The sequence below is a fragment of the Erpetoichthys calabaricus genome, chromosome 6 (assembly GCF_900747795.2).
Source record: "Erpetoichthys calabaricus chromosome 6, fErpCal1.3, whole genome shotgun sequence".
Lineage (NCBI taxonomy): Eukaryota > Metazoa > Chordata > Cladistia > Polypteriformes > Polypteridae > Erpetoichthys > Erpetoichthys calabaricus.
Window position 1 is genome coordinate 37,235,289 of NC_041399.2, and position 72,089 is coordinate 37,307,377.

Consider the following 72,089-nt stretch of genomic DNA (forward strand, 5'->3'; position numbering starts at 1 on the left):
AATGACAAAAGAAACCAGCAGTTATCCATTTTGCTTGTTACCCTTTACACCTGTGTGTATTTATCGTGCACTATTTGGTTTAATTAAATACTTGGAAGGAAAGAGAAGAGAAAAAAAGTGAAGGATTGAGAATTACCCATCCGTTTTACACTTCAAAATATTTGGATGATATCCTTAGAATGGAAAAAAAATCTAGGATTTGAGAATGACTTGACATAGCAGAGTTAAAGCACTAACAAGCCATGAAATGTAATTATTGGCAAGGATTGTTTTCTAATTAAGCAACTGGGTTGGAACAAAAACCTGCAGCCACTGAGGCCCTCCAGGAATGAATTTGCCCACCTCTGCCCTAGCAGAAGGCTTAATTTTGGATTTTTGTCTCTCGTGTTTGTCCATATTTTATGATTAATGTCTTGCCTTTTTATTTCTGGTTGCTTGATTATTTTTGACCTCTTGGTTTTCACTCATTTTTGTCTCTGATATTAATACAATCTCCTGTTACAATAATCTTCGGTCAGTTACGTGTCTGTTAACAATTAACATCTTAAACAAAAATCACACAATATACCTTTTAAATTTCCCCCGTTTGTCTGTCCATCAGGCTTTAACATTTGCTTCCTGTTGCAGACCTTCGTTCCCTCTAGACCTGGGTTCACCAATGAGTTCCATCTTTGGTTTTTAAAATACTGGGTGGAAAAAGTTGGACTTTTCAGGTAAAACCAGAAGTGATGTCAGGACACATTATGGCACTCATCTACTGGTTTGAGGATGAAAGAAAAGAGGGTGTTAGCAACCGGACTTCCTTAGGTGCTGGTGTCGCTATGCTTACCTTAATAGACCCCTGTAGATACTCCCAATGCACATGAGCATGCCATCCATCCATTTTCCAACCCGCTGAATCAATGAACACAGGGTCACGGGGGTCTGCTGGAGCCAATCCCAGCCAACACAGGAACCAATCCCGGGCAGGGTGCCAACCCACCACAGGACACACACAAACACACCCACACACCAAGCACACACTAGGGCCAATTTAGAATCGCCCATCCACCTAACCAGCATGTCTTTGGACTGTGGGAGGAAACCAGAGCACCCGGAGGGGACCCATGCAGACACGGGGAGAACATGCAAACTCCATGCAGGGAGGACCTGGGAAGCGAACCCAGGTCCCCAGGTCTCCCAACTGCGAGGCAGCAGCGCTACCCACTGTGCCACCGTGCCGCATGAGCATGCCAATGTTAAAATATTAATAAGTGTAAATTAAATATCAAGTTATGTGTTTAAATAAAATTTCTACTATTCCACCAGGCACAAGAACACCTTGGTTTGAACTGTTACCTCATGATCTGAGAAGTACCTCAAGGTTAGGTTGAAAACCTGGTCCAGATGTCCTCATTTCATTCAGATGCCATGCCAAAGATTTCAAATTTAGATTTTGACGAAAGTCTCTAGAAGTTAGTTTTGCAACGTGTTCCCGTCTGTCTTGCACTTGATGCTTCTGAGGTAAGAATATGAATAAATAGGTTCAGAAAAGGGTTCAAGAAGTTAGTTTTCTTAAATATAAGATATAAAGAAGGATGAGAAAGTGGTGTATTAAATGTTAAAACCATTCATCTATGTGTCCAAATTTGAAATCACCCTGAATATGGTGACAGTCATTTGCAGGGCACAGTCATTTCCACAACCACAACAACACTAAGCACAATGACACAGGATCATTGCACACTTGCCAGATAACCTAACATACACAATATAAGAGGAGAAGTGGAGCATGGGCAATAACTAAATTCCATCCAACCTTCCAAATAGTGTCAATAGTGCTACAGCGAGTAGCTGAATGTGCTCATAACCCTACATTCCACTTCTATGACAAAATTAAAGTTAGTCAGATGTAAACTGACTAATAGGAGTTTTCATAATCTAGAAAAACCATAAAGGATTAATCAGAGATGGAAAGTTTCAACAAGGGTGTACATTTTCATCTCGGAATGAATATTAATAACTCCAAACTTGTCCAAGAATTTCCAGATCCCTGGTATTTTGTTTTCTTTTAAGCCATTGCTTTAGCTGACACGTTTGACATACATGACATTTGTACCTTCATGCAAGTTTTAGTTCCTGTTTGTTTGTATTGTTACTTTTACTGTATAATCTGTCATAAATTATGTGGTAGTCCCAGTCTCAAAACCACTTAAAAATATTGTGGATTTAACTTCTCAAAATTACATGCAAGAAATATAGTATGTACACTTTCTCTTTTTAAAGGATCTCATCATGAATGCTTTCCTCTGTAAGGAGCTCATATTATATGTGAAGGCCAAGGATTTACTAGGATATCACCAGATTGAGTATCCTGTGGAAGTCAGTTGGGTAATCTGCTAGGACAAACAATATACTGGCTCTGCTAATGTATAAACACTGCCTTTAAAATCCCTGGTGAAGGGTGCAAAACATTGAGACGACCTTAGATAAGATATGGTGACTTTGAACTGAATGAGCTAATCGTTGGATGGTGACATTGATAAGTTTAGAACTAGCTACAGCAATGAAAAAGCATGATAACGTGGCTCCTTATTTTACTTCTTTGTAAATATCTGGAAATTGGATAGAATCCAAGTTGCAACTGCACATGGACACTCAGACATTTTCCACAAGCAAAGGGAGCACAGCAGTCATTAACAGGTGGAAAGAGGGCTTCATGGTGGTTTCAGAAACAGTAAAAGACATGGTAATATGTGTTGGGCACTTTATATTAGTTATATACTGGGTAACTTAATATTCAAAAACAAAATTATACTATGAACGTTATCCTCTTCTTATAATGCAGCTAACAATGGGGAATGCAAAAAGGTCCTTCTTCTTTCTCTGAGATACACTGTCAAGATAACTAACTTCTGTTATCTGACTGGAGATTTTCTTTTCCTCTCTTCCATTATCGACGGGCCATAGCTCAACAATAATGTTAATGGACATACATTGTATATGGTTAGAATCCTTTTGAAATAGTTTTAGTTAGTGTGTGTTTAAACTAATATGTATATTTACATGTGTGCGTTTTGTAATAGGCAAAGTTTATAATTTTACCAGTGAACCTGTTAAAGTTCTCTGAACCTTCATTCAGCTAAAAGCAATATATAAAAATTGAATTGAAAATGATGATTTGCTTGTTATACATCTCTGCTAAAAAAAATCTGATGCTGCTTAATCTGAGAGTGTTTCTGGTGAGCAGTAGGACTTTGACAATGGGTGGTGTAAGTACCCAAGAGGAAGGACAGACATCCTGGTTGGGTTGGAGGATGATTTCTTACCTGGACAGGAGGCCATAGTAGAAGGACAGATGGGCATGACAGCTGGACGAGAAAACAGCTTCTTATCCAGCCGGAGTGATATAAAGGATGGACCTGCAGAGGGTGGCTGGAGGCCAGGAGCAGTTCCATCCCCTACATGACAGGTGGCAGTGGTCCTTCTGAGGTGATCCCATTTTGGACACCTGCAGAGGTACATGGGAGTTGCAGATGGGTGGAAGAAGGAAAAAGCTTGCCTAGAGAAATGGATAAAATATTTTTACTTGTCTTCAACACTTTATCCAGACAAGCACCATCCAAAATACAGCAAAATCAGCACAGATTCTCTATTTCCCCCTCCAGTTGAGTGTTAGTCACTGCCTCACCGAAATGAATAAGAGTCAGCAGGCTATGAGCTCCTTGTAAGTGGGACATGGGAATGCTTCTGGTGCCACAGCGTGTCCTCTTGGAAGCACTTCCGGGTCATATGGAAACTAGGGAGGTCCTTCCCCAAAAGTACCCTCTAACAGCAACCAGGGACCCTGACAGAGCTACACTTCTGGGCGCCAATTCCCATGTACCCCTGGAAGTGTCCAAAATGGGATCACTGCCACCTGTCATGTAGGGGATGGAACTTCTCCTGGCCTCCAGCCTCCCTATGCAGGTCCATCATTTATATGACTCCGGCTGGACTAGAAAATGTTTCCTCACCTATCTGGCACGCCCATCTGTTCTTCCACTATAGTCTCATGTCTGGGCAAGAAATCATTTTCCGCCTCAGCTGGGATGCCTGTCCTTCCTCTTGGACACTTGAAATGTGAATGAGCATCGTGCAAAGAGTTAAACAGTGAGGTGGTCTTGGTGTTTGTTTATTGTATGGACTCCTCAAGCAAGAGCAACGTGTAGCATATTCTCTTTTTGCAGAGAGTTCATAAAGAGAAAGTTTGAACATTCCATCTAATCTGCGATTCCCCATGATCTGTATGCATGAGAGCTGACATTGCATATAATGCAGCAACAAGGAATAAGGAAAACGGGCGTTTGGGACCTCACAAACAGAAAGGAAGCTTATCTGTATGATGTCTCGTGTTTTATGTACCATCATAAAATATAAAAGAGAAAAAAAGGGTTGAAATTGCAGCTGAACTTGCCATAGCTGTCATTCCAGCATGATATTGGCTGTCACAAAAAGGGGCAAGCGTGAGTGCTGAGGAAAGTCTTCATTCAGTTGCATAATTTGACATGTCCAGCGATTTTAAGCTGATTAAATTGACATGGTCTGGTTGTGAGATCATCAACTGCGGTCGACAAGTGAGACATACTGAACAGCTAGAAGTCATGTAACATGACATTGGTTTATGCATGGGATACAAGACTTTGTCTCTTTTTAGGTCAGTTGGTTGAGTTCAGTGTATATTGTTAAAGTAGTGATTATATATACTGAAATATTTACTATTTTTCCCTGACTACTTTTAAACCTCTCTTTATTCATATCTAACTGCTTACTCAAAAAATCTGCCTTAACTGTGATTTATTGTAATAATGTTTTAGTCCTCTTTGACGCATGTGTAGTTTTGCAAATAATAATTGCTACGTACCTGTGGCTTGTGCGATCTTACATACTGTGTCTAAGCACATGGATTTTTGAAGCAACTGCCATGCTAAGCAAGTATGGATCCTGCATACTTGTGCCAAAAAAATAAGCAAAACTATTTCCTGCAGCAATACTGAATCCCATACAGGCAGTTCTTATAAACATCAGAAACAGGGAATCAGAAACATTCGCTGGCACCAAACCACCCCCCACCCCTAATAGCCTTTCAACACTTCCACAAACTGAGACTAAACTTGGGATCTAAGTATTCATGAGAGAGAAGAATGTCTCCAGAACCTTGCTTTGTGACAAACAGAATTGACTAATGTTGCAATTGGCATTCAAATTAAAAATGTATGTGGTTTAAAAAGCACCACTTCTTGTTTTCTCTTTTGGTCACTTTATATTTATTGTGGTACAGACTGGAGGGTTTGTTTCAAAAAATTTACTGCATAAAGTGTTTTGAATCCAGAATAAGCATTTGTGTTGTTAATGAACAAACATGCTGTTTAAATGCTTGATTTATTAACTCCTTTTCTCCTGGTCTTCAAATTCCCAGCTACTGTTGTATCCTCGATTGCTTGATATTTCCATTTTACTTACTGGTACACACTTTCAGCCAATAAGATGTTCTGAAGCTGTTTCTGCTCTTCCCAATGTGTTTATTCAAATACCAAAGTCAATTCAATATATTGAGAGGCAGCAACTAATTTTCATTTTTTTGTTTTCTCTTTTCACTTTTATCCTCATTTTCATAGTTCCTGTGCATTCAGAATGTTTTCAGACCCCTTCATGTTTTTTCACATTTGGTTATGTTGCTGTCTTACGCTAAAATAATATACATTTTCAAGTAATGCTTAATACCCCAGAATAACAAAATGAAAACAGGATTTGCAGCTGTACTAAACATAACAAACTAAACTAAATGCCATATTGACACAATAATCAGAACCACTACTGTGATACTTGAAATTTGGCTCATATGCGTCTCATTCTATTGATCATTGTGGAGAGGTTTCTACACCTTGTTTGGAGTTCACCTATGGTTAATTGAATAGATTGCACAGGACTAGGAAAGGCACACACCTGTCCATATGAGGTCCCACAGTTGACAATATGTACCAGAGCAAATGCCAACCATGAGGTCAAAGGAATTGCCTGCCGAGCTCAGAAAAAGGATTGTGTCAAGGCACAGTTCTAGGGAAGGCTACAAAAATATTCTACAGCACTGAAGGTCTCCAAGAGCACAGTGACCTCCATAATTCTTAAAAGGAAGACGTTTGCAACAACCACGACTCTTCCTAGAGCTGGCTACTTGATCAAATTAGCAGTCATGCACTCTTAATCATAAAGGTGCCAGAGTTCTTCAGAGTGATGCCATAGAGGAGCCATCATTGGTTCCCAAAAGACCCAACCACATGAAGGTTCCCGAAAGAATGTTTATTTATTTAGATCTGTAACAGGCTCCATACAGTAAATAACTATGAATACATGGAAACAGATTTGTGAAATACCAATAAGTCATGAATTTAAAAGGAGTGTTCCTGCATATAACAACACAGGCTAATAGTTTGAACAATGTGGGAGAAGGGCCATGGTAAGGAATGATGACCAGGAATTCGAGGATCAGTATGGCTGAGCTCAAGAGAATCCATGTGAAGGTGGGAGAAACTTCTAGAAGATCTGGGCATTATGATACAGTAGCCTGACTGAAGCCTCCCCTGAGTAAAAGACACAGAGAAACTTGTTTGAATTTTGCAAAGAAGCACCTGAAGGACCCTCAGACTTGCAAGAGAGAAACAAGATTCTCTGGTCTGATGAAACCAAGATAAACATCATTTCTGGAGGAAACCAGGCACCACTCATCAAATGTGTGGTACCATTTCAATAGTGAAGTATGGTGGCAGCAGCAGCATCATGCTATGGGGTTGTTTATCAGCAACAGGGTCGAGGGAAAGCCGAATGGAACAAAGTACAGAAATATCTGTAATAAAAAACTGCTCTAGAGCTCGCTGGACCTCAGACTAGGCCAAAGATTCAACTTACATCTAGATAAGAACCCTAAACTCAAATCAAAGACAACACAGGAGTGATTTAGGGACATCTCTGGGAATGTTCTTGAGCTACCCAGCCAGAGCACAGACTTAAACTAAATCGAACATCTCTGGAGAGGCCTGACTCGGAATGTCTGACACCTTATATTCCAAATCGTAACCTCAGATCCTCAAATGAGTGTCTCCTTAGAATTCCAAGAGCAAAACTTAAAATAAGTGGTGAGGCGGCCTTCTGCTGTTATGCACCTAAAATCTGGAATAGCCTGCCAATAGGAATTCGCTAGGCTAATACAGTGGAGCACTTTAAAAAACTGATTATTTTAACATGGCCTTCTCAAAACTTCACTGTAATTTAAATCCTTATACTCTGTATATCCAATTCATTATAATAACTATTCATGGTGGCTCTAAAATCTGTACTAAGCCCTACTCTCTCTTCTGTTTCCTTTTCCGTTGTCCTTTTGGTGGTGGCGCAACCACCACCATCTACTCAAAGCACCGTGATGTTCCAACAATGATGGATGAATTAAAAGCCAGTAGTCTGTATGACCATCAGCATCAAGTGACTCCGTGAGAACCCTAATTACAAACAGGACTATTTCATTTATGTTAGGTAGAATGCCCAGAGGGGACTGGGCGATCTCGTGGCCTGGAACCCCCTGCAGATTTTATTTTTTTCTTCAGCCGTCTGGAGTTTTTTTTTGTTTTTTCTGTCCACCCTGGCCATCGGACCTTACTCCTTTTCTATGTTAACTAATGTTGTCGTATTTTAATTTCTTATTTTGTCTTTTATTTTTCTTTTCTTCATTATGTAAAGCACTTTGAGCTACTTTTTGTATGAAAATGTGCTATATAAATAAATGTTGTTGTTGTTGTTGAAAACAGCTGTCCACTGATGGTCTGCATCCAACCTGACAGAGGTTAACAGCAGGGTTACCAGGTCTTTAAACATTTATGGCAGATTAAACATAGCATAGATGTCCAAAAAAAAATAGCCCAATACCTGATGTAGACAAAATGACACCAGATGGTACCCTTGGAGATATTTTAGAGTGATAGAATAGGTATATACCATTTTAGAGTGGTATGTTTTACAATGATAAACTACATATACAAATGTGAATACCAGAGAAAGGGGTACTGAATGGATGAAAAACACGATAAGGATACAGAGGAATGGTGTTGAAAAATAGCCCAAAATACCACAGTGTTATTTAAAACGTAAATAAAAAAAAACGCTAGCTGTGAAAGCCCAAACCAATCAAAAATATCGCAATTGGGTGGTAAAACCGCAAACCTGGCAACATTGCTTGAGGGAATCTGCAGAGAACAATGGAAGAAAATCACCTAATCCAGATGTGTGTAGCATGTTGCATTATTTCCAAGAGGACTCTAGGCTGTAATCGCTGACAGTGATGCTTTAGTGTAGTACTGATTTCTTGTGCCAATATGATGTTTCAGTTTTTTATGTTTAATAAATTTACAAAAATGTCTAAAATCCTGTTTTTGTGTTGTCATTCTGATGTATTTAGTGCTGTTTGATGTTGGGAAAAAAATTAATTGAAGTGATATTAGCATAAGACCGCACCATAACAAAATGTGAAAAAATTGAAGGGTTCTGAATATTGTGAATGTATGTCAGCTCTCAGCTCTTGTATTCTTATGTTTTATCCTTATAGAATTATCCATATTCTTACATTAGTATTTTCATTGAAAACAGGGTCACAAATTTATAACCATTAACAAGAAAATATAAAACCAATTTACTGTTATCAGACAATGAAATATGTGTTGCTTCAGATGGGAAAAATAAATAATGTAGATGTTTATGTTTGAAAATTCAAATAATTAAAATAATTCACAAAGAAAATGTACAGTTTTGTTTGACTTATAAACATGTTTTTATTTGCAAATTTACTGCATCTTGTCATTTGGGGTTGACACAGTAATTAACACTGCTGCCTCCATGTTAAAGGTTCAAATCCTGTGCTCAGGTTTGTGATGAACTAATGCCTGGTTCAAGGTTGGTTTCCAACTGGGACAGAGTTTAATGTTCTTTGACCATGAATTGGAGTAAAAGTGTTTGAGGATGTTATGTTAACAAATGTTTTGTGGTTCAAATTTTCAAATGAACCAAAGCAATACCAATATTTTTTCTACCAGCAGAGTAGTTGAATGATCCATACATTTGTCTTGAATGCTTTTAAACACATACCTGTAATTTAACAAAACATCAATCCATTAAAACTAAAAAAAAGCTAAAATTACCATACATTCAGTGTCAATATTTATTATTATTTAAGTCTGCTGCATACATTCACTGATGGTCAGTAGCAAATAGTTTCTTTGACATTATTGTCATTAGATATAATGAAGCTTTCACAAGGCATCTGAAACCTTACCCATAATGCTCTTCACCAAAGGATCTCCAGCATGTCTCATCCCTTCTTCTGCAGAGTCAATATTAAGTTGTAGCTTCTTCCTTTTCTTCTTCTGCTCCTACTCTGTTTTTTATTGCTGTCTTCCTGTCCCTATCTTCATCTCCATCAGTTTCAGCCTTTTCCTTACCTACAGCTTGCTTACTCCAGCAACAGCTACTATTTTCATTTGCAATTTTGCATCAGGTGTTAATATTTTTGGTTCTTCACTCAACAACCTTCCTGCCTCCTGCCTCCATGGCACTTTAATACTACTACCTTCATGTGCTGTTGTAGTATTCATAGCCATGAGTTGTGATGTTTCATCAACCTGTAAGAAATGCAAGGTCTGTTACTTAGTCTGCAAAAACATCAATGAAAAATAATCTGCATTTTTTCATCAAAATAAAGAACGATCTAAACATACTAACTATGTATCAGTTTACTTCAAAAACAACTCAATCACAAAAATAACATTTCTGCTCAGACAGGTTATATTTTTTATTTTATACAATTGACTAAGGTCTATCACAAGTCAATGAATTTGGGTAGCTTGGGTTTGTTCCAATTATCTGACTTGTAGCTCTACATTCATAAGGCATTTACACAGAATTTCCAACTCAGAAACTGGTATTTACCATCTGGCTGATAGCACATGAATGCAGCGTTAGTTCAGTGGGAATAAACATTATTGCCTCTGTGGACCACAGCACCACATTTGGTGTTAGTCGTGTTTTTGAACAACTTTATACAATTGCAGTCTCCTACAAGGACAACACCTTACTGTACATGATGGAGCTTTTCTCTGATGACCTTTCTACATGAGCTTACTGTCTTTTCTGTTTCTCCTTCCTCCTTCCAAAATGAGTTTTGTTGAGTATTCTCAAGATCTCATCATGGCACTATTTATACTTCCGTTAGCAAACTTCTGGAAGATATGTTTGATAAAATCATTCTTGCCACAAAACATAAGTGGCAGATCTTGCATCTTTCCTCATTTGTTTAGGTTTACTTGCATCAGAAATATCTCAAAAGCTGCATGTAAAAAGATGCTCAAGAGATCCAGCTAAAAAGATTGATCCATGTTGCTGGTTTTATTGAATGATTCCACATTGTCAATGCTTGGATCTCAACTCCAGTTGCTCACAAACTCCTTTCCCTTCTCCTTAAAATTCCTTATTTTTTCCAGTCTTCTTTGTCCTGCCCTTTTCCCACTGCTATAAGCATAGAGCTTTTCTTCTAAGCATTCTAGGCGTGTTCCACCAAGACAGTCACTAGTATTTCATCCCTAGGCTGGAGATGATTCTTGACTCTCTGATCTGTTGATCCATGAAGTTACTAAAGGCCATCTCCATTACACATTTTTATTCTTTAAACACCTTTAGTGATCCTTAATTAGCTGTCATCTCTCACTTTCAATTAGCTGCTTTCTCAGTTGTTTGGCTTCCTCCTCTTCCTTTGATTAATAAGTGGTTGTCCATCTTCTCCAGTGCCAGACATGAGTTGGGCCTTCCGTACCTCTTATGTCTTTTTGCCTGCATTTCATGTCAGAAATAAGATGGGGCTCTGGTCACTTTCATCATTATGTTAAGTAGCCACATGATTAGATGGCAGTGTTTTCAGGCATTTGCACAGTTGTCCTTTACAATAGTCATCATTCAGCAACCCCTAGATTTTTCATCTTTTTTTGTTTTTGTAGTGGTTTTTTTTGGTTGCCTTGTTCCTGCATTAGGTTGGTCTTGGGGTTTTGGTCTTGGATTATGGTCTTGTTTATATAAATACTATTTTTTTAATCACCAACATTGTCTTCTTTGTTGTTAGTTCACTTGGATCTGCATATTTACTTTGGTATGCTCAGTCAACAGGGCTTCAAAGGGTGACATGGTGCACTGATGACCTTTGGAATCATTTTGATGTTGGGATAGTTGAAACCAGACAGGCTCTGCACTTCAGGTAGCACAGGTAAATTTGGGGACTGATAAGGGACCAATATTGAGCCCCCATTTGTGCAAAACCCTATATATGTATTGTTAAATGGAGTCTGAACAAAGGTAGAATGTAAGTGAGGTATCCAAAAATAAGATGAGAAACAAATCAGGATTTTCACAAACCTGCCAAGATGAAGTTCACCTTTATTCTACCAGACACATGCCAGCAGACCCCAAAATAGGGGAGCTGGCAAACCAGCCCCAAATGTCCACAATTCTCCTATAAAGCCCCACAAGATGGAGGATAACTGCCATCCCCCACCTTGTGAACAAAATGTCAAAAAAGATCTTTATGAATCAAAGATTTATTAGCAAAAATAGAAAAATATAGAAAACTAGCCATGTGCGCCCAACTACGTTGCGCGTGTTAAAGTTGTCTGTGAAGGGCTCCCTGTTTAAACGCGGCTACCAGTCGTGAACTGGGCCCTTCGTCGTACAGTATTATGATTTTTTATAAGGGAAACAAAATTACAAAAGAAAACCCTTGGACATTGATTCAATAGGAACGGCCTACACGGAATCACTGTCCGAATAGTAATTATGTGGTGGTGTAGGAGCATTTCTGCTTCTCTCCATTCATAGTCCGTCTTGTTTTCACGACGCTGTCGTTTCCTCTCACGATCTCTTCTCAACCTTTCTCCAATCTCGCAGGTTGCTTTGTGGCAATCCAAAGAGTAAGGCAATATACACGGAGCAATGGTTATAAAAGGGGGACACATAGGTATCCAGGCTCTTTAAAGCATAAATAGGGATCACTTCACTGACATGTGAGCAAGCCAGGGTACAACTGTGAGACGCGCAGCACTCGCCGGCTACAACGTAACAATAATAATTTCTGGAACATGCTGTTACGTTGTCATTCATTTTACCCAGTTTTTCTTTCATTCATATGTTACGTAGGCATGTTCCTTTTATCTTCGGCAATCTCATTCTCTAACCAGGCCTCAGGAGCTAACCAGCATAACACTGTCCACCACCCCTTTCGTTATTCCGGCACATTGTTGACATCCGTGAGTAACAACAACGTACTAAACTGGAAGGTGGTCTACGCATGCGTGGAATTCGCGGACAAACAAAGATCAAGATCCAAATGAAGATTATATATAAAGATTAGTTAATTTAAAGCACAACCATTTGTTTAGTTTGAATGTCTGTGTTTTGTGGTGTGACTGGAGTACTACAGTCTTCAGTAGTATAAGCCTGGAGGAGATTCTTAATGTAATGCCTATGTTTTAGCTGTCTCTCTACTGCCATCTAGTGCTTCTTCTTCTAATTCATTTGCAGACAAACAAAGATCAAGATCCAAATGAAGATTATATATAGAGATTGCTTAAAGAGCAAAAAGAGACGAAATGAGTTGTCAAAAAGATAATCCTTCAACGAACAAGTCCCAATACACAGTCTGTAGGCAGAATCCAAGAAAACAGACAAGAAAATCCCAAAAACCAGAAAATCCAGGCTGAGTGCCCAAGTCACAGGAGTGACCAACCACGTTAAGTGACTCATGCAGAACACCAAGGGACAGCACTGGGAGAATAGAGCATAGCTAGTGGGATTCCGCCATGGGACGTCTCTCATTACTTAGAAGATCTGAAGGGTGAGCAAAGGAGATGTCATCTTGAAAGGGACGCACCATGGATCAGATTTCTATGAACAGGAGTTTTTTTTTCCTTCATAGTGGACTGTTTAACATCATACCCTTTGTTAATTGTATTAGGGCTTACTATCAAACATGATCTGCTTATCCAGGTCTACTGTTTAACATCATTCCTTGGGTTTACTTTTTCAGACTGTTTTAAGATTACATTTTATGTTGATAGTATTTGGACTGTACTGTCAATAGATATCTCTTTATTTTAATCCTCATGCACCGCTGCTGGGGGGCTTGTTTTGTTTTGGACGTGCTCTGTCTCTAGGTATGTCAGAGGACTGGGATTTTGTGAAATGTGGTTTAGCCTCACTTGGGGAGTCAAAATGGGGGGTGGGGGGGCTGGGGGGGGTGGGGTTGAAGAGAGCAAGCTATTTCTTATCTATCCTTAGTACTAGGGTACCTAGTAGGGTATCTATCCTTTTATTCCTTATTAAGTAAGAGCCAGCGTAACAATAGACTTCATGGCAACAACTCCTGGAAAAATTTTAAATTAAGATTTTTATGAACAGGTCCTGATCATATTTTAACCTTGGATTTTTGACCAGTTTAAAATTTAAATCCACTTATTTATTGACGTTTAACTCCCCCAAAAACGCATTGTTTTTATTGGGATTATTTATTTATTTATGGAAGTAATTGCACTACACTATGGACACTTTTGTTTGAATTGTTGGTTGTAATAAAAACCACTATACACTTTTACACCACCCTTGCTGTGTGTCTGTGTCCTCATTGCCCAGTCAATCCTCGGGTTATGTCTGTCACTGCCCTGGGTTCAAGAGGAGCATACCAGTTACCTGCAATCCAGGCATCACAAAATGTCAGATGAGTTAAACAGGAAGCCGATTTGGTGCTCACTTCAAAAAAGAAGCAATGTACCCAAGGCTGGAAGGCATTTATTTAAATAATGGACTTTTAATGAACTATTTATTAATTGTTTTAACAGTGTTGTTTTAAAACTTCTTATTCTTTTAACGCGATGATTTTTGAATGAGTTTGGGGTTTTTAACAGTGCTTTTGATGTCTTAGTGTAGGTGCGTGCGGACCTTGGCCACCAGTTGCACTCATGCAAATAGCAGTTTGTGGAGGGAGGTGTGTGGTAAATTGACATAGAAATGGCAATATGCATGGTTTTATTAAAACAGTACACTCAGGTTCAGGTGCATAGGTTTGTGCAGTAGTGGGTTCAAGTGGTCCTGGGCTTGTGATGGAGAAATAGGCTCATCGCACATTCACATGCAGAATGGGTAGCCCTGCAAGTTTGCATAATTACAGTGCCTGCACATGTTTGAGTATAACAGGAGCCTGAGTAAGAACGTTAAGAGATCCGGAGAGAATGAGAAAGGGAAAAAATGGAAAGGTTAAAAGAGAAAGAAGGAAAGAAAGAAAAGAAGAGAGGTAAGATTGTGGCAGAGCCAGTGCTGCAGTGTGGAGGCATGCTGTTGGGAAGTGGCCCCATGTGCAGCAAGTGGACAGAACTGAATGGGCAAGGTTGCATTTGCTGAATACCCAAGAAGCAAGAGCAACCAGCAGCCTCTAGAAAATCCCACTGAATGCCAAGGGATGATGGCAGGAATAGGGAGCAATACTTAATGGGATTCCTTGCTAATGTGTTGCAGTGTGGCATAAAGGTCTGAGTCCTCCAAAAGTAAGCTAAAAAGCAGGCCAGACTTTCCACAAGCCTGCACAGATAAGGCTCACTCCTAGGCAGTCTTAATACCTACTCCAACGACAGGCTTGGACCTACACCAGGCCAAATGAGTTTTGGCTTCAAAAGTTCAAAAATATAAGTCTTCTTCTTCTTTCAGCTGCTCCTGTTAGGGGTTGCCACAGCGCATCATCTTCTTCCATATCTTTCTGTCCTCTGCATCTTGTTCTGTTACACCCATCACCTGCACATCCTCTCTCACCACATCCATAAACCTTCTCTTAGGCCTTCCTCTGTTCCTCTTCCCTGTCAGCTCTATCCTTAGTATCCTTCTCCCAGTATACTCAGCATCTCTCCTCTGCACATATCCAAACCAATGCAATCTCGCCTCTCTGACTTTGTCTCCCAACCGTCCAACTTGAGCTGACCCTCTAATGTCCTCATTTCTAATCCTATCCATCCTCGTCATGCCCAGTGCAAATCGTAGCATCTTTAACTCTGCTACCTCCAGCTCTGTCTCCTGCTTTCTGGTCAGTGCCACCGTCTCCAACCTATATAACATAGCTGGTCTCACTACTGTCCTGTAGACCTTCTCTTTCACTCTTGCTGATACCCGTCTATCACAAATTACTCCTGACACTCTTCTCCACCCATTCCACCCTGCCTGCACTCTCTTTTTCACCTCTCTTCCACAATCCCCATTACTCTGTACTGTTGATCCCAAGAATTTAAACTCATCCACCTTCGCCAACTCTACTCCTTGTATCCTCACCATTCCACTGACCTCCCTCTCATTTACACACATGTATTCTGTGTTGTTCCTATTGACCATCATTCCTGTCCTCTCTAGAGCATATCTCCACCTTTACAGGGTCTCCTCAACCTGCTCCCTACTCTTGCTACAGATCACAATGTCATCAGCAAACTTCATAGTCCACGGGGACTCCTGTCCAAAAGTTCAAAAATATAAGTAATGTTCACAAAATATATTCCAGACCCTACCACACGGAGGATGACCAGAAACCTCCTCTGGTGATGAAAGGGTAAACAAAGAATCTTTTTTTAAATAAAACATTTATTGTAAAGGAGGTGAAATACAGAACAAAAGCTCAAAAGAGCCAAAGAGGCAAAAAGGAGTTGCTTAAAAAAGCAATCCACAGTAACCAACTCTGAAAACGCTGAACAGAAATCAAAACTGTTAAGCAGAGCAAAAATGTCAAAAAGCCAGAAAAAATCCAAAAAATAACAAATAAATAATTAGAGGAGAACTCACCAATGCCAGCATATACAAATTTTCCGCAGAGGGGCTGAAATTCCCATGGGCCTTTATAGGGCTGGGTGGGTGAAGTCCCTCAGTAGATTGACGGTTAGCTCCACCTCTTGCACAGCCATCCACAAAACACAAAGGACCAAACAATTAAGAAAGTGATAAAAAATACATAATTATATTAAGAATACACATAAATAACAATTAAAAAACATAAACAATAGTAATTAAAGAATTAGAGATGAATGAAAAAGACATAAAAAGGAATTTAAACTTAATCCAGGGAGATCTTTGTCTTATACATAACAGATGAATGCCTAGGTTAGGTGTCAGGAATTTGAGCCAGACTGAAGGGTGACTGCTCTTGCTGGTGGACGTCCCCCCCTTACTGAAGAGACCTGAAAGGGCAAGCACAGGAGATGTCAGTTTTTGGAGGAATGCACCAAGGCTCATGATAGTTTTTATGGATAGATCCTGACTATAGCTTTAAGGTTTGATTTAATCCTATTTATGGATTATTTATTTATGTCACTTTAACCTCCACCATATACACTGTTTTTATTATGGATTATTTTAATTTATTTAAAGAAAACTGCACTACACTTTGTCACTGTTGAACAATGTTTGAAATAAAAGCACTGAACATTTTTTGCTCCATTCCTTGCTGTGTGAGTGTCCTCTTTGTCCATTCATTTTAGTTTTTGACTATCAATGTCGGTATCAAGTAGAGACTACCAGCTGCGGACATCCTGTGTTATTCACTGAGTTAAAAGAATCAAATTCAGTTATTTTAAGCACATAGGATATGGAGGGAGACATGGTGTACATTTTTAAATGCATCCTTTTGAGTCATTTGTTGCATGGAGGAATATTTTGTACTACATTGCCCTGCTTACTTATCTGACCTTATCATTACTTACAAATCAGAGTGCACATTGAGATCGCAAGATATCAGCCTACTAAGGATTCCATCCATCCATCCATTATCCAATCCGATATATCCTAACTACAGGGTCATGGGGGTCTGCTGGAGCCAAACCCAGCCAACACAGGGCGTAAGGCAAGAAACAAACCCCGGGCAGGGCGCCAGCCCACCGCAGGGCGCGCAAACACAAACACACTAGGGACAATTTAGAATCACCAATGCACCTAATGACTTTGGACTGTGGGAGGAAACCGGAGTACCTGGAGGAAACCCACGAAGACACAGGGAGAACTTGCAAACTCCACGCAGGGTGGACCCGGGAGGTGAACACGGGTCCCCTAAATGCGAGGCAGCAGCGCTACCCACTGCGCCACCCACTAAGGATTCCAAGGATTAATAAAATAACAGTGGGAGGTCAAAGTTTTAGTTACAGGGCCCTGAAGCTGTGAAATGGTCTGCTTGCTAATATAAGAGATACCCCTTAAGTCTCAGCTTTTAAATCCAGGCTGAAGACTTAATACTTCAGTCTAGTATACCCTGACTAGAGCTGCTGGTTAGCTGTACATATTGAATTTCTGTTTGTTATCATTTGTACAGAAATATAAGTATCAGAATATTTTTAAACTGTTACTAACCCTCCTCTATTCTGTTTCTCTTCTCAGTATCTAGATATAGCAGTATATGCTGCACTGTCAGGCTGCTCCCCTGCATATGGAAATGTCATCTTGGATAAAGGAGCATTAGAATCATCAGATGTACAGACTCCACTATAGAAAACCCAGGAGCAGGTAGGTGGCCAGTTGGCCAAGGTCTCCAAGACTGTCACTTTATTTTTGACTTTCTCTTTTATAATTTTAATCTTTATTGTTATCAACTGGCCATAGTTCATCAATTAATTAATGGACAGATATTGTTGGTTCCCATTTAGGTTTAATTAATTTCTACCTTGTCCTTTGTGTGTTTTAACATATCTACATTTAAATATGTACCAATTCTGTATTAGTAATTAGCATATTCTGTATTTGCATTTTAACTGAGAATTGTTCACAGTACTGTGCGCCTACACTCAGTTGTATCATAAAGGTTGTAAGTCACCTTGGATAAAGGTGTCAGCCAAATGAGTAAATGTATATGTTGTAGGTGCATTGACATTTATTAAGTCAATTCTTTAGGAATGAACAAAGGAAGTGTTGTGGAAGTGTGGTCTCTTTCAAGCATCTTATGTACACAGCTCTTGGGGAGATGATACTGTAAAGTCTGAAATGCTGAGTATATGACTTAAAGGGATCTGGCCCTGGTTGGTTTGTGAGGCATAAACTTGTATTATGTGACTGTGACAGCAAGTGAGCATTTCCATTTCCAGATATGAACTTCAATTCACAATTTCACTGGTGCTATGATCAATCCATCTGTTAAGAGAAGAAATGCAGTGCCTGTAGCTGTTATAATACAGGTATGTGGGGCTGTGAGGGCGAGGTAGTGAAAAAATCCTTTTCCGCTGTGTGGAGGGGAGCCATCATTTATGAGTACATAGCGATAAAAATACATTCTATAATCTGGGACTCCCATTTGGTTCACTCTGTTGTCATGAGATACCTATAAAAGAAAGAAAATCCTGCATGGTTATTTGCTTGATTTCCATTTTTTTAACTAGGTGTATTTTTATGTTGCTGCTTAATTCCAGTCCTGTTTTGCTGGATAAATGAAGATAAGTTTCTACTAAAATGGTAAATGACAAAATTTTACTCTGCGACTCTTTGAAAAAGTATACAGTGGAATCAAAGCCATGACTCCAGGGTAAGTGTTTTATAGGGCAATAGTCCTTGTTAAGATAGAGTACATAACATTCTGTTTTATTAAAAAGCTTTCATCCAGTTCCACAGTTAAAAGGGCATGTAAATATTTTATACAAAATACGCATTGTTTTTATCGTTTTAAAATTGTGGCTTTTGTTGTTCTGCCTAATTCTTTCGGCAAATCAAATTAAACATTTGAAAGCAGCTCTGTTATATGACGAAATATATAACAATGTCACATCTGAGAAACAAACCTGCATGCATAATAAAAGTTCTCAAGACCTTCTCACACGTCAGAGACTTTCTGATTATAATCCAAAGCCAAAGCATTAAAGTCATGCAACATTTAATTTCACCAAAACCCGTATTAGTGACCCATGAATAATGGCTATGCCAGATACTGACAGTTTTTTCCTAATCGCAACTGTACACATAAGGAAATGTGTGTGTTAGCCACTAGGCATTCCTAAAAATCATGAAAAAGAAGCATAATTCCTACCAAGAAACAAAATGTTACTATTCTGTTTAATGCAAGACTGGTGAAAATCTTTGAAAGATGATTAACTTAGAAATGTAAGAATCATAATTTGAACAAAAAATGGAGAAACTAAATTAATAGTATCCTGGAAATGCAATACTTATGTATGTATAATAAAAACATATGATGAACTTGCAAAAACAGACACCTCCCATAATGAATAATATAAATTGTTAAAGATAAAGTGATTCAGATTCAAGTGCAACAGCATAGAGTAAAGAATTGACAGTCAATGATACAGTGGTAGCAGTTTAAGGATTAAGCAGATGGCACAGTGTGCCATACATAATTCTCTTATGTAGACAAAAGTTTTTAATAAAGTATTTAATAAAAATCGTGTTGTTTTAGTTTGTTTGCTGTCAAAATTGTATTTACTGTTTTTAATTTTAAATGAAATATTATGAAGAAATCACAAAGACCACAACAAAGGTTTGGGGTAGCCACCTCGTATACTTAAAAATAGATGAAAAGATTGAAGTGAAAAATATCTTTTCAGACCAAGCTCAACACAGAATTGATTTTTGTCTAACAAAATGGCATCTATACAGGTTCTTGAGAGGAAGTGAGGTCAGGACAGTAAGTGGGCCTTCCTTGTGATAGTCTGCAGAGGAGGAAAAAAAGGAAGTATTATACCTCTGGTCCAGTGGATAATCACACTTATTCAAGACCATAAACTTTCTCCTAATTGCATGTGTGTGACAATATGTAATTTGGCCAATGGTGTCCAAACAGTTGCATGGAAGTGTCTATCTTTAATGCAGTCAGATGAGATGGTATTTGAGACAGAAAACATGTTATTTAAAGGCCTGCACCCTCACCACTACTGTTGGCCAAGTTACTCAGGAAGAGTAATAAGTTACTTCTTAGTAACAAACTGCATAACCACAAACATTGCAGCCTGTATGAAAAATTATAAATATATAAATTAAAGTCCTAGTCTCTCCTGACTTTTTAACTAAAGTATTTTCACAGTAGAAAGGAATTTAGAAGTTTTACTAAACAAATTCAAAACATTAAAAGTTGCTTCATATTTAGGCTGATATCATGTCCAGCCTCCAGTTTTGTTACCTGTGTTTGACATATTAAACATGGTCCCACCCAATGTGCAGAAGTGAAACAATGATTGTATCTCATTAAGACAAGCTTCTCATACCTCGTATCAGACAATCTGTTCTTTCTCGGGGTGATCATAAACTGAAAAGTCGCTAGATAGGGTCGGAGTGTTGTACATCATGTACATTTTTGATGTTTGAGAACTGGTTCAGAGTATCAACCTCATAACCATTTGACCTCAAATAGTCCATAACTTCTTTTTCTTTTGAGTAGCTGTCCTCAAGAGCTGTCTGAAATGCAAAAAAAAAGTCTTTTTCATCATGGCTGGCTGACATCATGGAGACAAAGGCAGGATCCTTTGCAGGACCAATTGCGTGACACTCTGCTGTCAGAAGCACCCTTGCAAGCTCTCTTCATCCGTCATCTCTCAGCTATCGGAGTATGCACTTTGGACAATTGTCAGTTGCCAGAAGTGCATCTTTGCTATCCAGTGAATCAGCAAAACAAGTCTGGAATTTGATCATTTATTATAGTTGTATAATTACTATTTAATGTGTCATTGGAATTATTTTTTTATGCACGCTATTATAGACCTAAATCTGTTAGAAGATTTAATTTAATGTTTAAGCTACTTATTGACCCCTTTATTTGTTTTTATCTTCCGTTGCTTTGATAATAATTATTATTTTGACTACTATTGTTTTAATAATTGGGCCGACTGTTTTAAAAATAAATATTGCAGTAAAGTCTGTTCCCCCTGTTATGAATGTTGCAATGCAACAAATATGCCTGAATAAATTTGCTAAATGATAAGATGTTTAGGAATACAGCCATACCTTCACTATAACATCTGGAAGTCCAGCTGTCATCCTTTAGGGAGTGTCTTTCAAGGCAAGCATTCTTGTCATCAGCGTCTTCAAGGGTTGCTAATAAAGTCCCATATCAAACAGTCATCTGCTTGTAATACTGTAGGTCCAATGCTGCTGTAAGTGACTTCATGACGGTACAGTACTCCCTGTGGGAATTGGTACTCCTTGTCATTGAGGTACTTAACTCCCAGTTTGACACACAGGTTATTCATGTTGTTCATAGGAATTTCAGTGATTCTGGAAACAGCCTCATAAATGGAATTCCACATTGTGGATGATGGCACCTGTAGCTTTCTGCAGCTGACTTCCTCCACATGTTCTGATGCAAGTGTTGATCGACTTGTCTTTGTCCAAAGAGCTGTGCATTTTGCAGTACTACTCCTATGCACAGCTGTGGCGTCTGCACTGGAAGTTAAGTATTTCTCAACATCAGCGGATGAAATTAGGTTAATTGTTTGTAATGTATACCTGTAATGTGTTGGAAGAGTAAACAGACCATCAGTCTCAGTAGAGAGGCCTTCTGTGTGATCTGTAAAAGGGGCATCCTCGTCACTGTCTTCCAGTTCAGAATCAGACTCTGAATTCACAGGCTGATATATTTTAAATGCCTTGACAAAATCTTATGTATTGTCCGTCACAGTGGCTACAACTTTTTCCAAGCATTCCATATGATAAATGAATTTGTACTGTTTCTGCGCCAATAACATCAAATGTGTACTTACCTCTGATTCTCTTACATGCCATGGCAGCCTCCAAAGTGGACCTGCTGATATAGTGAAGTATTACACCCAAAAAGCTTTTGTTGCTAGTGGTCCAGATGTCACCTGTGGTAGAAACAGTCTACCTCTCTGTGAATGGCCTTCAGATTAGATTCTGTCTCCGCATATTGTTTCTCGAAGTAGCCAGCAAACTTCTTTCTTGTGGCAGCATATCATTTCTCTTTCTGGGTATATTCGCAAAAATTGAAACGAGGACGGCTCAGCACTGGTAATATTTGACATTTCCTCTACAACAAGCTTATTTGAATCCTGTATACATAACTTCTCTCAACCAGAGTTTCCTGCTCTGAAATCCAGTTTTGGTTGTTTAGCTGAAGTGTATGCATCACTGTAAAGGCCTCCTTGTCAGCACTAGCATTTTTGTATATTTCACAGTTGAAAGCATTTTGCTTCCGGGACAAAGCTTACAATGAACGATAATGTTCTTTACATCTGTGACTGAGACAAACTCAAAATAAACACAGTACTTCCAATTATTGAAAGTACTGAATTCCTCTCTCTCTCATTCTCTGTCATTGTTGAGCTTTTTAGGTAGTACTGCCCTGATCTACCATCCTTAATGAAATAGCCTACACAGGACTGAAAAAATTTTTTAAAAATTGTGTTCTGGTAATGCAGTGATAGTTGGATTATCCATCCATTACCCAACCCGCTATGTCTCAACTACAGGGTCACAAGGGTCAGCTGGTGCCAATCCCAGCCAACACAGGGTGTAAGGCAGGAAACAAACCCCGGGCAGGGCACCAGCCCACCGTAGGGCACGCAAACACACACACACACACACCAAGGACAATTTAGAATTGCCAAAGCACCTAACCTGCATGTCTTTGGACTGTGGGAGGAAACCCACGCAGACACGGGGAGAACATGCAAACTCCACGCAGGGAGGACCCAGGAAGCGAACCCCGATTTCCTAACTGCGAGGCAGCAGCGCTGCCACTGTGCCACTGTGCCACCCATAGTTGGATTAGTATCTATAATATTATTACTGTTTTGGAAATTGTAATCCCTTACACGACTTGTTACTGGGGAAAGTAATAAAATTACAATAACGCATTACTGCCCAACACTGATCACCACTGTGCCAGGAACCCAAACTAGTTGCTATAAGCTCGGAGAGGCAGTAAGGTAGATTTTTTCCTGTAGTTTACTTCATAATTTGGGGTTTTCCTTGCAATCACCCTCTCTTGTATTTATTTGCTTAATAAACAGGTGGTGTTTTGTCATGCCTGTGTGTCTGTGGATCACCTTCGAAGCTCATCAGAGGTATGTAGTACTGCTCTCAGATGAGAGGGGGTGATGTTACTAACATTATCATCTCCTTCCTCTGCAGCTCCGAGAAACCCCCAATGAGGGCAACTGTCCTCACCCCTTCCAGGCTGAGTCCTATAAAGCCAGGTGACCAAGGAAGGTGGTGTCTGGTATGAGCCAGAGTCAAAGATGAAGCTTCTCTAAGCCAGGCCAACTCAACCAAGTAGCAGTTACAAGTTAAAAGAAGGCTCTAGACTGTATTTCTGTTATTTGACACCATCATGTGTTATTTTATTTTCAGTCTCTTTTTTTAATTAAACAGGATGACAACTGGTTGACGTTTCAACATTTCTTTTGGACCTGTTCTTTCTTCCCACCTGACTACAGTCTGTTTATTTTGAGCTCCTTGGCATCGTTGCAGATTAGTATGGCTGCTAAAAAAAGCACCAGGCTAAATTCTCATCCCTCTTACATCCACATACTCATCTGTAATACAGCCTGCTTAATCAGGTTCATGGTTGATGGAAATCTAGTTTATTCAGAAAGCATCAGGTGTAAGGCAGGGATCAGCCATGAATGCAGTGATCTCTATTATATTCTTAACCTACATTCCTAAAACAGGCCGATGACAAGTACTGTAGCTTATTAACTTTCCTATACTGACCTTACCTCATGTTGTCAGTGCTCAGTAAATTATTGTAAACTGCTGTGTTAACTGCTTTCTAGGGTTTACTCAGTATGCAAGAACCCATTTAATGCAAAGATTGACTGATTATAAATCAATATTTACAGTATTAGTGATTTTGACTCATATTCTTCAGTGAATATTAGGGGCATTAATAGTTCTCTTCTTCAGTGGGTACTGTAATATACAACAACAGTTAAACAATTATTCTCTTCTCCCTGAAATCAACACATCACCCAATGTCTTTTGTACTCACAATCGCACTCACAATGCCTTTTGCACTCACAGATTGCTGTTTTGGGTTTGATTATTTGATTGAATGCTTCCGCGTTCACAATTCAGCTATTATCAGGTCATTTGTATACTTTACCAATTACACTGTGTGCCTGTTGTTAAATGTTTTGAAACATTTTAATTGCATTTTTGAGTTATGTCTGCTCGAAAAAAAAAGCTTTGACGTATATAAGTGGTCTCAGACTTTTTGCCACAGCTGCAAGCTCATTATGTCTAAACATTCCTGTCAGTGTAATAATTAAAGCTGGACTCTGTCTACCTCAGTATATGAGGAATTCTTTAAAAGCAAAGCTGAGTCCAAAGTTATTGTCTAAATAAACAGATGCTATTTCTCTCTAATACACAGCTGTATATAAGATTGTTCTTGGAAACTGCAAATGCAAATTCCAACATTTTAGGAATTTTTTCATTGTCTGTCAATCAATCAATCAAATGTATTTATAAAGCACAGTTAAAAACTGCAGAGAGCTGCACCAAAGTGCTGTACAAATTCAAACTAAAATAAAATTGCAGCATAAACACAAAATAAGACTAAACTAACAAAGACAATATAAAATAGGTCTCCAAACCCCAATGCATAAAAGCATAATGACTCCCAAGCCAAAACATAGCAAAAACATTAAAAGTCCAAGAAAAAAAAGGAGAGCGTTTAAATGGGATTCAAATGTCAGGACCCTGGATGAAGTTCTGACAAATAAAGGTTGTAATCTAACTGTCTTCTACGGGCATAAAAATAAGAATATGTGCATATATATTACTGGTATCCTAGCTAGTTCACTCACTTCGTGGAATTTGCATGTTTTCCTTGTGTCGGGATTTTTTATTTTTGGTATATTAGCTTTCCTTCCACATCCCAAAAAGTGCTACAAATGACTGCAAGTTTTTGTTACCTGTAGGCAAACCTACTCAATCTACAATTTCCAGTTTCTTTCGGTGAGGCAGCAAACAGTAGTGACAAACTCATCCATCAATCCATTGTCAAATCAGTTTAATCTGATTTATGGTTGCTGGCCCAGGGCTCACCCTGGTTGTACTGGGTGATGTTTGATAAGGTTGTTCTTTTGCTGAATTTAATTCAGTTCAATACAATAATACCTCAGTTAATGAATCCAGAGAATGAAGTTCCTTTATAATAAAATTGGCATAATGTGTGCAACGGCACAGTCCCTGTCCGCAAGAGCACAGTTGTTAGGTGACCTCCTTACACAGAATTTTGGTTGCCTGTCATTAATATCGTACTGTAGAACTCAAACCTATTATGCTTAAGTGCTTAGTTATTTCATGTCTACTATAGTTATTCGAACATTTTTATAAAATAATAAATATACATAATTTACCCACTTTGTCATGAAAACATTAAGCAAGGTCTTCACGGACTACAATGCTGGTTATAAAAAGGGTAGAAGCTGGAGAAAAGAAATGCCACATACCAAAACCATAGGGGTTAGCACCAAGACATAAGTGTGGAACAGGGGCATGAAAATTACTGCAAGCACTTAGGAGGAGTTGCTTGGCCAGCTGGAGAGTCTCCTTAATGCTATGTCACATTATATGACTTTTCCTGAGATTTTCAGTCTTTTCAGTCAGTACATAATCTTAGAGAGTCAGAGACAGTTGGAAGCACGCTCCTGTAAAGTGAGTCATGTAATGTTACATGCTAAGTGACTCACTACAACTAATCTGTGACTCGCTCAGACAAAATTAAACCTGTTTGATGGGTTGTATGGGTGGGCTCTGTGTGTATGAGAGATGACAACCAATGAATACTTATCTGGAAGGCAGGGGCTTTGGACCTCATATACAGAAGAGAAGCTCATCTGTGTGATTTTTTTCCACAACCAGAGCTGGTGAATCAGTTAGGCAACATAGGTGGCTGCGTAGGGTGCTGTCATATGAAGGGTACCATTTGTGAAAGTTAAGGGACCATCCCAGATTGTAAAAGTATGATAATAATGTCCCTGTTTGTGTTTCTGAAGGCACTCTTACATGAGATACTGAGGAGTGATGATAACAAGTGAGCGCCATTTATGAAAGTAAAAGCGTGCGTGCACTGTACACCTGCAGTAAATGCACAGAGGGGCACACACTCCAAACAATAAGTGGGTCCCCTTAACAGGTCGTTGAAGTCTACTAATACCAGCTACCACTTACTATGGATAATGACGGACGATGTCTGTCAGCCTCGCCTAGGGCTCTAAATGGGCTTTGACAGCACTGACCAGAACAGAACAGAATTGTCACAAAAAGGAGGAGGCACAACTGTGCTGGATGGTCGGCACGCATTAGGTAAATTAGACATGTCTAGTAATTTACAATTCTTTCAGTGATGAGATCAACAAGTACAGTCGGCAAGGCTGACATGTACTGCAAGTTTAAGGATCCTGGCTTGGGTCAGCTCCTGGAGTTTGGGAAAGTGAGTCAGATAGTGTTGCCTCTGACACAGGGTGACCTACAGTATGCTAGGTGGTGGGCCAGTGGTGTGAATATGCAGGCAGTTTATGAGGCAGATGAGATTACATAGAGTAGCGTAGAAGATGCAATGGAGGATCAACAAGGTGGTAGTGTTTATTGGAGGGTGCCTCAGGCAGTAGATGGCTAATTCAACACAGCTATGGAATTAACAGCATTGGTGATCCTCTGCTGGTGGTTGTTATAATTTGTATTCTTATTTCACCTCTTGTCCAATAACTTTTGATACTGGAATTTCTTGTAACAAGCTAAAGACCTGGTATGTACTTGCTTTACTTACTGAGGTATTCCTGTATACCTCGACTCAGTGTTTAACCTATGAATTTGTCACTTTAAAAATTGACTGTCATGTCTCAACCAGGGTTCCTCCCCTGGCTTGGTTTCAAATTCATGTTTTACGTTTCTTTTGCTAATTTGTGATTATTTGATTTATGGTGATTAAGTTAAAGTTACATTTGTTCATTATGTGTGTTACTTTTGTTTTTGATATTGTTTCTGTATGTTAGCTGCCTTTGTTATGTTTCATGTGTTTTGTGGGTGGTTCCCAAAGAGGCCGGGCCACCTGCCAATCATCTCCAGAAACTATCATCTGCCCTTATAAATCTGGATGGTCTCCTACAGTTCTTGGTGGCTCATTTTGAACGTGCCCGGGAGTGCTGAGTTTACTTTTGTTTATTGAGAATTCTTTTTTTTTGAATTATTGGATCTCTGCTTTGTTTTTTGGCCTTGCCCTTGGATTCTGTTTTGGGATTTGTTTGAGTTGAATTGCCTTTGTGCTTCAGGCAATTCCATTTTGTCTTTGTGTTACACAGAGCTTTATTATGATTGTAATACTTTGTGTGGAGAATATTTTTTTTTAATTTTATAAAGATTCAGTGTTTGCATATATTAATAGCTAGGATTTGACAATGATATTCCCATCTAGAGGACATTATTATAAGTACTTCGGAACTCTTTAGTTCTTGGGACTCCGTGATACTAACAGCACTGCTGGTATATATTAAAAAAAAATAAGCATAGAAGACACAAATGAAAAGACTGTGTGAACCACCTTTTTCCTTTTATTATTTGGTCCAAAGTCTACACATAATGCTTTAGAGAGATGTTGAATTTAACAGTTCAAGTTTTTTTGTCTTCCTAGGTTGTGCTAGTCAAAGTGGTCAATCATTCTCTGCTAAAATCTGCCTATATTTTGGACTGTGCTATTGATAGTTCCCCTATATATGTCATTCTTGGTTAGCTGTTAATTAAAACAACTTTGGACACACAGTAATAGAGGTTCTGTAAAAGGCTGCACACTATCAAGGCTCTTTATTGGCCTTTTCAGTCTAAACACAGTATTGGATCAATCAACAGGTTATTTCCTGTATGGCTGTGTGATATGTTTAGAAAAGACTTTGAAAACAAGAGAAATAACATTCAAAGACATTGACATTTTAGATAAAGGAAAAATAAGCAATGAACCTAATACAAGTGCATGAAACAAGCCAAAACCAATATACAATACAGTCTTAAAAACACTATCCCAGCACATGTCCATTGTACTGTATATAAACACTTGAAATGGATCATCCTCTTCCCAAAGCCCACAGACGCTCTGCTACAGTTGTTATCTCTCAAATATTCCAAAAATATTCCTCTCATATTTTGCATTCAGTATGTTTGTTATTACACATTTATTGACGTTGGTGATTTTTCATTCATTTATTTTATCTTCCAATACAATATGTTTTCCTAGAATAAAGTTTGTCTGAATGAATACTGTTTCTTCGATCATCTAAACAACATTTTGAAATGGACAATATACACTGATCATTCACAACATTGAAACCACTGACAGGTGAAGTGGTTTGGTGCAGTGGTTCTATGAATTAACAAGAGGCAAGAGAAGATGAATTAAAGACAAACTTTTCTGTTACAGTTTGTAATAACTTAACTAAAAATGATTTTTTGTAAAGTGAGAGGAGAACTAATCAAACATTGTATATATATCTCAAAAAACAAAATGTTAAAATTTTGGTATCAAAAGAGGTTATGGGAAGATTTAAAAGGGACACTGTTAAAAAGTGATTTGCTAGGGCAAAGGAAAGCTGGAAGGAAGTTATGGTTCAATGTGGAAATGAGGGAATGGAGGTGGAAAAAGTGGAACATGGAGAAGAGAGAATGTTTTTTTTACTGCTGTTATTTTTAATAGGCTTTTAGCTCCCAACACAGTAACCTATTTGAAACACTTTATTATGTTTAGATCCTACAGCACCTTCACCTACTGTGATCCACAGACAAACAAATCCAACTGTTAAAGAAATGTGTATTATATAGTGAAACACAAAACAAATTTACAATAATGTTTGCAAAGCCCCTCCCTGCAGTACACCCTCTCAAACATGAACACCCCATACCTTTACAGCAATATAGAAAATTAGAATGGATGTAAATATGTTTATATAAAAGCGAGTCCCAATGAAAATCTGAACTATCCCAAATAAAAAATTAAATACAGTGAACAGTAGAGGATGAGGGATAAGTAGTGAATACACCCATAAAGGTCCTGAATTCAGTGATTCTGTCTTCTTCAGGCTGACCAGGCTCACTTTTCTTCTATTGAAAAAAAGGATGAAGTATAAAACCTTGATGAAACTGTAGGCAAAATGACAGAAACACCATATGGCAGAATTTCACACTGTACTGCTGCTGCTGTTGACTTGTCTCCTTGTTTCATTGTTAAGGCTTAATTCCTGCACTGAACAGGAAGTTCCTCCTCTGCTGATGTCCTTATTGGTCAGTAACCCATTTCACCAAACAACAAATCTTTTAATTCTCGTGGATACGCCTCTTCATTGGGAAGAAACACTACTTTTCCCTGATGGCAACATGAATTAGATGATCTACAACTCTCCAACTTAAAGTTTAAATCGGAACAATATATTTATCTGTTTTCGCTGTTCGATTATTTCACTGAGTAATAAATTCCGTTTGTTTGCGCTAATGCAATCTTTACTATCATTTTTTCAGACTTTAGTACTTTCATTATCTCAAACCTGCTCTGCATGTGTATCGCGCCAACATTTTTGAACCTCTTTACGACAACCCTGTGCGTAGTGAAATCTCTTTGCACAAAGTCTTGTCTCGCGGGACTTGAAAGTATCTCTCTGAAAAAGTCACGTCTCGTCCCAGGCTAAAAAGTCTTGTCTCATCCTAGGAATTTTTTATATAATATATATATATATATCGCTACATGATAAGTAAACTGGTAGAGATTACTTTGTAATGGCTTTGTTTTTATGGATGAAAATAGAAAAAGTTACAAAGACTACAATACATCAAGGGAGCAAATGAGTACACAGTGATGACAGATTAGATTTTAAAACTTTGCAAGGTTGTTGTAAAGATCTGATTTTTATGAAGGCTATCAAAGATAACGTAGACTATAAAATTAATTAATAAATTAAGGAAAAGCTTAAAGCTTAAACCCTGACAACAGCTTGTTGAGCGTTATATTTAGGAATTATTTTATAATTTACAAGTTTTTGTGCTACTTTTAAAATCATACTCTTTTTATCTATTACTAGCAAAATACCCGCGCTTCGCAGCGGAGAAGTAGTGTGTTAAAGAGGTTATGAAAAAGAAAAGGAAACATTTTAAAAATAATGTAACATGATTGTCAATGTAATTGTGTTGTCATTGTTATAAGTGTTGCTATACACACACACACATAAACATATATATACATATATACATATCTACATATATATATACATATACACATCCACATATATATATATATATATATATCAACATATATATATATACACACACATACATACACACATATGTACATATACACATACATAGATACATATACATATATACATATACACATACATAGATACAGATACACACATATACATATATATACACACATACATACATAGATACACACACACACACATATATATATATATATATATATATATATATATATATATATATATATATATATATATATATATATATATATATATATATATATACACACAGACACATATATATACATATATATTTACATATCTACATATATACACATATCTACATATATATATATATATACACATCTACATATATATACACATATATATACATATCTACATATATATCTAGACATACATACAAAAATACATTGACAGATATATATATATACATATCTACATATATATATATATATATGTAATTGTGTTGTCACTGTTATGAGTGTTGCTGTCATATATATATATATATATATATATATATATATATATATATATATATATATATAATATACACACACACACATAAACATATATATACATATATGTACATATACACATATATACATATATATATATACATATACACATCTACATATATATACAAATATATATATATATACACACATATCACACATATATATATACACATACATATACACACATATACATATATACATATACATATACATACACACACACACATATATATATATATTTACATATCTACATATATATACACATATATATATACATATCTACATATATATACAAATATATATATATACATATCTACACATATATACACATATATCTACATATATCTAGACATACATATATACATACATACATTGACATATATATGTATATATATATATATATATATATATATATATCAAATGAATGTGAACCTTTTGTAGGGTCTGTCCCTGAGACTTATTAATTGTCATTGCGATGCAGAGCCTTAGTGGAAATTGGAGGCGTGTGAATTGAAATGGGAGATCAGAGGGTATAACGGGGATGCGAGGAATAAAAACTCTCTCCCCTGAGCCACCGCCAGTAAAAATAGTTGCCTGAATGAGGTTCTTTTGCAGACACGTGACCTGAAGTCTCGTGCCGTCACAAAGTTTCAGTGGCTGTACGGAAATCCACAATCGGTTTCATATTGTTTTCTTACGTTAGCAATTAGGTAATGTGTTTTTTGAACAGGTTTGATTATTGAAGTGATCACTCCTGCTGCGTTCAGTCAGTTCACATGAGCCGATCTCTTGTGTGATGTTGCGATGTCCACGGGTTTATTTAATGTTAGCTAAGACCCGGCAGTTAAAAGTTTCTCGCTACAGCAATTTTAACTCAGTCACAAAGTGATCCAATCTGTCGTTTAAACCTTGTGTCTTCTCATTAAACTTGTATCTGGCGAATATGGCATTGCAAAGGGCAGCGGGTCAGTTCATGTGCTTACATGGGAGGCGTGATGACGCGATATATTTTGATATATATCAAAATACCCGCGCTTCGCAGTGGCGAAGTACTGCTTTAAAATTTTTTATTAAGAAGAAAAGTAAACCTTTTTAAACTGAGGGAAAATGAATCAATAATTATTTGTTATGGATCTATTTGTATAGTACGTTGTCAGTTCTCCCCTCTGGTTGTAATATGACGAAGCTGTGTGCTGAGCTTACTGTTGAGCATGCAACGTACAGTTGGCCATGTGAAAAGCAGTCCTGCCTTAAATCAATGCCAACCTTTTGTAGGGTCTGTCCCTGAGACTTATTAATTGTCATTGCTAAGCAGAGCCTTAGTGGAAATTGGAGGCGTTTGAATTGAAATGGGAGATCAGAGGGTATAACGGGGATGCGAGGAATAAAAACTCTCTCCCCTGAGCCACCGGCAGTAAAAATAGTTGCCTGAATGAGGTTCTTTTGGAGACACGTGACCTGAAGTCTCGTGCCGTCACAAAGTTTCAGTGGCTGTACGGAAATCCACAATCGGTTTCATATTGTTTTCTTACGTTAGCAATTAGGTAATGTGTTTTTTGAACAGGTTTGATTATTGAAGTGATCACTCCTGCTGCGTTCAGTCAGTTCACATGAGCCGATCTCTTGTGTGATGTTGCGATGTCCACGGGTTTATTTAATGTTAGCTAAGACCCGGCAGTTAAAAGTTTCTCGCTACAGCAATTTTAACTCAGTCACAAAGTGATCCAATCTGTCGTTTAAACCTTGTGTCTTCTCATTAAACTTGTATCTGGCGAATATGGCATTGCAAAGGGCAGCGGGTCAGTTCATGTGCTTACATGGGAGGCGTGATGACGCGATATATTTTGATATATATCAAAATACCCGCGCTTCGCAGTGGCGAAGTACTGCTTTAAAATTTTTATTAAGAAGAAAAGTAAACCTTTTTAAACTGAGGGAAAATGAATCAATAATTATTTGTTATGGATCTATTTGTATAGTACGTTGTCAGTTCTCCCCTCTGGTTGTAATATGACGAAGCTGTGTGCTGAGCTTACTGTTGAGCATGCAACGTACAGTTGGCCATGTGAAAAGCAGTCCTGCCTTAAATCAATGCCAACCTTTTGTAGGGTCTGTCCCTGAGACTTATTAATTGTCATTGCTAAGCAGAGCCTTAGTGGAAATTGGAGGCGTTTGAATTGAAATGGGAGATCAGAGGGTATAACGGGGATGCGAGGAATAAAAACTCTCTCCCCTGAGCCACCGGCAGTAAAAATAGTTGCCTGAATGAGGTTCTTTTGGAGACACGTGACCTGAAGTCTCGTGCCGTCACAAAGTTTCAGTGGCTGTACGGAAATCCACAATCGGTTTCATATTGTTTTCGTACCTTATCAATTGTGTAATGTGTTTTTTGAACAGGTTTGATTCATCGAAGTGATCACTCCTGCTGCGTTCAGTGACTTCACGTGAGCCGATCTCTTGTGTGATGTTGCGATGTCCACGGGTTTATTTAATGTTAGCTAAGACCCGGCAGTTAAAAGTTTCTCGCTACAGCAATTTTAACTCTGTCACAAAGTGATCCAAACTGTCGTTTATACCTGGTGTCTTCTCATTAAACTTGTATCTCGCGAATTTTGGCATTGCAAACGGCAGCGGGTCAGTTCACGTGCTTACATGGGAGGCGTGATGACGCAATATATTTTGATATATATCAAAATACCCGCGCTTGGCAGCGGCGAAGTACTGCTTTAAAATTTTTATTAAGAAGAAAAGTAAACCTTTTTAAACTGGGGGAAAATGAATCAATAATTATTTCTTAAGGATCTCTTTGTATACCATGTTGTCAGTTCGCCCTTCCAGTTCTAATATGACCAAGATGTGTGCTGAGCTTACTCTTGAGCATGAAATCTAACGTGGTTTGTGCCCTTCAGAATGAAAACAGTTTGCATTCACCTTTTTAATAAAAGGCGAGCTTTTAAGCCTGAGAAATCACCCCGTAAATGCACACGTTTAATTGCACGTGTTAATATCTATGCTTACACAGTATTAAAAGACACTCAACAACGGAGACTTATTAATTGTCATTGCTAAGCAGAGCCTTAGTGTAAATTGGAGGCGTTTGAATTGAAATTGGAGATCAGAGGGTATAACGGGGATGCGAGGAATAAAAACTCTCTCCCCCGAGCCACCGCCAGTAAAAATAGTTGCCTGAATGAGGTTCTTTTGCAGACACGTGACCTGAAGTCTCGTGCCGTCACAAAGTTTTAGTGGCTGTACGGAAATCCACAATCGGTTTCATATTGTGAATTTCCCATTGGGATTAATAAAGTATCTATCTATCTATCTATCTATCTATCTATCTATCTATCTATCTATCTATCTATCTATCTATCTATCTATCGTTTTCGTACCTTATCAATTGTGAAATGTGTTTTTTGAATAGGTTTGATTCATTGAAGTGATCACTCCTGCTGCGTTCAGTCAGTTCACGTGAGCCGCTGTCTTGTGTGATGTTGCGATGTCCACGGGTTTATTTAATGTTAGCTAAGATCCGGCAGTTAAAAGTTTCTGGCCACAGCAATTTTAACTCTGTCACAAAGTGATCCAAACTGTCGTTTATACCTTGTGTCTTGTCATTAAACTTGTATCTCGCGAATATGGCATTGCAAACGGCAGCGGGTCAGTTCACGTGCTTACATGGGAGGCGTGATGACGCGATATATTTTGATACATATCAAAATACCCGCGCTTCGCAGCGGCGAAGTACCGCTTTAAAATTTTTATTAAGAAGAAAAGTAAACCTTTTTAAACTGAGGGAAAATGAATCAATAATTATTTCTTAAGGATCTCTTTGTATATCATATTGTCAGTTCACCCTTCCGGCTGTAATATGACCAAGCTGTGTGCTGAGCTTACTCTTCAGCATGAAATCTTAACGTGGTTTGTGCCCTTCAGAATGAAAACAGCATTTACCTTTTTAATAAAAGGCGAGCTTTTAAGCCTGGGAAATCACCCCGTAAATGCACACGTTTAATTGCACATCTGTTAATATGTATGCTTACACAGTATTAAAAGACACTCAACAATTAACGTCATTTACCTTCGTTCCCGCATTTGACTCGTGCTGTAAATCTCTTCCTTGTTTTCACTTCACGTGATTACGTAGGAGGCGTAATACGTGATGACGTGATACGTGACTCCGCCTCCTCCATTAGACTATATGGACAAAAAACAGGTTCCAGTTATGACCATTACGCGTAGAATTTCGAAATGAAACCTGCCTAACTTTTGTAAGTAAGCTGTAAGGAATGAGCCTGCCAAATTTCAGCCTTCTACCTACACGGGAAGTTGGAGAATTAGTGATGAGTGAATCAGTCAGTCAGTCAGTCAGTCAGTCAGTCAGTGAGTCAGTGAGGGCTTTGCCTTTTATTAGTATAGATTAAGACTTAAGTGCCATTCATGCAGGAATTTTGAAAATTCCAAAGGCTTGACACATTTTTCTTGCATCTGTACATAAAAGGCAATGGGACAATTAATAGCAACACAGGCATGTCAGTATAAGTATAGCAAGTGAAAAAGCCCTCTTTAAGAAATTAACTATAGGGAGTGCAGATCACAAATATGAGCAGAGGTAGAAAACAGATAAATTAGCTGAGTTACCCAGGAAAGGTAAAAATACCAATAATATAATACCAAACATTATTACCCTTAAACTTGGAAAGCATCTTTGTATACATTATTCTTAGTTTTTCCTTCTGGTGCAAAAAACTCAAAATTGTAATAAATAATTCCAGAGACATCATGAGTGGCTGGATGCAAATAGTGAAGAAAATTCTTGTTAAATGAAAAAGTTAAAGTGTAATAGGCTGGAATTGTAGGCAAGTATCCTGATAGATCTGTCCTCTACCTTTGACACAGCCAACCACCAGATAATCTTTGCCACCTTTCTTGACCTTGGCATCAATGGGACTGACTTAAGATTGTTTCAGTCCCACAATTTGGGTAGATCCTACCCATACTGCTGAAGAGAGATGTCAAGGGTGCACCAAGCAAGCAAAGGATGCCCCAAAGAACTGCACTGGGGCTTTTCCCCTTATCTCTAAATACTTACTCACTAGGCCTTATCATCTTGTCCCATGGTGTCTATTATCAGTGCCATGCCAATTATACTCCGCTGTATCTCTTGTTTCCACTAGAGAATTACACTTGTTGGGATGAGAGTGCAAAACAGCAGCCTAACATCCAGATCATTCTGAATGTGGGATGTGGGTGGAGTTATCAGTATTTGAGGGGTGGAGAGTTCAAGATATATTAGTTGATTCAGATGCTTGTTATGTTCTCTGTTGAGCTGAAAGAAGTACCTTGTAAGATGATAATAAAAGTTAAGTTTTTGGAGCATTCAAGCCTTGCTCCCTCCTGTAAACCAAGACAAGGGAACTCATGAACAGGGTTGTACCCGAGAGCATGATTCTCTGGTCCTGGAACATTGCACCACTGGATTTGATGAAGGAGAAAATCCCCTGCTTCATTCCGACCATGGTCCAGAGACAGGCAGAAAAGTGTAAAGCTAGAATCTCTGCATGTCTCACTGATATTTTAACTTGGATGAAGGAAGATCATCCCCACTTCAACATGGCAAAGATGGACCTTCTTGTTATCCCAGTTTGTCTGTTGTTCAGCACACTATCTCTCTTCCATTCAGCTCATTATCACTAACACCCGCCAAGTCTATATGCAATTGTTGGGTGGTGACTGATGACCAGCTTTTCTTCACTGACCATGTTGCAACTGTCCCTAAGTCTTGCAGATTCACTCTACACAGCACCTTCCTGGTCCAGTTTTGCTCTTATCACGTCTGGAATACTGCACCTGTCTGCTGGCAGGAATACCAGCATGTGTTGCCAAACCGCTGCAGATGATTCAAAATACAGAGACATGTCTGGTGTTCAACCAGCTGAGGCGGGCACATGTCTCTCTTCCTTTCAGATCACTGCATTGACTCCCTGTAACAGCATGTATTAAGTTCAGATTCTTGATGCTTGCTTACAGAGTAGTTAATGGGTCAGCACTTGTATATATGGAGATACTTGTGGGGTTCTTTACTGCTTCTCAGGTCTGCTGATGCCAACTCTGTGTGGCATGAAATCTCAGTCCAGGCTATTTTCATGTGTAGCTTCTATCTGGTGGAACAAACTGACCACCTCCATCTGAAATTCTGACTCCCTTAATATGTTTAAGAAGTGTTTGCAAACACTCTTGCTCTCTCTTGAAGACTCAGTTGTGAATTGCAGTCTAAATGATATTAGCTGCTAGGTTTTTATAACCTAGGAATTGTAATTTGATTGTATTTTTTTCTGAGCTCTTCACTTGTGATGATCAATTTGTAACCTGTCCTATAACAATTGTTCCAAAGCAATTCCCCAGACTGACATTTATTCAATTATGTTGACCTCTTTTGTAACTCGCTCTGGATAAAAGTGTCTGCTAAGCAAATAAATGTGAGGTATCCTAATGTTTACACCACAAATGATGCTGTTTCCTTTTTGATTGATCACACTATAATATATCTTGCCATTCATTCTAGCCCAAAGCCATTCCTGTCACCTTCCAGGAACAAGACCAAAAGTTATGTGTCCAAAAATCGATTTGTGGTGAGAAATACCTTTTGTGCCAAATTTCCAGTCTGTGGCTTGAAAATCAGAGCTGCCCATAAAGAATGAACAAAAATACAGAGATTGTTCTTTATAGATACACGCATTGAATATTATTGGCATTGAGGCAATGGAGTTGCAAATGTGAATGTAAATTCAATGAGTGCCATTTTTGTATAACAATGAGATTGCTGTAAGAGGATTTGGGGAGTCTCATAGGTTTATAGGTTCAAAGATTTACATAGAATACTAGAGATTAGAATTTAAAACTTTGTAAGTTAGTGGTGAAGTTTTAATTTTTATTTTGATTTGAGTCAGAAGGCATTGTTGTCAGTGCCTCATGCCGTTTTGCTGAATTCTAAGGGCTAATACCCATCGCGTTCCCTGCTTAAGATATGAACTCAATAACATTTCCTACTCCACCAGGATTTTTATGGAGACATCTGCTGTATTCCTTTATGCAACAACTGTATTCATTCTTCTTCAGGAACAAAGTGCAGACACTTGGTTGGTATCAATCTGGCAAGCAACACAGCCAATGCAGTGCTAAACATACACATCTCCTTGGTGAGCAATGCGTTTATTACATTTTCCTCATTTTGTTTATGCCGTGTTTGTCAGCTGAACAGAGCTCCATAAACATTCCCATCTCAGGCTGCTAAATGTTCAACAAATCAGGGTTTAAAATAAGCAAGATTCTAAAGAGAAGGATAGGAAGAGACCAATAAATGGGCCAAATGTTAAATGTCCTAACAGCAGGAAAATATTTAGTGAAAGTCTCCTTCAAACTAAGTCCTGTGGTTGGAATATATTACAAATGTTCTAAACATCAGTCTCTTATGCGTTGATTAATTCTTGTAGTTTAGTGCTGGCTTTCAAGTGAAGACATCTAAGTTATGTGGGATCCAAAATGATGTGCACTGCACTGTTGGCGTGTGAAAGTATATACCATGTACAAAAATAATATGGAATACTGCATGCCACATAAGATACAGGATATGTATTCCAGACTGTTGGGTAAAAAACCTTGTAATGGTCCTGCTATAAAAGGGGCTATATAAAACAAAGATGAATCAAAGTATAGGATACGTTACTCCATATCTGTGTGAATACGCTCTATATTTTGATATCCATGCACTTTAACTCTTTTCTGAGTGGTCAATTAGACCTCTTCCAGTAATGACATAAAATTCTATTCAGACTAGAAATCCAAGATATCCAATCCATGCCATTGGTGTGATGTGCTCTCTGTTTTCAGTGACTTGGATATTTTCTTCACTCCATCATCTGACTCTTCTTTACAAACATGTTTTACTGAGTAGCATGAAGTGTTCTTTTGTCTTCATTAAGTACTGTATTTCCCCGAAAATAAGACTTACTCTGAAAATAAGCCCTAGCGGGATTTTCAGGCTGCTCTGTAATATAAGCCCTACCCCAAAAATATGTCCTAGACAAGATTGTCAGCTGAAAAGTAGATAGATAGATAGATAGATAGATAGATAGATAGATAGATAGATAGATAGATAGATAGATAGATAGATAGATAGATAGATAGATAGATAGATAGATAGATACTTTATTAATCCCAATGGGAAATTCACATTCTCCAGCAGCAGCATACTGATACAATAAATAATATTAAATTAAAGAATGATAATAATGCAGGTGAAAAACAGACAATAACTTTGTATAATGTTAAATGTTAACGTTTACCCCCCCGGGTGGAATTGAAGAGTAAGGCACCTAAGGCCAGGTTTATACCCGAAACATCCGCTAAATTCCGAGGACACCTTGCCACAATATCTCTGAAAAGGATGTTTAATGTTTACATCCATCAATCCGGGGATGCGACCATTCCAGCAGCATCGGCACAAGACAGAAACAAAATCCCTGGACGGGGCATCAGCTCATCGCAAGGTGAACACAAGCACAAATATACACTAATGTCATTGTAGCTTCACCAAATCCCCAAAACTCCATGTCTTTGGATGGAAAACTGAGCACACTGTGGAAACCCACTAGGAAAACAAGCAAACTCCAGGCAGAGATCACAAGAGACATGACTCCCTGCGAGACAGCAGCATTACCACTCTGCCACCGTGCCACTAACAAATGTGTAACTATTAAAAGTTAACGATTTATCTGTAAAATGTAACATACATATTTTAATGCATTTCATCATGAAAGCGATATCAAGTATAAATCTAAGAATTCTAGATGTGCAGAGAGCTGAAATATATTAAATTAATGTGTTCTGTGTGGTGATCTGTTGCAGCTTACCGCTGCTATCAAGTCAGAAGGAAGCCCCAGAAGCACGTAGCGATTAACAGCTGGGTCGGTTTTAAGATGACGTTTATGACAGGCTACTTTAATGATAAAGTACACTACAAGGTTAAAGTGGACATATCGAGGTTAAAGCCGAAATTTCCACTTTAATCAAAAAATAGACATTTTCATTATGTCCTTAATTTTTTTTCTCTGTGGCTCAAATACACCGCCGTACATTCTGATCGTATTGTAAGGTACAAAAAAAAAAAAAAAAAAAAGACGGCACAGAACATGGTATGTGAGACTTTAAAATATATCGTGTCATTACGTTGGGGAATATGCGATGCTTGAATATAAAAGCAACATAAATACATTTGTATGTCAGCTATTTGCTTCACCACATTGAACCATTCATCAAACATTGAAGCACGCACATCAATCCTGGAGGATCCTAAAAGCGGCTGGAGTAGCAAGAAATTCAGGCTGGAATTATGGGTTTGAATGTGGAGAGTTATGCCAGAAGAAGATAACATGACTGTATTTGCATAGATGTATATTGTTGTACATGAATAAATATAAGACATCCCCAGAAAATAAGCCCTAGTGCATCTTTTGGAGTAAAAATTAATATAAGACTTAGTCTTAGTTTTAGGGAAATATGCAAAGTTAGATCACCATACTGACTCACCACAAGATGATCTTCCAGATAAGGTACATTTATCCTACAATCAACTGAAACCCCAGGCAAGTGATTTCCATTGAACTAATTCAGAGACTTTGAAAACCGAAGAGCTACCCTAGAGATAATTTAAGTGTTTCATATTAAAGTGGTTAATACTCAAATACTCATACCATCAGTTATTTTGTGTTGTAGATTTGATTTTCATTTGGACCACTTTGCAGAGATCTCTTTTCACTTCGACATTGAAAGATCTTTTTCTGTTAATCAATGACAAAGCCAAATTAAACCCACTGTGATTCAATGTTGTATAACAATAAAATGTGAAAATTTCCAAGAAGGTGAATACTTTTTATAGATTTAGTATACTGGTAGGAAAAAGAAACACACTATTATCTGGAGTGAAAAAGCCATAGTTATAGCGTGTGTATTAACCCAAAATATTTCCAGTGTTTTAGCCTTCTGACCAGCAAGACCACTTGTGCAGTAAGGTATTGCAGCTTATCAAACACACAAAATGCTCATTAGGTGCACTTTTGCCCAACAAGGTCCACAGTCCCTGATCAAGTCACCATTACAATAACATTCATTCATGCTTAGGTTACAGCAGCACTTAGTATATGTGGATGAAAATTCTGGAACTTGCAACGGTTTCATAATTTGCAATTATATCATGCCACTCTCTGTGGTGGGTTGGCACCCTGCCCGGGATTGGTTTCTGCCTTGTGCCCTGTGTTGGCTGGGCTTGGCTCCAGCAGACCCCCGTGACCCTGTGTTCGGATTCAGCGGGTTAGAAAATGGATGGATGGATCATGCCACTCTGATGATGGAGATGTTCCCACCAAAGGATTACTTGGACTTTGTTTTATAGATTGAAATGCTGAACTCACAGACTTAAATGCAGAACTGACATTATTGGAATTGGTTAAGGTTTAATGGTTTGTTTTTGTTTTAGCGTTCCTTTTTGATTTGATGAGGGAAACAAAAGGATAACAAGGAGGGATGGTTGAGCACTCACAGAATGGGCATGCTTAATATAGATGTGAATCAGAAAATAACCCACCTAGATGGTCTTTCTTCTTTACATTTGAGAATGACATAAGCTGCTATGGGTCTGCCTCTGGAGAAGCTCTGTAATGCAGAATTGAGTTATGTAGAGTGAAAGACAATCTTCAAACTACTGCAGCTACAAGAATCCAGGTTGCATATGTTGTTGGACTTCCTCTTATGGTTCTTGTGGTATTAGTTGCTAATGTTATATTGGATAAGTGCTCAGTTTGTTTGCACTGAAGCCCCAGAGAGGTGATCACCACTGAACTAACTTCTAAAACCTGCCTGCCAGGTGAAGGTGTAATAAAATACTAAAATACTACAGTTTGGAGTATATGCTGCCACATAACAACCTAAAGTTAGAGTTACTGTGGAAAAAAAAGCATTTTCCATGTTAATACACTAAGGCCACACTCTGCCAGTTTTCTGTGCATTCCATAATGCTTTAGGGAGAATGCTATTGGCATTCTGCAGACAAGGCATGTCTTGTGTCATTGTTTCTAAACACTACAGATTAGACTGCTCCACCGTGTTCTGACTGAGGGCATGGGAGGACAGTTGATCATCCATAATCAAATCCTTCTCAAGTGACCATGGCACAGCACATCAGATACAATACACTCATCCATCTGAAAGATCATTGCCAATATGCCACTTGTATTGCTGCTGAAACTGCTGGCAGACACAATGTCCACATCAGTAACAGGACAGTAAGGGACAGATTCCACGATGCGGGCCTTAGAGCTATTAAGTTTGATGTTCTTTATTCATTTTTTATACTTTCCTAAGGAATGTCAGGGACTTCTCGATGGCTATTCTAGGATTTTTGAGGTTGAGGAATGTGATTTCAACATTTATTTCATCCTATTTTAAACTGTTACAAAGTTGTAACTTTTTTGCGTCTTATTGTGGTGCCATTTTGAATATTGACAGGCAGCATCATTTTTTGGCTTTCACATTGGCTGTTGCTGAGACAACCTCTCCCAGAGACCCCCAAAGTGTGCTTGCATGACATCATCGGTGCATCCCTATTATGTGCCATTTTGGTATCCATGTTTGGATAAAACTAAAAGTCTTAACATGCACTTCTCTGTATTTGCTTTCTCAGTTTTCTGACTCACCTTTTGTCTTATGGTTTTCATTCTTGTCTTATGTTTCTGGGGTGGTGAAAGATAGGTTTATCTCTCTGGTTTTGACTCTGATGCTTTCTCTGTTTTGTTTTTTATTCATCTTCAGATGAATAAATATTTACTCTGCTTTGGCAGAACAAGAGCAAGGAGACTATTTAGATACCATCTAGAAGCACACCTTCTAGGCATCTAACGCTACATCAGAGCAACACAAGGCCACAAAAATCCTCCTGCGGTCAGAACTGTCCCAAGGAATAAATGCTTATGTGCAGGTGTTGCATTTGTCTGTCTTATTGCCGGGCCTTAACCCTTTTGGAATGCCCAAGATCGGAATATCCTGAAATGAGACTGTCTGCCTAAGAATGGCCATTAGGTTTGTGATGCCCTTCTGCAGGAACAGAATAACTTCTCACTCCTGTGGATTCAGAGGTGTCAAGCAGTGGTGTCTTTAAGACATGGTGACACAAGATACTAAAGATCTAAGAGACAAGAGTTGTTCATGTTAACAAGTGCCATTGTTTTCCTGTTGCTTTTGTTGTTGTACTTTTTTCTTTTCCCATTATTCCCATTTGTTTATTGTTATTTCAGCAAGGAAGGGTGACATTTCAGTCGAACAACGAGTGTCGCACTTTTTTATTTTTCAGCTTTGCAAATTATAGCAAACCTCATTCAAAATAGAATCCAGATAGCTCATTTACACACAAATAGTCGTGGGAATCTGGAACACACTCCCAAATTGTGCATTTCAAGCAAGAAATTTGGTAACATTTAAAAAGTATGTGCTATTGGGGCGGCTTAATTATTAGATAACCAGACATGTCTTATTTGTCACATTTCCTTACATTATGTCAAGTCAAAGTTCACTGTGGGTCATCCTTCATTTTCCTGATGGGCTAATTAAATGACACCAACTATAGCAATGCAGAAGAGACAAAAACACAGAATAGAACTCAGTGGAAGACATATTCAAATTAGCTCTGTTTCAGAGCGGCTATAAACCATACAGCCAGGCTGTGTGAAAGTTTTCAGTTCTCTTTCTCCCATGACATGCCCCGGCAGAGAATTCCAACAAGTGAAACTACAATAATTCTTTATCAAAATGCTGGCAACAATTTGAGAAAACCTGTCTGCAGACTTAACACACCTCTCTTAGTTGGGGTTAAAAACTCAGCTGTATAGCATTTCGAGAAAACACAACTCTGGGAAAGCAAAGCTTAGTCAATAAATCTGCTGCCAAAAATGCTGAGAAACACTGGAAGGAAGAGCAGACGCAGTAAAGTTTGCTGGAAAGCTAGGGAGTCCCACCTATATGGCTCACAAGCCAGGAGTTTGTTTTATGGAGCTAAGTACCCATGAGGGCTTTACAGACAGAGAGTGAATGGGTTTAACATGTGAAGGTCCTTTTTATTTTCCCCTCTGAGGCAGTAATAAATATTTTATTGAGTAATCAGAAAAAAGTTGTGCACACATTCTATTTCTGTGTGATGATTAGGCAGAATACAATTCAAATAATACACAGATATCATTAATCTATCTTTCTAGCATTCAAGGGGACTGTGTACCTGCTTTACTTTACAGTTACATGCAGAGCACAACGGTGACAATGATGACTGCAGTAAAAAATAAAATTGAACTTATTGTACTGTAGTGCTAGAATGTGTGAAGAAAAGTATTCACAGAAGCATTTTATTCTTTTGTGAAATGATCAGCACCCCCTTGAATCCTTAGAACTGTGCTAATCCAAAATATCAGAAAATGTTTATTTTTTAATAAACCATACAAGGGAGGGATTAATCAAGCCCACTTAAAATAAAATAAATCATGGATGAAGGAAATGAATCCATGTTGCTAAAGAGATTTTCAAACTGAAGTGTACAGGGTGCATTGTTTAAGATTTAGTAAACTGAAGTTTGCGGGGTTCATTGTTTAACCTCTTTACAGTTATGTTTATCCCTAGTAAAAGTGTGCCAAAAACACTGATTATTTTTCAACATGAAAAAATATTACTATGTCTAACAGAAACATGTAAATAATATAACATTAACATAAATACAGTAGAAAAGGTATGTTGAGTGGTCAGATTTGTGTGCTTTGAAAGTCACCAACACACAGCCCCATTGTTGTAGTCAGGACAGTAGAAGTGTGTTTGTTGCAGTCTTTTTTATAATGTTTTTTCTGTTGCTTGAGTATGTGTGGGTAGAATGTCAGTTGCTGAAATGCACGATTGACGTGCCCCTTATGTTATTGCTAAGCATTAGGCTTAGTGACTTCCACATTTCTCCTGAAACAAGCCTTGACTGTTCCTGGATTGTGCACAGTACTTAAAGGACTAATGTCTTTCTTATCCTTCCATTTGATCTCAATCACATTCCCCTTTTTCCCATGATGTTACTTGCGGGATGGTGATGCTTTGTGGGACTGAATTCCCCAATGGTTTCACTATCTGTGTCAACGTCTGATGACCAGATTACATTGTCATTACTGTTTGATAGACACTGAGATTAGATTTTAAATAGACCTTTATTTTGAATTACAGTCTTAATAACAAACACCATTCTTTAACATAAAAACACTTACTACTTACAGGATTTAAACTCACATTTTACCACTTGACAATAATTTTCTAAAGGACATAAATTATTGTTTATGTCTCAAATTTATTCAAATATGTCTATTTGATTAGTTTATTTATAATATGCAAATTCAGTCTTCCATCTGCGGTAAATGAGAACCTTGAACAATAATAAAGCATCTGTGGGTAGTTCATTTTTGTTCACATTTCTTCTAGTTTTTAGAATGGCCACATCAACTTTACTTAACAAAAACCTGCCAAGTAAACATTCCTTTTTATTTTTTCAAAAAACAGAACTTCTAGATATATAAAAAATGAGTTCCCTGAAAAACATTCCTAGCTTCTCAAACAATAAACTGAGAAAATTAAGCAGACGTTTTAGCCTGGGACAGTATAGAAAAATATGCTAAATTGTTTTTTTTCATAGCAAAAGGGACACTGATCAGTAGCACTAGAGCCAAGAGATTTGAAAAAAGTAGCAATGCTAAGAGCAAAATCCTTCATTGCAAGTCCCCAATTGAAGTTTTATACAAAATAAATTGATAGATAGATAGATAGATAGATAGATAGATAGATAGATAGATAGATAGATAGATAGATAGATAGATAGATAGATAGATAGATAGATAGATAGATAGAATCTTATTTGTCCAAAGGAATAATTTGTCTTTTTACAGAAGCTTAAAAAATATGACAAGCAACAACAATAACCCCCTTAATCATACACAAGGATTTCATAAAAGAAGATAAAAACTTCTGACTTGACTAAAGATAAAACAGCAGTTGTATGTAAGCATATTGCCATAGGTATGTAAGTGACCACGTAGCATTTCCTGACACACTTCTGCTGAATAACTTGTTGACTAAAAGTATTCAAAGCTAGTGTGTCACAGAGAAGATGTGTGGCATCAGTCATAATGGCCATCAGTTTTGTCTTAACTCTGTCCTCCATTACAACTTCTTGTGGATTGCTAGTGTGTCCCATAGCTGAACATGCTTTCCTAATATATGCTTTCCTAATCTTAATAATCTTCTTATTCTTGATAGAAAATCTCATACTGACCTTTAAGTATTTTGACACTCTTGATATCCTTCTGCTGTGAAACATTCTGACCTGTCATTGTTTACACGTCTTAAACAACTATTATCATACACTGATAATTTCTGTATTATCTATATCTATTATTTATTATTTATTTATTATATTACATATCTGTTGACTATATTTATGTATCTAGATTGCAAATACCATACATTGCATCAATGTTTATATTGCTTACTACACGTCAATATTGCTGCTACTTCTTTGTTTTGTCTTGTCTTTGCACAATGTCTTGTTTGTGTTTTAATTTTAAATTTTAATCTTAATTCTATTTTTTATTTATTATTTGCACTTCATGTTACACTGTGGACCCTGAGCTTCGCAATTCTGTCTGTCTGTATACTTGCATTTGGTTGAAATGACAATAAAGTTCGCTTTGACACTTTTGTTCTTTGTCTTTCTCTTCATCTTTTCCCACTTCTTTCTGGGATCAGATGTTCTTTTACTTTATCCATCCATCACCACTTTTGCCTCCTTCACTTATTCTATCCCTGTACTTCCATTCCCATCACTCTTTGCCAACATATTCATTGTCTCTCCTCATCACATGTCAATACCACTTCAACCTATTTTTCTGTACTTTCTTAGATATCTCGCCCACTTTAGAGGTACCTCTGACTGTCCCATTTCTTATTCTGTCCTTTTCTGTAGCTCCACAGATCCATCTCAACATTCTCATGTTTGCCACAGCTAATTTCTTCTTTCGCACTCCCTTTACTGCACATGTCTCAGCCCCATACATTATTGCTGATCCTAACACTGTCTTAATAAGCTTACTTTTCACCTTCACTTTAATTCTTTGATCACACAATACTCTTGATACCTTCTTCCGACACTGCACTCTGTGGGTTATCTGTGAATCTAATTTTCCATCTTGGGCTATCACTGATCCTAGATATTTAAATATATCCACTCTTTCCAATAGATCTTCCTGCAGGCTAACCTCTCAGTCAGCTTGTCAGTTTGGTGGGCTTCCCATAAAAATTGGCACTGGCCATCACAGAGTTATTGAATATTATGTAATAAATGTCACTACTCACATTGAAGGGCAGTCTCTTAAAAAAACGAGTCTGCCCTGCCCTTTCTTATATAGTTTGTCTGTGTTATCAGACCAGTCCATCCTGTCACAAGCACGTAAGTGTGTGTATGTGCATGAGGGTGTCCGGTCACAGAATGGGGCCTTATCCACAGCTGGCCCCTGTCTTATAGTTGATTTTGTCCGGTTAGGCTTGAACCATCAGTTCACCAAATTGGATAAGAAGGTTCAAACAATACATGAATGTTTATTGTGTACTGACTTCATGTGGAAGCTAATAAAATAAAGTCAGTTCATTGATTAATTTGATGTAAGCCATAACTCAGCTCTGCTTTTGACTTTGTATTATTAGCCGCACTCCAGTCCCCCAGTGGTCACTTGTGCTGCACAAACTGGACTGGTGCTAGAGCACGACTGGTGAAAAATTATCAAAAACAAGTCAACTAAAAAGGGCAAAAATCAACAGTGCCAGCCTTTTGCAAAATGGATTAGCCAGTAAACCTGAAAACTGTCCAAACATATCATAAAAAAATCCAGTAAAAGAGGAATTACAAGTTACAGGAATAAACTTTTCAAAATATGCCTCAACAAGTTTTACAGAATTTGTGAATTGGGAAAATAAAAAGTATTTAGTGCCAAAATTCTGCATGTGAAAGTGAAATCCAATACCATCATTGTTAACACATAATGAATGAAGGATCATTTAAAGGAAAAAGTAACAAAGTAGTTAATGAACATTCACTTTTAGTCATGTTGCATTCAAAAGAAATGCAGCCACAATTTCTGATAAACCATTTCTAAAAGTCTTAACTTGTTGTGCAACTGGCTCAGACTGCCAACCACTAATCTCTGAACTTACAAAGCGTGGAAATAAGAGGAACAGAGTAAAGGATAAATTGATCTCCATTACTGATGTGAAAAAAGGGTGGCACGTGGGATTCAGCAAACACTATGATAACACATTTTGCCTCAATAACCCTGCTGTAAGCCCCTACTGTGTCTTTATGTTTTATTTCATAACGCTGGAATATTAAAACTGATGAATGATCTCATTGCCTGAATATGTCAGATCACATGACCAGCAATTGCAGGGCACGACAAACTACACAAACCCATGATGGCTTTCCAGCACAGTTTCAGATTTCCATAGTATACTGTATCTGTAACAGGTTGGAGTCGTCTTGGAACACAGAAGAGCTATATAAAAAAAGGGCAGAGCAGGCTCTTTTTCCATAGAAAACTGTGTTCCCTTATTGTAGAAAATTACATCCTTCATATCTTCTACAACTCTGTGATGGACAATGCGATTTTCTACGCTGTGGTGAAGCCCACCAAATTAACAAGCTACATAAAAAGACAGGCTCTGTTATGGGATGCACTCTGGACCCCATGGAGTAGTAGGAAAGTCAAGTCAAGTTGGGGAGCATGCACTGGTACAGTGCGTTGCCGCACTCACTACACAATGAAACACAATGCAACACCCCAGGCAGACACTCGGTCCAGTCTCATCCTCCGGAAATGACCCTCTATCTGCCACAGCCAGGTGTTACGTGGGCGACCCCTTGGTCTGGTCCAGCCACTCGGGTCCCCAACAATGAGGATCTTATGAGCTGGATCACCCTCGGGGAAATGCGCCACATGGCCGTAGTGCCATAACTGATGCTCCGTCACAATGCAGGTAATGTGCCTTATTCGGGACTCCATGAGCAACCACTCATTCGACACAACGTCAGACCAACGGTACCCAAGGATTTTCCGGAGAGACACAGTACCGAAGGAGTCCAGTCTTTGTCTCAGGTCACTGGATAGAGTCCATGTCTCGCAACCATATAGCAAGACAGGAAGCACCAGGACTCTAAAGACTTGGACCTTGGTTCTTTTGCATAGATATCGGGAGCGCCACACACCCCTTTCCAGTGACCTCATGACCCCCCATGCTCTCCCAATTTGTCTACTGACTTCATAGGAAGAGTCACCAGAGACACTGAATGTCATTGCCAAGGTAAGTAAACCTCTTAAAAAGGTCGACACTCACTCCACAGACAGACACACTGCTGATGGCTGTGCCCAAGAGGTCATTAAAGGCCTGGATCTTGGTTTTTATCCAGGACACTCGCAAGCCCAGACACTCAGACTCCTCGCTCAGTCTCTTGAGCACCCCGATCAGAGCCTCCATTGACTCCATGAAGATCACAGCATCGTCAGTGAAGTCAAGATCCGTGAACTTTTCTTCACCAACAGATGCCCCACAGCCACTGTACCCCACAACCTTGCCCCACACCCAGTCCATACAAGCATTGAACAGAGTAGGAGCAAGAACACACCCCTGATGAACCCCAGAATCAACTGGGAAAAACGCAGAGAACCATGAGAACCCTCAGTGCCAGGATGTGGTCGATGGTAGACTTCTTAGGTGTAAAACCAAACTCTTCTGGTCGCTGGTAGGTGAGCAAGTGATCATGGATCCTATTGAGGACGACCCTAGCAAGGACCTTACCTGGCACCGAGAGCAGTGTTATCCCCCTGTAGTTGCTGCAATCCAGGTGTTCACCCTTCCCTTTCCAGGTAGGGACGACAAGTCCCATTTTCCAGTCAGTTGGGATGATGCCAGTCTCCCAAATGGAAGCAAAGATTGCTTGCAATGCCAGTAGGACAGCCTTACCACCAGCCTGGAGAGGTTCTCCCCAGATACCACAGATCCCTGCAGCATTTCCCCCCCTCAGCTGGTTCACCATCTGTGCAATCTCAGTGAGATTGGGTGGTTCACAGCTAATTGGAGGATCAGGATCAAGAACTGCGGACCCAGAGATATCCAATGTCCTAGCTGGAGGATCAGCTTTGAACAACTGCTTAAAGTAGCCAGCCCAGTGGGTCACAACTGCAGTGTCATCCGTAAGGACCGTTCCATCAGCTGCCCTGACTGTGACTCTCCGAGGAACAGATTCAGGTGTGCGTAATGCTTCGATTCCTCTGTAAGCAGGACATGGGTTATGTCACTTGCTGGTGTGTCACTTGCTCACAGATTCCTCTAACAAACACCTCTTTATCTGCCCTCAGAGCCCTGGCAGCCATCCCTCTCAGTTCCCGGTACAGACCAGAGTTGCCATTAAGCCGTGCGCTGTGACTCCTCTCAATGATATCCAGGGTGCCCTGCGAGATGAAACACCTCCTTCTGGGAACACCGGTAACACCAACACAACCCTCAGCAACCTTCAGGGTCTTGTCACAGAAGGTCTTCCACAACACATTAGGATCGGCAGTCGTACCCAAATCTGTAAGTTCCTCACACAAACTGCGTGCATACTCATTAGAAACAGCCTGATCTTGGAGTCTGGCCAAGTCCAGGCTCATTTTCCTAGTAGGTGGTAACCTACTGGACCTAAGCTGGATCCTAAGAGTAGCAACAAGAAGTCTGTGGTCAGAATTCACAAACTGGGCACTTCTGTAGACCCTGCAGTTTTGCAAGAGCCTCCAGTGTCTTCCCACGAGGATGTGATTGATCTCCTTCACCACACCACCAGTATTGGAGTACCAAGTCCAACGATGCGGTTCAGGGCACTGGAACCAGGATCCAGTGATTCGCAGCCCCTGACATTTTGCAAAGTCAAGGAACATGGAGCCACTTTCACCACGGTCACCAGACCCATGGGGACCGAGACAATCCTCATAGCCAGCCCTGTCAGTGCCAGTGGCTGCATTGAAGTCATCCATGACCAGAGGAGTGTCACCTTGTGGGCACCCATCAACCACCGAATGAAGCTGCGAATAAAATGTCTCCCTCACTGAGACATCACTCACCATGGTCAGAGCATACACTGAGACAACAGACAAAGCACCCAGAGAGTGCCATAATCTGAGTCTTATAATATGCTCGTTGAAAGGAGTGACATCGGACACCATCGGAAGAAGCTAATCCGCTACAGCAACAGCTACTCCCCGAGTATGACAGCCACCAGACCGACCAGACCAATAAAAGGTGTATCCACCTACAGAGATCTGGCCAGTCCCCGGTCTGCGCACCTCAGAGAGTGCTGCCACTGAAATGTGGAGTTTATGCAGCTCCTCCAACAGCAGAGGAAGATGATCATCTTGCCAGAGAGGCAAGACGTTCCATGCGCCCACCCGTATGGGCCGCCTCAAATTGGGACCTGAGTGCTGCCGTGCAGCGGGCAACACCTTAGCACCACACCAGTTCCGATCCCTAACAGACCTGACCCTATTGGCTCTCCAACGGTTTCGACTCTTCCTGGGATTGGGCTCCCGAGGGCTTTCCCCCATCCCCTTCATGATGCGTGCAGCCTTCCCATGGGCGGCTGCAGCAGTGCTACTCCGGCGGAGAGCAAAAAGGAGTCCTTTCTGTAGTCTCGGAGCTTTGTGAAGTTTTTTTACGGTGGCTGGAGTGCCAATCCTGCCACCAACCCCCATGATTTCCCTGCAAGTTGGAGGACCGCTTGCAGTTTAATGTCATACCCAGGACAAATTAGTAATAGTAGGAAAGGAGAGAATGAAACAAAACTGAGTGCCATTATGAACAATGCTGCACATCATCTCTCTGACACGCTAACACTGACTTTCATTCAACAAATTATTCAGCAGAAGTGTGTCAAGAAACGTAACTGGTCCTCCTTAATACCACAGCAATACGTCTGCATAATGCCTCAAAGTGACTGCCAAATTAGAAATTTTCTTTCTCTTTAATATTTCTGCCTTTTTAGTCATTCCTGTGTGTGTTCAGACCATAGTGTGTGTTTACATATGGTGTGTATACAGTATATCTATATGTTAATGTACTTATTTATTTGAAGAGCTTATGTAAAATGTCAAGTTTCCCCCTGGGAACAAATAAAGTTCTATCTATCTATCTATCTATCTATCTATCTATCTATCTATCTATCTATCTATCTATCTATCTATCTATCTATCTATCTATCTATCTATCTATCTATCTATCTATCTATCTATCTATCTATCTATCTATCTATCTATCTATTGTGCATTCACCTCTTTTTTGACAGCTGATAATGTGCTGCCTGACAGAGCCACTGCTTTATGAATGCTTTACAGGTATGGTGAGTCCAGCTGCAAACTCAGCCCCTTTTTCTTTCTTTTGTTGTGGTACGTAAAACATGAGACAGCAGGCAAATGAGCCTCTCTTCTGTTGTAAAACATCCACATTCCTTATTCCTTATAGCTTGTGGCAGACAGCTGAGGAGCCTGCACAGCCGGGATGCCTGGAAGGTGGAAGGACCGGGAGAGGGACAATAGCTCCCCCGGGACACGAGAGGGCAGCCGCCCTGGTTTGTATGGGGGCCATGGAATCGGAGCTTAGAAGCTCAACCCTGTTGGGGCCAGTGGCCACTGCCCAGGGGCGCCCAGATGTTCCAGGAGACATTGACTGCAGCACTTCCACCACAACAGGAAGTGCTGCCGAACCAGGAAGCAGGTACACCCGGAGTGCTTCCAGGTGCCCATGCAGCACTTCCGCCACACCAGAAAGTACTGCAGGAAGATCATCAGGGAGCACCTGGAGCACATCTGAGTGCATTATAAAAGGGACCGCCTCACTCCATTCAGGGAACCGGAGCTGAGAGGCAGAGGAAAGAGCTTGCAAAGAGAGGAGTGGAGGTGGCAAAAAAAATAAGAAGAAACAAAGTAAAGGACTGAGCTGAGTATTGTGGTGATTGGTGCATTGTACTGTGAGAAGAAGAAATTAAAACGTGTGTTTTGGAGCTTGTGACTCTGTGTATCTGTGCGCGTCAAGGCCGGTTTCCCACAAGCTGCATTATATGATTTGTGTTTCCCTCTGAGTGTTCATTGGTTTTTAACACACTTTAGACACACTTTAGACAATTAAACCTGATTGATTATGTCGGGGTGAGTCGCAGACTGGCGTGACTGAGTTGCTGGGCATATCAGACTACATGTCTGGCGGTGCTGGGAACTCACCACAACTGCCTCCAACTGCCTTCGACTCAATAAAATAATGTAAATGTCTGCGACTGAAAATTGATGGAAAAGTCATGTTATGTGAAATTACCTAAATCTGAAATAAAATTATCTTCACACATGTCTAAGGTTGGATTTAGCTTCTTAGAGATTTGGTACAAATGTTTATTAAATGGCTTTTAGTATATCTTTTCTATGAATGCACATCGTCTTTTTAATTGTTGCCTAAAGTTATATTCTCCAGCATTGAAAAACTAATGCGCCTGTTGTGGGCTTGCAGAGACTGACACCACTGCTGGTTTAATCTCCTGTCTCATTCCTTGTCACTCTTTGTCTCTGCTTGGTCCCACATATTTCTTAGTAGAAGAGCAGTTACTCTGTTTCCCTTTCACTCTTCCAAATCTTATCCACGCTTTATTTTAAAGAAGGTTCTTGTAACGACCTTAGATAGGCCAGTCTCTATAGATTTCTTGGAATTGGTGCTGGTGTATCTCTACGAGATCTTAAATATGCACTTTGAGTCATTTCCTTGCCAAACATTTAAGATTCCAGTACAACCAGCTATACAGAAAAACATATAATGGTCAATCTGTATGCCACATATTCCAGTCTTTAGTCAGTGAACTGCTGCTTACTTCATTGAGGTTAGCATTAAAACTGATTTTAACTTTAATTTAAATTTCATTATTAAGCAGTGTTATCTTATATTTTTCCTCATGTCTCTTTATTTATTTGCAAATGTTGTTTGTATGTTGCTGTTTTTTTCTCATAAATATTATAATCAGAATAGCAAACTAATTATAACAGTAACGGTCATTATTAAAAACTAAACAGACATCCCTTTTCTGAGAAGTAGATTTCATTATTTCAACAAATTACTCAAAACAAACAAAGCACAATAATTTATTGTAATAAATTATATAGCTCACGTTTGAGATGATAAGCTCAGCTCAGAGTATACTGTATGCAGAATTGGAATGAGCCCACTGCTGAGAAAAGATCCTGTTACAGTCAGATAACCTTATTAGTCAATTAAGCTGATTGACTTCTGCTTAGGTTTGACTGGCTGAGACAATTGCATTGGTTGCCTGTAGGGGACATCTCACAACCCTAAACACCAACACAGGAGTCCAGAAATGACAAAAAAGGCTTGAATAACAAAATCTAAATAAGTAATACAAGAGCATTTAATAAAAGACAGAAAATAATAAACTCCTGTGTCTCTCAAGGACCTAACCTCTGGCTACTTGGTTACAACAACAACAACATTTATTTATATAACACATTTTCATACAAATAATGCAGCTCAAAGTGCTTTACATGATGAAGAGAGAGAAAAAGGACAAAATATATTAAAAAATAAAATTAGGCAATATTAATTAACATAGAATAAAAGTAAGGTCCGATGGCCAGGGAGGACAAAAAAAAACAAAAAAAACTCCAGACAGCTGGAGAAAAAAATAAAATCTGCAGGGATTCCAGGCCACTTGACCACCCAGCCCCCTCTAGGCATTCTACCTAACATAAATGACCTCAATCAGTCCTCATGGTATTCAGGGTTCTCATAGAAGAACTTGATGATGATGGTCATGTGGACTTCTGGCCTTTAAACCATCAATGTAGGGACATCACGGTGCTTTGATTAGGTGGTGGTGGCACAGGTCGCCACCCCAGAAACCCGGAAAAATAACAGAAGAGAAAGTAGGGGTTAGTACGGATTTTGGAGCCACCATGAATAATCATGATAATTACTTGAATATACAGAGCATCAGGATTAAACTAAAATGAAGATATGAGAAAGCCATGTTAAAGTAATGTGTTTTCAGCAGTGTTTTAAAGTGCTCCACTGTATTAGCCTGGTGAATTCCAAATGGCAAGCTATTCCAGATTTTAGGTGCATAACAGCAGAAGGCCACCTCACCACTTCTTTTAAGTTTAGGTCTTGGAATTCTAAGTAGACACTCATTTAAAGATCTAAGGTTATAATTTGGAGTGTAAAGTGTAAGAAATTCCGAAATATAAGACAGAGCAAGATTATTTATCCATCCATCCATCCATTGTCTCCCGCTTATCCGAGGTCGGGTCGCGGGGGCAGCAGCTTGAGCAGAGATGCCCAGACTTCCCTCTCCCCGGCCACTTCTTCTAGCTCTTCCGGGAGAATCCCAAGGCGTTCCCAGGCCAGTCGAGAGACATAGTCCCTCCAGCATGTCCTGGGTCTTCCCCGGGGCCTCCTCCCGGTTGGACGTGCCCGGAACACCTCACCAGGGAGGCGTCCAGGAGGCATCCTGATCAGATGCCCGAGCCACCTCATCTGACTCCTCTCGATGCGGAGGAGCAGCGGCTCTACTCTGAGCCCCTCCCGGATGACTGAGCTTCTCACCCTATCTTTAAGGGAAAGCCCAGACACCCTGCGGAGGAAACTCATTTCAGCCGCTTGTATTCGCGATCTCGTTCTTTCGGTCACTACCCATAGCTCATGACCATAGGTGAGGGTAGGAACATAGATCGACTGGTAAATTGAGAGCTTCGCCTTGCGGCTCAGCTCCTTTTTCACCACGACAGACCAATGCAACGCCCGCATTACTGCGGATGCCGCACCGATCCGCCTGTCGATCTCACGCTCCATTCTTCCCTCACTCGTGAACAAGACCCCGAGATACTTGAACTCCTCCACTTGGGGCAGGATCTCGTCACCAACCCTGAGAGGGCACTCCACCCTTTTCCGGCTGAGGACCATGGTCTCGGATTTGGAGGTGCTGATTCTCATCCCAGCCGCTTCACACTCGGCTGCGAACTGATCCAGAGAGAGCTGAAGATCACGGCCTGATGAAGCAAACAGGACAACATCATCTGCAAAAAGCAGTGACCCAATCCTGAGCCCACCAAACCGGACCCCCTCAACACCCTGGCTGCGCCTAGAAATTCTGTCCATAAAAGTTATGAACAGAATCGGTGACAAAGGGCAGCCCTGGCGGAGTCCAACTCTCACTGGAAACGGGTTCGACTTACTGCCGGCAATGCGGACCAAGCTCTGGCACCGATCGTACAGGGACTGAACAGCCCTTATCAGGGGGGCCGGTACCCCATACTCTCGGAGTACCCCCCCCAGGATTCCCCGAGGGACACGGTCGAATGCCTTTTCTAAGTCCACAAAACACATGTAGACTGGTTGGGCAAACTCCCATGCACCCTCCAGGACCCTGCTAAGGGTATAGAGCTGGTCCACTGTTCCGCGACCAGGACGAAAACCACACTGTTCCTCCTGAATCCGAGGCTCGACTATCCGACGGACCCTCCTCTCCAGGACCCCTGAATAGACTTTTCCAGGGAGGCTGAGGAGTGTGATCCCTCTGTAGATGGAACACACCCTCCGATCCCCCTTCTTAAAGAGGGGGACCACCACCCCGGTCTGCCAATCCAGAGGCACTGTCCCTGATGTCCATGCGATGTTGCAGAGGCGTGTCAGCCAAGACAGTCCTACAACATCCAGAGTCTTAAGGAACTCCGGGCGTATCTCATCCACCCCCGGGGCCCTGCCACCAAGGAGTTTTTTGACCACCTCGGTGACCTCAGTCCCAGAGATGGGGGAGCCCACCTCTGAGTCCCTAGGCTCTGCTTCCTCATTGGAAGGCATGTTAATGGGATTGAGGAGGTCTTTGAAGTATTCCCCCCACCGACCCACAACGTCCCGAGTCGAGGTCAGCAGCGCACCATCCCCACCATATACAGTGTTGACACTGCACTGCTTCCCCTTCCTGAGACGCCGGATGGTGGACCAGAATCTCCTCGAAGCCGTCCGAAAGTCATTCTCCATGGCCTCCCCAAACTCCTCCCACGCCCGAGTTTTTGCCTCAGCAACCACCAAAGCCGCATTCCGCTTGGCCTGCCGGTACCTATCAGCTGCCTCCGGGGTTCCACAGGACAAAAGGGTCCTGTAGGACTCCTTCTTCAGCTTGACGGCATCCTTCACCGCCGGTGTCCACCAACGGGTTCGGGGATTGCCGCCACGACAGGCACCGACCACCTTACGGCGACAGCTCCGGTCAGCTGCCTTAACAATAGAGGCACGGAACATGGCCCATTCGGACTCAATGTCCCCCACCTCCCTCGGGATGTGGTCGAAGTTCTGCCGCAGGTGGGAGTTGAAGCTACTTCTGACAGGGGGCTCTGCCAGACGTTCCCAGCAGACCCTCACAACACGTTTGGGCCTACCACGCCTGACCGGCATCCTCCCCCACCATCGAAGCCAACTCACCACCAGGTGGTGATCAGTTGACAGCTCCGCCCCTCTCTTCACCCGAGTGTCCAAGACATGTGGCCGCAAGTCCGACGACACGACCACAAAGTCGATCATCGAACTGAGGCCTAGGGTGTCCTGGTGCCAAGTGCACATATGAACACCCCTATGCTTGAACATGGTGTTCGTTATGGACAATCCGTGATGAGCACAGAAGTCCAATAACAAAACACCGCTCGGGTTCAGATCAGGGGGGCCATTCCTCCCAATCACGCCCTTCCAGGTCTCACTGTCATTGCCCACGTGAGCATTGAAGTCTCCCAGCAGAACGAGGGAGTCCCCAGAAGGTATGCCCTCTAGCACCCCCTCCAGGGACTCCAAAAAGGGTGGGTACTCCGAACTGCTGTTCGGTGCATACGCACAAACAACAGTTAGGACCCGTCCCCCCACCCGAAGGCGAAGGGAGGCTACCCTCTCGTCCACCGGGGTAAACCCCAATGTACAGGCTCCAAGTTGGGGGGCAATAAGTATACCCACACCTGCTCGGCGCCTCTCACCGGGGGCAACTCCAGAGTGGTAGAGAGTCCAGCCCCTCTCAAGGAGATTGGTTCTAGAGTCCAAGCTGTGCGTCGAGGTGAGTCCGACTATATCTAGCCGGAACCTCTCAACTTCGCGCACTAGCTCAGGCTCCTTCCCCTTCAGAGAGGTGACATTCCACGTCCCAAGAGCCAGTTTCTGTAGCCGAGGATCGGACCGCCAAGGTCCCCGCCTTCGGCCACCACCCAACTCACACTGCACCCGACCTCCTTGGCCCCTCCCATAGGTGGTGAGCCCATGGGAAGGGGGACCCACGTTGCCTCTTCGGGCTGTGCCCGGCCGAGCCCCATGGGTGCAGGCCCGGCCACCAGGCGCTCGCCATCGAGCCCCACCTCCAGGCCTGGCTCCAGAGTGGGGCCCCGGTGACCCGCGTCCGGGCAAGGGAAAACGCCGTCCAAAATTGTTTTTCTTCATAGGAGGTTTGTTTAACCGCTCTTTGTCTCATCCCTCACCTAGGACCAGTTTGCCTTGGGTGGCCCTACCAGGGGCATAAAGCCCCGGACAACAGAGCTCCTAGGATCATTGGGACACGCAAACCCCTCCACCACGATAAGGTGACGGTTAAAGGAGGGGAAGATTATTTAAGGCTTTGTAAACCATAAGCACTATTTTAAAGTCAATTCTAAATAACACAGGTAACCAATGTAGTGACATCAAAACTGGAGAGATGTGCTCGAATTTTCTTTTCCTAGTTAAGATTCTAGCAGCTGCATTCTGCACTAGTTGCAATCGATTTATGACTTTTTTGGGTAGTCCTGAGAGGAGAGCGTTGCAGTAATCTAGTCGACTGAAAACAAAAGCGTGGATTAATTTCTCAGTATCTTGCAATGTTATAAGGGGTCTAACTTTTGCTATATTTCTTATGTGAAAAACTGCTGTCCTAGTAATCTGATTAATATGTGATTTTTCAGGTCAGAGTCAATAGTTACCCCTAAATTCCTTACCTCCGTTTTGACTTTTAATCCTAATGCCTCAAGTTTATTTCTAATAACCTCATTATATCCATTATTTGCCAATCACTAAAATTTCTGTTTTCTCTTTATTTAGTTTGAGAAAATTACTACTCATCCATTCAGAAACACAAGTAAGACATTGTGTCAGTAAATCAAGAGAGTCGGGTCATCAGGCGCTATTGATAAGTACAGTTGTGTGTCATCAGCATAGCTGTGGTAGCTCACATTATGCCCCGAGATAATCTGACCTAACGTATGCATGTAAATCGAAAGGAGTAGCGAACTCAGGATAGAACCTTGTGGAACACCATATAGAACATCATGTGTCTTTGAAGTATAATTACCACAACTTACAAAGAATTTTCTACCTGCCAGGTAGGATTCAAACTAATTTAAGACACTGATTTGTTCTGAAACCTGACTGAAACTTATCAAGAATAGCATGTTTATTGAGGTGGTTATTAAGCTGCATAATGACTGCCTTCTCTAGAATTTTACTTAAGAAAGACAGGTTAGAAATAGGTCTAAAATTTTCAAAAGCAGAGGAATCAAGATTATTTTTCTTGAGCAGGTGTAACTACAGCAGTCTTAAGACAGTCTGGGAAGACCCCTGTATCTAATGATGAGTTTACTATGTCAAGAATACTATCAATTACCACGCACGATACTTCTTTGAAAAAACTTGTTGGTATTGGGTCAAGGATGCAGGTGGAGGGCCTCAGTTGAGAAATTATTTTATATAAATCAGGTAAATCTATCCTGGTGAAAGAATTTAATTTGTTTAAAATGGAGTACCGGGGTTTAAGTGGTTCAGTATTGGGAAGATGTACTATATTATTTCTAATACCATTAATTTTTTGATTAAAAATTACAGCAAAAGCCTCACAAGTTTCACTGGAAGTATTTTGGAGGCATTCCATTGAGTGACCTGGATTTAGTGGACGATCAATTGTAGAGAATAAGACTCTGGGATAACTAGCATTGTTATTTATAATTCTAGAGAAATAACAGCGCCTCTCAAGATGGACTATGTTGTTGTATTCTGTTATTTTAATCTTCAATATTTCATAATGGACAGGCAGTTTAGTTTTTCTCCATTTACGCTCAGCTGTCCGGCATGTTCTCTTAAGATCAGACACTCTTTGGGTCTTCCACAGTATAACAGTGCTAGAAGATTTTTTAACTATCTTTTCAGGTGCGACTTTGTCAGCAGCAGCTCTCACCTTAATATTAAAATTTTCCACTTTACAAGCTTACATGGTTACATGCTTTCCTGGCTCACCTTTCACTGATATGCTCTCTTTCCTTATCTCCAGCTGAGCTCCTCTTGTCAGCTAACTGCCAACTCTGATGCTGCATTCCATTTACCTTGGAAGTCAAACGTTAGAGCTGGGAATGCCATCACACCCAAGCTGAATGCATTCCACTAAAAAATTCAGAAAACCAATATGGACACATCAAAGGAAAACCTTTGCCGTGCTTGCTCCATCAGAATACATAGCAGTCGAAAACAACGCATTACACTGTATTTTGCATGTCCAAACACGTAGCAACATGACTGCAGATAGAAGTTGGACAGTTCTATGTGTACTACTGATTTAATGAGACACAAATAGTCAGAGGTACTAATAAACAGTATGATGCTACAGCTTTCACTAAAGTTTGTGGTGTATGTTGCCATTTTGGGTTAATGACATGATCTGAAGTTGGACAAACTTGACAGACCAGCACCAGGTTTCCAAGTTGGAAATCTGACTTAAGGGGGCATTCCAGCTGAAAATTCAGAGTGGAACTCAGAAATCCTAACTTCCTACTTCAAATGGAATGCACCATAAGCTCCTTGAGCAAAGGAGCAACAGCATTACATTTCATTGCAGGGTGCTTAAAAGAAAAATGACTGATATCAGCTGCTTATGATGATTGACAGAAGATCAGCCTAGATGATTGACTGTTGGACAGTTTTACAGTACTAGCCGACCCGTGGCGTAATATATGCCGCATAATTATTTATTGATGGGTGAACACTTCCTGAAAGACACAGTTGTCCAAATGGGGTGGGTTTGAGGATACGACTGTGAGTGAATGAAAAGATAGAACTCTGGAGAGAGCAACATACAATTGTCCGTGACTAAAAACTGGTTTTGGCAGATACAGGCATATCTTTTTGAAAGTTTGGCCCTGTGCCTTATTAATTGTCAATGCAAAGGCTAATCTAACAGGAAATTGTCTGCGTGTAAAAGTAAAAGGCAAATTTGAATCTGATGGGGTCAGGGAAATCCGGGGAATAAGGACAGTTTGTGAGGTAGCAGCTGTGATAGTTTTACACTCTAGTACATTGCGGTGAATGCTGGTAACAGTCAGTCTAGTGCCATTACAGAGACATCTTGCTGGCATGAGGTTTTTGAGAAGAATGACGACTGAACCAATTTTAATTTTGAGTTTATGCGGAGGCATGCCAGTGGGAGTAAGACTGCTAAGAAATTCTTTGGGGAATGAAAATTGATCTGCGGGATTGTCTGTGACGATGGAGTCGACGCTGGTGAAAGTTACTTCCCATTTTGCAAAATCTTGTTCATGAGGAAGAGCTGTCATATTTGTCGTCAGTGTAAGTACATGGATGTGACGCCACAAAGGTTGCTTGTTAATGCAACTGGTGACAGTAAGTGCTCGGGAGCCACGCATAATGACGGGAGTATTTGTTGGAAATCGCTGGGGGCGGGCACATGAGCAGGCAGTGCGCATGCCTCGAGAGTGAGGGTGGACGCGGGAGGAGGGTTAGAGTTGGTGGGTGGGGCTCTGTCATGCGTACCCCATGATGCGGGAGGAGGGTTAGAGTTGGCGGGCGGGGCTCTGTTTTGCATGCGTGCGTACCCCATGGTCAGGCGACTTAGTCTGTTATATATATACAGTATATATATATATATATATATGTTTTCACTAGCAATTCAACTAAGTTCAAACTCAAAACAGCCAGAAGCGTAGCTGCGATCAAGTATTTGATAATGTCACATACAGAACCGACCATGCACAATTCTGCATTCCAAAATTGTGATGTTGTATCTTTCATGCATAAACCATAAAATGCAGACAAAAGTAACTTTTAATATCTAAATATAAATAGCACATGCTTAATGGAAGACTTGTGTTGTGTCAGTCACTGTCACCTTGAAGACTGAAGAAATGGGATTACACACATTTCTGGTACCCTGTGAGTACCATGTGGTTGTGATGGATCGAGAGATCTGCAATTGTTTAACAAATAAATTTCTTCAGCTTCATTGTTTGAATGATGATAAATAGAAATGTGGCCAGAGATGTGCAGTGGATACAAAAGTGTTTGGAAAAGGAGCTAGAAGGGACAGTTAAGAGAGACATTGAGAAGTGGGGATTCACAGCTGCTAAAGAGAGATGGAAGGGGTTGTGGATGTTGGGGAATGGGATACAGAGTCTTTACTGGGAATTGATTTTTAATCAAAGAGAAATGTTTGTAGAATGGACATTGGTCCAATATTTTGGAGGGATAATGGTTTTGGTTAGGTGAAGAAAATGAGGAGATAATGAATATTTCCTAACAAGAGTGTTTTTTTGTTATATGGTATAATGGAATTGCAATGAACTTTCAACAAGACAAAGTTGATTTGTTGATTGTAATTTATACTGTGTAAATAAAAGTTACTTTTAGAAAAAAAAAATCTTCAATTGCAAAGAAACAAAATCTGGAGCAGGGGTTCCCAAATTTGGTCCTCGGGATACAGACTACAGGTTTTTCCAACCAGATTCACAGTCAGTATTAATGATTAATAATAATTAATCTGTTGAATTAGATGGTCTTTTGTGCTCTTATTCTGCATTCAGAAAACCACAGTAGTATGATTTGTATGTTTATAAGTCATTTATACATTTATAAATATTTATGTTTTTGCTGAAGATTTAAATGCTTAACTCTCTTTTGTTCTTTTCCTATTATTTTGGCCCTTTCTGTGTAGATAGATAGATGTGTAGTTTGCTTCCTTCACTTAATGGTAAAATGCTCCAATTACTTCTGCGTCAGACCCACTAATTAGTAAATAATGGATTAGATAACCAGAGCACCTGGAAGAAATGAATAAAAATTAAGATGAAAAATATTGTTAAAAAGTAAAAAGAAAGAACTACATTGCCCCCATATAACTGTTTAATACATTTTAATAAAAATGTACCAAACATAGCTTTATAATTTCTACATTGACCCAAAAACACCGAAATTGGGAAATGACAGCTCTTTTCATTAGGCTAGGAATTCAATTAAATACAGAAGTTGGTTGGAACAAAAACCTGCAGCCACAGGATTGAGTTTGGGAACCACTGCTCTAGATGAATATTTTTTGAATTTTTCCCCCAACTTAATTTTTTAACTAATATTCATTTGTTTAATAGACTGAGAAACATTTTTATAATTCACTTTTTTATAATTCACAATCATGTACATTTATTTACTGGCTTTGAGCCTGGCACACCTTTAACTGTATGATTTGCATAACAGGAAGAACTGAAAAAATAAATACAGCCTCTGTCTCTAACTCACAATAAAAACAATCAGGCTTGTACACGTTCTGTAGAAGGTTTAAACAAGCCATGCATGCGTAGGAGACTAAACTTTCTGCATTTTAGTGATCATTGTTTTATTTCAAACTGAAAGGCAGATTTTGGCGATGAATAAGAATTTGGGAAAATGTACTTTATTTTTCAAGTCTTAATAATACATTGGTACAAGTGTGGGCTCTGACAGTCAGTCTTTTTGCTTATTGTTTTTTGTGTGGGAGGTACAGCATACCCAAAGACATACTGTATGAGAAAGCACTGTCAGTATCTAAATAATAATGAGTGTTTTCTTCTATATAAAGATCTTTCTCAACAAAATATTTCTGTCTGCGTGGAAAAAGAATTAAGCAAGATGTGAAAAGATGGTCTACCCTCCATCTCACATTAGCAAGGAGAATCAATACTGTCAAGCTGAACACCCTTCCCATGCTTCTATTTCTATTTCAAAGCATCCCTATATACATTACAAATATTTTTTTTAAAGAAATTAGGCTCAATTATAACCTCATTTATTTGAAATTTGAAACATCCACACATCCAAAAGGTCACTCTACAATGACCTAAAGCAGAAAGGTGGCATGGCACTACCTCAGTTTCAGTTTTATTACTGGGCAGTAAATATACCAACTGTAAACACCTGGAAATTGACCAACATTGATGAATATACACAAGTCTGTTCTGCAATAGAAATAAAATCTTGCTGTGCTTCTTTATATGCCCTGCTGTGTGCCCCAGTAATTACAAATTATATACGCCATGGGGGTGTTTTGAACTACAGAAGGACCGCACTCCTCAGCCCCTCAGGTAAGGCAAATGCAAGGGTACTCCATGGAGGTAAGACTCCATCTGATGGTTGAGTCAAAGATACAGGAGTACCATGGTAGGTAGTGTTCTGAGTGTGAAGCAGCTGTTCTCCTTGGCCCAACTGTTGGAAGGTGCATGGGAGTATGATAACACATTATACATGTAGTTTACAGATTTTGTAAAAGCATGTCCCTCAGCATGTGTTGTGGACTGTACTTGAGAAATATGGGGTAACAGAGCTGCTCTTGTGTGCTATTTGCTTCATATATGAATGCTGTGTCCAAATACTTGGTGTTAAGTCAAATTCATTCACTGTGGGTGTCTGTGGAAATGTGAGATCAACACACGGATTGGAGCAGTAGTTGTTTTTCTGTTGCCACTATATCAGTCTGTGGTGGTGAAGTGGGAGCTGAGTTTAGGGACAAATCTCTTGGTTTACAGCCTGTCTATGGCAAGTCAAACTAACATTAACATAAGAGATATCTCAAAATAAATTTCAAATACCAGAATGCCATAATTTTGAGATATATGAAAATGTATTTCAGATATCTTAAAATATCTATGGATGGTTATGCATTGTGATGTCTAGGCCTCCAATTAAAACTGGTTCCTGCCTTGAACCCAGTGTGGTCAGGACCAGTTCTGGCTCTTCACAATTCCAAAGGTGTATATATTAAGTTAATTTCTGACTGTAAATTGGCCCATGTCATGAGATGTATAGTCATCCCACTTTTTTTTTTTTTCAATGCTAAAGAGATGGTCTCTAGTTCGTTATGACCTTGTGATTGGGAAAATAAACATTGGGTCAAAAATGGGAGGGTGGAAAGCAGAAAGGTTGTTGGCTCATGTTTTTATGTTTTACATTGTGAATTATTAACATTCAATAATTTCTCAAACAAGAGAAACCGCTTGTTTGCAGGCTAAGAACTCATAGTCTTTATTGTACTTACCAGTGTCATCTTAATTCTATATTTAACCTTACACACATACTAGCAGTGTATAGAAATAACTCACAATACATGCCTACCTAAAATTCATAGATTAGTTCATCCTTATGCAGCACAGTTAAGTGTCCAATAGCAAAAAGCAGCATTTTGATTTTACCACATTGAAGGCATTGAGATGATACTTATTATTTATTCCATAAACTTACAGTATTAGCTTATGACTGTTGTCAACCCCTTTGCTAAAATGTTTTGGTTGCACTCACGCAAATGCATGTGTTTATGTTAAATAAGTGCCTTTGTCCAAATAACATTGACAGGTTTATTTGTTGTAGTTCTTTGCGCTGTCATGTTGCTTTTGTATTTTTTTACGATTGCTTTCGCTCAATCTCAAGTGGTCATTTAAGTTCCACTACAAAGAAAAATTATCTTTTTAGATTCTTCCCATGGGAAATGTCCAGATATATTGTCTGCTTTAATAAGACAGTCAGAGAGAGATGTAAATAAATGTATTTTAATACCCAGAGTGCTAAAATGTGGTTGGGGTCCCATAAAGTGGGCAAGAGTCCTGAGCTTCACTTTGAAATGATGAAAAGATCCAAGTAGGACAAATTGTTCAGAGCCAGAATCCTTAACTTCCGAGGAGGGGAAGTTCTTAGCATATCATTTCATAGGATGTAGGCTACATAGTTGACTACATACAATATATGGTCTTCTGGACATGCTATAAAATGACATGATCTGATAAATAATTGTTTGCTCTTCAGGTATTAAACAGATCCATACCTAATAGGTCGTTAGCTTGCACCTCACTTCTCCTCCTGCTAAGCCTTGGCATTTCATATTAACATTGTCTGTGTTAGGAATATTGTATTGCTTCCGCAAAAAACAGAAAATTGGCGACCTCTTGTGCTGTGATGGAGAAGAGCAGAATGATGTCAGACTGTTTCAAATTCTTTTGGTCCAATGATGATGGCTTGTGGTTTCTTAATCATTTTTATCCTGGCTGAGCGGAAAAGGCGGAGCTTGAGGCGGGGCAGAAGTGATGCCATTCTTGTTCTGTTTGGTGTTCCTCCATTCTAGAGATGGAAATGGAAACTGTATGAACAACTGTTTTACCAACTTAGAACACCACTTTGGTACCTTTGGAAAAGTCTGGGTAAAAGACTCACCATTCCTACATGCAATAACATGCGGTTAAAAGCATAAAATAGTTAATGAATTAAAAGAGGATGCTGTGGGAGAATGCCTTGAATGGAATTAAATAGTCAGGAGTCAGGAGTCTGAAGTAGTTTAAAACGTCAAGACAAAGATGTAGAGTATAATACTACCTAAAGAGAAACTACTTATACACTGTGATTCATGTCAAAAAGTGCATATTTGAAATTGCTTTATTTAAAATTAATTCAATTAGAATTGAAGTTATGTATATAATATACAAATACTGTATACAGTAGATTCAGAAAGTATTCAGACTTCTTCATTTTCACCACACTTGATTGTATTGATTATTTAATTTTAAATGGATAAATTTGCCATTTTTGCCCATCAAACCCATAATAACAACATGAAAACATATTTTCATAGAGGTTTGCAAATTTGTTCAAAGTTAAAAACTGAAATCTTTCATTTATATGTGTTCAGAACCTTAATTCAGTACTGTGTAGATGTCCCTTTGACAGAAGTTACAACTGCAGGTCTCCTTGGGAAAACCTTTACAAGCTTTGCATACCAGAATTTCAGAAATTTATCCCATTCTTCCTGGCAGATCTGTAAACAGCCATCTTCAGATCTCTCCAGAGATGTTCTATGGGGTTTAGGTTTGGGCTTTGGCTGGGTCGCTCAAGGACACTCAGAATTGCCCTGAAGCCACTCCAGCATTGTCTTGGCTCTATGCTTTGGGTCATTGTTATGCTGAAAGGTGAACCATCACCCAAGTCTGAGATCAATTGCACTAAGGAACAGGTTTTCTTCAAGGTGTTTTCTGTATTTGGCTGCATTCATCCTTCTCTCAATTTGCACACATCTCCCTGTCCCTGCTGATGAGAAGCATCCGCATAGCATGATGCTGCCACTAACAAGCTTTGCCACAGGGATGTTATTACTCATGTGATCTGCAGTGTCTGGTCTTTACCAGACATAATGCTTGGAGGTCTGCCCAAAGAGTTCAAATTTTGTCTCAACAGATCAGACAATCTTTTCCGTCATGCTCTCATAATCCATTAAGTGTCAAGTGGCTATCTTATGTCTTTTACTTAAAAGCGCCTGATTGATGAAGTATTGCTGAGATGGTTGTCCTTCTGACAGGTTTTCCCACCTCAACAGAGGAATTCCAAAGCTCTGTTTGAGTGAACATTGGTTTCTTGGTCACTACCCCAACCAAGGCCCTTCTTGCCAAGCCATGTCTAGGAAGAGACCTGTTGGTCCCAAACTTGTTCCAATTCACAATTATTTAGGCCAATGTACTCTTGAGAACCTGCAAGGCTTTAGAAACTGTTTTATCACCTTGCTCTGATCCATGCCTCACCACAAGTTGATCACAGAGATCTAGAAAGGTTTCCTTGGACTTGTAGGCTGGGTTTTTGTCCTAACATGCAGTGTGAATTTTGGACCTTAAAAATACAGACGTCTGCCTTTCTAAACAATGTCCAGTTAATTCAGTTTGCCACAGGCGAGTGCCAATCAATCTCAAGGAGAATTAAAGCAAGCAGAAAGCACCTGACTACAATTTGGAGTGCCACAGCAAAGGGTCTGAAAACATGAGCGATTTCAGTTTTTGATTTTTAAGAAATTTGCTATCCTGTATTAAAACATGTTTTCACTTTGTCATTATGTGTTATTGAGTGTAGTTTGATGGGCAAAAATGGAAGATATTTCCATTTAAAATTAAATCTGCAGCACAGTAATGCATACAGAAAGTGAAGGGGTCCAAGTACTTTCTGAATCAAACATATGGCACACTTCTTTTTACAAGCCTGGAGCAGATTACAACACAAAAGCACCACACTGAACATATTTACATACAAGCAGGATTTAAAAGAAATTTCTTACCACACCCACCAAAGACTGGCAAAATATAAGGAAAACCTACAAAAAAAAGTATTAATGTACAATCTAAACTGTTAATGTCTTCTTCATTTTGTGTTATAATTTCACTATAGACTTTGTATTTATTTTTTGCAATTGTTAGTTATGTATTTCTTATTGTTTATATACAGTATATCTTTTACCTGATAGCAACAGTTGGAACATGTCATGAGCGGGGTGTGAGGAGTCTTTTAAGATATTTTCTGCTTTCCTGAGGCAGTGAGAGCTGTGCAGTTCATCCAGAGAGGGTAAAGAGCAGCCGATGATCTGCCTGGCAGTCTTTACGACCCGCTGAAGTGTTTTCCTCTGCGCTGTTGTGCAGCTGGAAAACCACACGCAGAGGCAGTACCACAGGATACTCTCAATAGAGCAGCGATAGAAGGACACCAGCAGTTTTTGGGGGATGTTATTTTTCCTGAGGACTCTCAGGAAATAAAGTCTCTGCTGAGCCTTCTTTGTCAGTTCAGCTGTGTTCACACCCCAGGACAGGTCTTCCATGATGTGGACTCCCAGGAAGCGGAAGTCTGACACCCTCCATATAGTCCCCTCCAATGCAGAGTGGTTTGATGTCCATTTTCTTTTCCCTGAAATCCACAACGAGCTCCTTGGTCTTAATTGTGTTCAGGAGCAGGTTGTTGTCAGTGCACCATGCTGTCAGTCGCTCCACTTCGTCCCTGTAGGCGGATTCGTCCTCCCCAGATATGAGCCCCACCACAGTGGTGTCGTCTGCAAATTTGATGATGGTGTTGCTGTGGTGGGCGGGGGCGCAGTCATGTGAGTACAGCGTGAAGAGCAGGGGGCTCAGCACACAGCCCTGAGGATAGCCAGTGCTGACGCTGATGGCCGAGGAGATGTGAGGGCCCACCCTAACCTTTTGTGTGCGGTCTGTCAGGAAGTCCATCCATATACAGGTGGAATACGGGAGTCCCAGGGCTAGCAGCTTACACACCAATCTGTGAGGGAAGATGGTGTTAAAAGCAGAGCTAAAATCAATAAAGAGGAAACGTTCGTAGCTCCCCTGGTGCTCCAGATGGGACAGGGTAGCATGGAGAGCAGCAGCAACAGCGTCCTCAGTAGACCTTTAAACATTTACTAAGATACTTTTGTTATTTGCCTTTTAGTTGTATGTGTATTGCTATATAATAATTAGCTGTTTAAAATATGAAAAGATAAAAATGAGCATGACTGCAGTTTCTGCACAATAAATTTTCAGAAGTTTGATGGCGAAATAATAAAATCAGCTTGTGAGACTGCTCACACTACAAGACAGCACAATGAAATTTCTGACATAACAGTAATTCTTTTGATTGAATGACAGCCTAATTGTAATCGAGCATTGCAATCCCTCTCATACTACACATGAAACAACAGCTGATGAAGCTTACATTTCAGATTGACTCAGAAAATCAGTCAACAACTGCAAATCAAGCTCAATATAGTGCCAAAATCAGACAGTATATACTCCATTTTACATAATATGAGACATCATCCATTCTGATGTTGCTAAACTGCAAACGCAGCACCCCAAGGCGTTTGTGCTTATCGCTGGAGATTTTAACCATGTGACGCTGGACAAAACATTACCTGCCTTCTCCTAGTATGTGGATTGTAACACCCGGGGTAATAGGACTATTGACCTACTGTATGCAAACATTAAAGACGCATACAGCGCCACCCCGCTGCCTGCACTTGGGAAAGCAGATCATAACCTGGATCTGCTTCAGCCTCACTACAAACCAAGAGTGAGGATACTACCTACAACCACACACTTATTCAGGAAGTGGTCCCCTGAGGCAGAGCAGGCTCTGAGAGACTGCTTTGGAACTACAGACTGGGATATCCTGCAGGGATCATATAGTATGAACATTGAGGAGGTTGTTGACTGCACTACTGACTACATCAACTTCTGTATGGACATTGTAGTTCCAGTAAGAACAGTACGTTGCTATGCTAACAACAAGCCATGGATTACAAGTGACACCAAGGGCCTTTTGAAACAGAAGAAAAGGGCTTTTAAAGGCGGTGATCAGCATGAGCTCAAGCGCGTGCAGAAGGAACTCCGAGTCCAGCTCAGGGTGGCAAAGGAGCAGTACAGTAGAAAGCTGGAGCAGAAGTTGCAGAATAACAGCATGAAGGAAGTGTGGGATGGGATGAAGATCATCACTGGCTACAGCTCGAAGCGGGGTGCCACCATCGAGAGAGACATGGAGAGAGCAAACCAGATGGACAACTTCTTTAACAGGTTTGACCACCCTAACTCACTCTCACCTCGGAATACTACACCCTCCACCCATCCTTCTGCTGACACCAGCATAGGAGAGAGTTTCCCCCCACCCATAATTACAGCAGCCCAGGTAAGCAGAGAGCTGAGGAGACTTCGTGCCAGCAAAGCAGTGAGTCCAGATGGAGTATCGCCATGACTGCTGAAGGCCTGTGTGTTGGAGCTGGGGAGTCCTCTACAGCGCATCTTTAACGTGCGCCTGGAACAGGGGAGAGTCCTGAGGCTTTGGAAAACATCTTGCATCACCCCAGTCCCAAAGGTATCACGTCCTAGTGAGCTGAATGACTTCCGGCCTGTCGCTCTGACATCACATGTGATGAAGACCATGGAGCGGCTGCTGCTTCACCACCTGAGGCCACAGGTCCACCACGCCCTCGACCTTCTGCAGTTCGCATACCAGGAGAAGGTGGGAGCGGATGATGCCATCATCTACATGCTACACCGATCCCTCTTCCCACTTGGACAGAGGCAGTGGTGCTGTAAGAATTATGTTTCTGGACTTCTTTAGCGCCTTCAACACCATCCAACCTCTGCTCCTTAGGGACAAGCTGACAGAGATGGGAGTAGATTCATACCTGGTAGCATGGATCGTGGACTATCTTACAGACAGACCTCAGTATGTGCATCTCGGAAACTGCAGGTCTGACATTGTGGTCAGCAACACAGGAGCGCCGCAGGGGACTGTACTTTCTCCAGTCCTGTTCAGCCTATATACATCGTACTTCCAATACAACTTGGAGTCCTGCCATGTGCAAAAGTTCACTGAAGACACTACTATAGTGGGCTGCATCAGGAGTGGGCAGGAGGAGGGGTATAGGAACCTAATCAAGGACTTTGTTAAATGGTGCGACTCAAACCACCTACACCTGAACACCAGCAAAACCAAGGAGCTGGTGGTGGATTTTAGGAGACCCAGGCCCCTCCTGGACCCCGTGATCATCAGAGGTGACTGTGTGCAGAGGGTGCAGACCTATAAATGCCTGGGAGTGCAGCTGGATGATAAATTGGACTGGACTGCCAATACTGTGCAAGAGAGGACAGAGCCGACTATACTTCCTTAGAAGGCTGGCATCCTTCAACATCTGCAATAAGATGCTGCAGATGTTCTATCAGACGGTTGTGGCGAGCGCCCTGTTCTATGCAGTGGTGTGCTGGGGAGGCAGCATAAAGAAGAAGGACGCCTCACGCCTGGACAAACTGGTGAGGAAGGCAGGCTGTATTGTAGGCACGGAGCTGGACATTTTGACATCTGTGGCAGAGCGACGGGCACTGAGTAGGATCCTGTCAATCATGGAGAATCCACTGCATCCACTAAACAGTATCATCTCCAGACAGAGGAACAGCTTCAG